General features: G+C 48.4%; 1 protein-coding gene across 1 annotated transcript; it reads right to left on the bottom strand.

Annotated features, from left to right (window-relative positions):
* Positions 1-15,182: 15,182 nt before the first annotated feature.
* LOC137413195 (uncharacterized) lies at positions 15,183-71,235 on the bottom strand. Its single transcript, XM_078772864.1, has 11 exons — positions 71,206-71,235; positions 52,557-52,640; positions 43,743-43,835; positions 42,652-42,744; positions 38,622-38,714; positions 34,596-34,688; positions 32,589-32,672; positions 31,543-31,635; positions 31,192-31,230; positions 16,606-16,738; positions 15,183-16,264 (listed from the first exon to the last, which is right to left on the bottom strand). The coding sequence occupies exons 1-11, from the start codon at positions 71,233-71,235 to the stop codon at positions 15,987-15,989; spliced, it is 1,113 nt and encodes a 370-aa protein (XP_078628990.1). The 3' UTR covers positions 15,183-15,986.
* Positions 71,236-72,089: the final 854 nt, after the last annotated feature.

Here is a 72,089-nt window from a genome sequence, read left to right as displayed (position 1 = left end):
TCAGCACCATTCCCCTCCATTGTTTGGATTTGTCGAGACATGCTAGTTTCGTGGGAAGAAAGGGGTATCGTGCAACCCCCGGAAATCAACTTCTAATCGACGTCCCTAGATCAGAAAAAAATGCGTAGAAAACGATGAGCTATGGTAACAAATTGTAAAAATGGGCCACGTATCATTTTTATGCAAATTAGGCCGCCATTACCTATATCTCAGCCATTACTGCAGATAACTGAACAAATAAGGTGTCTAGACCCATGTTTTGAGGGTCAAAGATTATAATAAAACTATTCTTGAAGTGACCACATGTGTCCGTGGCATACCAGTAGGCAAATTAGTGCCACCATTACCGAAAAATCATTTTTTTGCCATGTTGTTATGGATTCATCACTTCCGTTGTTGTGGTTCTCGTCACGAAGTCTCAATGATCTGAATGAATTGCAGAAACGGCACCGAATGATGCGCCACCCACGGTAAGCGCAGGCTTTCCTCTCTGAACACTCTTTTGTAATTTTAGTGCTGTTTGAAAGTTTTCTTTGCGGAATAATAATAAAGTAAAGGCTTTGCAGTTTACAACATGTGATGGCTCTTAAAAGAGCTGTTATATTCTTTATACTTTAAAAATATCAGATTGAAGGGGAAGGAGATCAGACAAGGAAATAGGTTTGAGTATCTGAGGGGAACAGTGTCCAAGGATGATAAGTCAGAAGTAGAGGTGCGGAAGAGGATTAATGTGTGTGCGAATGTGTGGAGGAGCGTGGAGTGAGTAATGGTAGACAGAAATATTTAAAGGAGATTGAAAGGAAAGGTTCTGGTGTGTGTAACGCAAAAGCCAACCTTTACAGTCTGGATGTGGTGGCACTGACATAGAGACAACAACAGAGGCTGCAGGTTTGCAAAAACAGCTGGTCAGGAGCATTGTGGGAGTAATGAGGGTGGATAGAAGGAGAATGGATGAGCTGAGGTAAGAGATTGATGTACAGATGAGCTTGACGGGGAGATTGGTGAAATGCCAGCTGAGATGGGCTGGATACTTGGTGTGGATGGGGGGAAGAGAGAATGGCAAAGAGCGGATAGGTTGTGGGAACAAGGTAGGGAGAAAATATGTAGACCATGGGTGAGATGGGAGGATTGTGTGAAGAGGGATATCAGTAAGGTGTGGGTGGTTGGATAGTGGAGAGAGTTAGCTATGGACAAACCGGAGTGAGGAAGATCGTGGTCAAGGCAGGGCAGGAGATTGGTACCATTGGACATTGGTACAATGGGAGGTGAAGAAGAAGAAGAATTTTAAAATAACTCTAAAGAAAAATAAGAAAAGTGGGCCTCGACGTTTTGCGCAGCATGCTCCACCCATCGACAGGAGGAAGTAAATGGAACGAATGGGATGCAGAATTTATAAGAACTCCACAACTCCCATTGGCTGGTTATTGTGGGTTTCTGATTGGCTGGTCATTGAGTATTGCCGTTTGGCCAGTGTGGTCTTTCTCATCATGGTGCATTGTCCATGCATTGTTATGTCCTTTCTGTCTGTTATTGTGCATTGTCCTTTCTCATCAGGTATGTGCAAAATATGACCACGACGTAGCTGCAACTTTCCCTGCTCAACTTGCACAGCTAATCGAGGAGAAGGGGTATGTACTGGAGCAGGTCTTCATTGCAGATGAGACGAGCCTGTTCTGCTAGAAAATGCCCACGACGACTTTCATCTCGAAGTGACAGAGGACAGCATCAGGCTTCAAGGATGCTAATGATTGGGTATCTCTTCTCCTATGCCCCAATGTCAAAGGGGACTGCATGATTAAGCCATTGATGGTGTACCGTACCTTGAACCCAACCCACGTGTTTTCAAGGGAAAAAAACAAGCAAACTCTGCCCATATTTTGGATGGCCAACAGAAAGGTGTGGGTAATAGCTACCATTTTTGTGGATTGGTTCCACAACTGTTTTGTCCTTCAAGTGGATAGGCACATGGCAGACAAGAACCTCTCCTTCAAGATTCTCCTGAGTCACCGAGGGTGGCCCATGCCAATGTCAAGGCCATCGTCCTGCCACCCAACACCACCTCCTTGATCTAACCATGAGACCAAGGGGTGATTTCAATGTTTAAAACATTACACCTGCCACACCTTCCATCACATATTGGATGCTGTTGTGTTTGCCCCTGAACTTACCGTCGGGAAATGTTGGAAGAACTTCGACATAGCGCACTGTATCAGTGCCATCAAGGACTCTATCGACGAAGTCAATGCCTCCACCATCAATGCTTGCTGGCAAAATCTATGGCCACAGGCAGTGAAATACTTTAGTGGCTTTCCAGACAGCATGGAAGACAGGTGGCAAATTGCCGGGTTGGCACGACAAGTGGGAGAGGAAGGTTTCGACAACATGGAGCCTGAGGAATTGGAGGAGTGCATAGCCTCGCATGGTGAGGAGCTGAATAAGGAGGAGTTGGAGGCCATCACCAAGGCTTCCGAGGAGGTGGACGATGAGGAGGAGGGCAGTGAAGAGGAAGAAGAGGTTGCAAGGCCCAACTTGACCATCAAGTTCCTAGCTGAGGTGTTGCAGGATATGAAGTCAGTCGCTGACAAGTTGCAAGATGCCGACCCAGTGATGGAGCAGTACCTCCCGTTCAAGAGGGGGTTGGATGATGTTTTGCTGTATAGAAACCTGCAGCACTCAGCGAAACACCTTTCAATCGCCCATTTTCTTCACCCCGGCTCCTCCACCTCATCACCTGAACATTCTATGACAAAATATAACATTCATTTGAAATCAAGTTCCTCAATCATAAACTGATGTTTGTAGACAGACAGACAGAAGTGAAACAATTGCTTAACCCCCCTTTTCGATTCACATGCACTGGATAACAGGGTGCAAAACGGACCCCCTTTATGGCAGCCCTATCAGCGTACTTCCAATCATCAGCAAAGTCATGAAATCCATCATGGCAGTTGATATGAAATCCTTCCTTTTCTCTGACGGCCTCATCTCAGATCACCAATTTGTATTCAGACCAGGTCTACCTTGGACATTCTGTGGCTATTCACCCTCACCCAATAATGGATGGAGGCCCTCAATGTGAAACATGAGATCTGGGCTTTCTGTCAAGACATATCTCTTGATACAGTCTGGTATCCTGCCTTCCTCTCCAAACTCTCAAACAATGGCATCCAAGGCCAACTCCACACAATCAGGGCTTACTGACTTCCTCTACTCATAACCAATATGTAGCTCTCAACAGAATCCTTTCATCTTCTCTCCCTGTCAAGGCTGGAGTGCCCCAGGGGAGTGTTCTGGGCACAGTCTTATTACAAATCTTCATTAATGATCTCTCTCACTTTCTGGAAAATCCCTTTTATCTATTTGTCGATAACTCCACCATCTGCCACTCCACATCCTTCAAATAGGCAGGCAGCAGCCATGACAAATTCACAAGCTGATCACACATGGAATATGTCTTTCAATCCAGACAAATGCCACTCTCATTCTCTCGCTCTAAAAGGACCGTGAGTGAAACCCTCCTATCTACTTTCTTAACAATCCTCTTGAGGAAGTTCAGTCATTCAACCTCCTTTGTTCTCACTATCAGCCACAATTTTTCTTAGGCAAACCACATTTAAAAGTTGGCCTCTAAAGCTCGTCGCCGGACTGGGCATCCTCCGTCGTACAAAGTCCTTCTTTGGTACACCTGAATTCCTATCCACCAACAAGGCCTTCATCCACAGCTTGATGGAGTACTGCTCTTCGCTATGGGCTGGTCCCTTGCCTCACACTTTGTTCAGCTTGACACAGTGGAAACTAATACCTTCAAGATCAATGGAATCTCACACGATGAAGCTGAGTCGAAGAGATGAGCGTTTCACCTTCACAGACAGATCTGTGGTCTCTCTGTCTTCTACCATCTTCTTTCTGGTCTTGCACCCTCTGCTCTTTCTGTGCTTTGTCCTTCCCCCTCAGGTTTCTGCAGGGCACACACGGTCCACCATCAACCCCTTTCTGGTGAAACTCCCTAAATCCAGGATCATTTCTCACCTAAATTGGCGTTCTCACTGTCTTCTACCGACCTTGCTCCTCTCTGGCTTTGCTCCCCCAGCTCTCTCTGTGCTCTGTCCCCCAAATATTCCTGCAGGACACACAAGATCTGCCAGCAACCCTCTTCTGTTGAAACGACCAAAATCTAGGCTCTCTGCTCACCTTCACTCTTTCATTCCTCTTTTCTCCCGTCTCTGGAACAAACTCCCAAACTTTTTTCTATCCCACTCCTCCCTCCAGGTCTTCAAAACAGCTGTTCACCAATGTCTGATCATCCCCAATCCAAAACCATGATCTTTTCTATCCTCATTAACTCCTCTATCCTCTCCCCTCACCCCCAAGCCTTCTTTCTTACAAACTTACAGTTTCTGTATTCATCTTGTCCACCCATGGATCCATTCCTTCCTGAGAGTTTCCTTCTGTGTTCATCTTGTCCACCCCATGCATCCTTTCCTGTCCCCCATTCCTTCCCACACCGATTGTTTGTCCAAGTCTCCCTCTATCTTGTCCTTCAACTCCGCAGTTGGTGTCGTCCCCCGCTTTCCCCCTCTCTCTACTGTACTTTCGTCCGGTTACGTCCTGGTCTGTTCAGTGCATTATCTTTTCTATGAGCCTTGACTTTGTATACAAAAAAATATTCCTTCATCAAGGCTGCGCAATGGTTTTTTTATGCTTGTCCAGGCTCTGCCCTTTTTTAAATGCTGACTGTTAGCAAATGATGGAAGGATTCAGTTGTGTTAAAGATCACATCAAGCACTGAACGCCATTTGCATCACGTGATCATTGTATTGAACCCCCATTTTGTACAGTGGTCCATATATCCTGTGTAGATAATCCAGTCTATGAAGCTGCTGCTGGTGATACAAATGTGTCCTTTTTATCCCAATGCCACCTCATCCATATATATACACCTGGTCATACGTTTCCCTTTTTAAAACCTCTTTGCGGCATGACATGTAGTAGTCTTTTTAGATTTGTGTCCCTACTCTTTTGTCTATTCTTCGTTTTAGTACTTGTGGTCATCAAGGGTATTGGTCCAATCAAGTAATACGTGCATGATGCAGTTGATGACCTTTTCCTTATACAGGGTGTGGCAAAAAAAATATGGGACAGATTTCAGGGTGGAATAATTCCATGATAATGCAAGGTAATTATTGTTTTCTTTCAGGTTGTATCAGATGAACTGCAGATTAAAAACAAACAACCAATGAATTCACAGGAATGACAAATTGGACATTTGTGGTTGAGCAGTATTTCTCCTTAGATATTCTATGATCATGACACAAAGATAATTCAGAAGACATTTCCAAGTTTGTGATGCACCATCAAGAAAAGTAATAACTAGAACGGCACTCAGTAGAGAGCATTCCTCCGCCAGGTACGTTTCGTATCCCACTGAAAGGCCGGATTTGGATTCGGACCTGAACCAAAATCGAATCGGCTTTTTTGTCACCGAATCAACTCATCCCAAGTTTAGTCATAACTCGTCCATAACTTTTTCAAATATCACGTTGTTTGTCGCTTTTCACCCGATCTCTCAATGGTGAAGAATCACTTACAATCTATATTGTTACAGACACGACTTTGATGTTAAGGTGGGCCGAGCGGAATGGCCGTCGCGTCCGCACAAATTACCCGATTGTACTCGAACGTCGACGAAGCCGCGCTACGCTGGCTCAATAGGAAAGAGAAGACACCCGGCTGGGTTATAATGACACAATACGACACCAGGGGTTCAGTTCTCAAGACCTCCGGAGGAGGTTATATTCGTGCGGAAGGTAAGATTACAGGGACGAGAGGTACATCATAGGAAGACAGGCACTTAGATACAACCTTATATTATTCCCGACAGACCACAGAGAAACAGGACAAAAACTGACTCACACGGGGATTGATGACAAGGAAAGCGGGTATTCGATGGCCAGCACAAGGTGCACCTTGTGCTCAGGGACAGGATGGCGCGGCCCAACAGATGCAGGAGGTCTCTCAGCGCTCGAGGTGGCGTCTTGTCGTCTCAAGCTGGGGGCGCATCTGACGTCACGTCCGGCAAGCGGCTGCGTATATCCGGCGGGGAGTGACACGCCCTCGGCTCGTTAGCTCCGCCCAGATGGAATCGGTCCGCCCTTCTTATTGGGTGCGGGGGGGGTTTACCAGGCTCCGCCCTTGACGAGGAGCCGACAGCCAGCCCCTTCGTGGTAACCCCGTGGGGCGCATGGATAATGGCGGCTAACCGAGCCGGAGGGAGGACGCACACTCCCCGCGCGCGCCGTTGTTGTAGTTGTTGTTGTAGCTGTAGTTGTTGTTGTTGTAGCTGTAGTTGTTGTTGTTGTTGCTGTAGTTGTTGTTGTTGTTGTTGTAGCTGTAGTTGTTGTTGTTGTTGTTGTTGTAGCTGTAGTTGTTGTTGTTGTTGTTGTTTGGGGAAGAAGATGGGAGGAGGTATGGGAAGGTCCTAAACTCACTACTGGTGCCATATAATCACATTCTGGTGCAACGAAGAGTCATAATTAATGGAAACGAGGCCTTAACTGACATAGATTAAGAATAACTAGGAAGATGTCCGAAAGTTGTCTACGTGTGGTGCGGTGGACCTGGGCACGACATTTAATGGGGGAATAAGGGGAAGGTCGGCTCTACTGATTGTTATTTACATGCAATGGGACTAGGGAATGGGGGACTGGGGAAAGTTGGGGAGTATTGGAGAAAATAGGGGAATATTTACAAGCGGATATGGAGGCCAAATTCCATATTCGCAACATTGCACCCTTCTCTACCCTCGGGGCGTCCCGACCCGATAAATTTTTACCTACTTTAGTGTGGCACGCAATGTAGTTCCCTCTACTATTAACTCTACCCTGAGTGCGACAGTTTTACAGATATTCACAAATGAGTAAATATGTCCCCCTGCGACGTTGCACCCTTCTCCTCACAGAAACACACCCACAGGATAACCGAATCCGGAAAGAATTCTCAAACTAAACATACAGCCGGTAGGGAGCATTATTTACAAGACTATGCTGCTATTTACACTACGATCCAGGACCTGTTTTTGGAGGAACACATGCAGATGTTATGCATAGAGAGAGCGCGCTTGCCAACATCGATACACCAACCCACGAGTGCTCTGTGGCCGACGGCCTTTAATAACGTGCAGAGCACCCTTTCCCAGCATCAAAAGCACCACCCCACCACCAATCGGTGCAGTCACCATTGTTCAATGATTAAAAATAAATGCGACAACCCCTAACCCTGCAGGTGTCTCTTGCTCTTCGTGTGGCCTTCAGTGGTGTTAATTAACAGTGGTTCACCTTTATGGCATAGGTGCCACGTTGACCCATAGGTCCATCCCCGGGTGGTGCTTGGCCGCAAACGAACTGCGGTCCATTGTGGGTGGCCACAAACATTGCGGTCCATATGGTGTATCGATCCAGGCAGCCAACAGCGAAAGTGCAGGCCCACAACTGCGTAGCCAGCACCTCTCTCTCCTCTCTCTCTACCCCAAAGCCAGATCCTCGGAGGTGGGAGACAAAAGAAGAAACAAGTGAGTAAGGTGGTAAGGGCGCAAAAGTGCACGCAATATAAGGTAATGCACACTGGGGGCACATGGGAACCAGGTGAGACAGGTACGTTCCTATCGTACGCCCCCCCCCCCCCACCAGGTAACCTACATGGCCCCTCCCTTACCCCTTACTGTATCCACAAAACACAACACTACCCATAAACATCTACTTTACAAATCAAAAAACATCCCTACTGTCTTCCCCGTTCCTCCCATAAACCAAATTCGTCTTCTCTCCCTCCTAACCAATCAAATTTGCCATTTTCAACTCTCATCAAAATTTGCCATCTCCAACTGCACATCAAAATTTGCCATCACCAATTCATCATCAGTCCCTCCTAAGGAGGGAGAGATGGAATCACCCCAATGTCTCATCCACGTCGTGATGCGTCTCACAAATCCACAGCAATCTCATTTCCTGCACACAGAACAAAGAAAACACAGGTGTGGAGTCATCATCATCACCACAGGTAAGTGGCTGCGTATGGTGCGACAGGTTCATCAATCCTAACTATTTCCTAAATGACTTTAACAACTTTACACTACCCGGGGTCTCTCTCCGGCCAAACCATTGGCCCTCTTACACTATGGGTTCTAAAAACCAATTCCCATTGGCCAAACTGTGGTGCTCTTCAATTTGGGGTCTCACTCCCCCGATTCATCTCCCGGTGCCCTCGTACAATTTCTGGGCTGCGACGTGTACCTCTCCCAGTGGGTCTACCCACCTGCACACCTCCACCACTGCAGTTGCCTCCGAGCTTACCTGCTCCTTACCCTAACCTAACTAACTGGGGCAGGCCCTCTGGCACTCTCCCCACTCGGTGCCCTCTCTGGCACTGGGCTACCCGGGTCCGTCCTCCGGATCCTCGGGCCCCATCCACAACTCTACCGGCTCCCAGAGCCCACCTGCGGCCTCACCTGGCCGACATCCTCACAGTGGTGGAGTGCCCAACCAACTACACACACTAACAGGCTACACGCCCAGCCATTTCCACAACACTAATGCACCCATTCACAACACCATTCTGCAACCGCACCACAAATGCCAATATCCAACCACAATTTACCTGCACCCTCTACCTAACACTTACACTACCCGCCCCGGGTACTCGTGAAAGGGGTCCACTCTTCCCCCATCCACACCTTCGCACCATGCACACCACTCCGTACCACTTACTCCAACTCTCTCCACACACCTGTACTTGCACACCTGTGCTCTCACACCTGGTGCCACCGGCACCCTTCTCTCCCCAAGCGCATTCGCGCTGATCCACAACACTCACTACTCATACACTGCTCCACACACCTGTCCAATTGCACACCTGTGCAATCACACCTGTTCAATTCTCACAAACACGGCATCATCTCAGCTAACTACTCCCTTCTGAAACTTGCGCTTCCCAGTCGTCCCTTTAAACTATTGCGCTCCCACGTCATTATCATCCATACTAATCTACCTGCGTCCCCACTACAGGTATCAGTCACTAACTAAACTTAACGTTACCTAAGGTCATCTTCGCTAGATCCCTACACACAATATCCTAACCCACCCGGGCTAGTTTTCACTGCCATACACCCCATAAGCTATTGCTCCTTTGCCCCCATTGTGAGGGATGGTGGATTTGCCATCCCACCACATCGGGGGTCTCTCACTACCAATTTTGCACATCAAATTTCAACAAATTAAAAATTTGCCAATCACTGCCCATCATCTGCCAATCACTACTGCCAATCCCTTGCCAATCATCAAATTTTGTTTTTCTCTAATTTTGGGTCCAAAACACTAACCTCATCACCCAGTCGACTCACTAATACCTCTCGGTGCGCCAATCCCTGTCCAAAGCCCGGCTTCGTAAAGCCAAGCAATGGATGCTGGTTGTTTTGTGCCGGCGGCTGGATGCGTCCGGCACTCGGGGCAGGGACGGAGGCTTACCCGTGCCGAGATCCCACGCATCACCTCGGCGTGGAGCCATCCAATGTCCCGATCTCGACCTGCCGGCACGTCTCACCAAAAAGTGGTCGCCATGACGACCCTTTCTATCGGGCTGCCAGCTCCGCCTAGTGGAGCCTGGACGCGGCCGTTCAAAGCGAGGCCCGGCACGCACCGAGGGCCCGATTCGGCTATAAGTCGTTCTAAACTCTACCCCGTCTAACGTCGATGCTTCACCTGGACGCTTACACCCCGCAGCCCGTTCCTTGCTCACACATCCAGCCGTGCCCATGCTCCTCGTACCTTTCCTTACACACCCAGGTACACTCATTCCACTCACAGCCTTGGTCACACACCTGACCACCGAACACTTTGGCACACATTCGTCGCTCGCACACCTCACCAATACACCTCTTCGCGCCCCCTCCTCGGTCACCTCCTCTGTGACAATCACAGGTGTGCTCTCATTCGCACACCCAACCACGTGCCTCACCACCAATTCCAGCGTGCATTCCCACTCACGCTCTACCATTCCAGGTGTGCATCCTTCCATCCCAGGTGTACATCCTCGCTCACCTGTCACAACTAACTCACGCTCCATGTCACTCTCACTACTTCCACCTCCATTCCTGACAGCGCACTCACCCTTACTCTTGACAGCACACTCTTTCCTCATGCACCTGTCCGTTACACACCTTCCTCGCGCACACTCTCCCGTCACACCCTCTGTAACACTCACCACAGGTGTGCATTCTTCCTTGCCTTTGACAGCGCACTCTTTCCCCATGCACCTGTCCGTTACACACCTTTCTCGCGCACACTCTCCCGTTACGCCCTCTGTAACACTCACCACAGGTGGACACTCTTCCTTACTTCTGACAGCGCACTCTTTCCTCATGCACCTGTCCGTCACACACCTTTCTCGCGCACACTCCTGCGCACACTCTCCCGTCACACCCTCTGTAACACTCACCACACCGCGCTCCCATGTGCTCCCTCGCACACACGCTACGACCGACTCACTCTCGCCAGCACCCTCACTACTCCTTGGCACGCACTTTTTTCTCACACACCCCAGAGTCGGACTTTCTCGCACACCTCCTCTTTCGCACACCAGACCTGTCGCACACTTCACCAATGGCCTCTCACGAACACCCGGGTCTATCTCGACCCCCAAGCTTCTTAAATCCCCTGGCGCATCATACGCACGACCATATTGGTCACCACTTACACCGGGTCCTCTTCCTCTTCGCTTCTCCTCCATCACCTGCGAATCCCTCATCCGGTTAATGAGCACATCATCACGATCCAAACACAGACTTTGGACCAATTCTTTTATCTCCTCTTTTATCTCTTTCTTATCCCCTCTCCGTCGCTTCTTAATTTCGCTCATCCCTTCTTCCACTTCTTCTAATTTGTGCTTCACCTCTTTTATTCCCCGGTACGTCTCCTCAAGCTCGTCCTCCAAGGCTACCTTGACCGTTTCCATGTGCGTCCTCACCTGCCGGTCCTTCGTCTCCATTACCTCTATCACCTCGTCCAACCTCGTTGTCAGTCCCTCACGTACCGTCTGACACTCCCTCTTCGTCGCTATCAAGTCGTCTTTTAGTTCTTTCTGTGTCACTTTTAACCCTCCTAATACCGCAGTGTTCCTTTGAACCTGCTCCGTTAGTTCTTTTTGTCCCTCCGTCAGCTGTTCCACCTCCTGCGTCAGGACCTCTATGCCCCCCTGTAACTTTACAGTCCCCTTTCTCACCTCCTTCTCCATGTGCTCCTTACAGTGCCTCACCTCCTCGCGCACTCCTCCGACCTCCTCACTCACTCCTCTTCTGATCTCCTCTCCCATCACTTGCATCTCCTGCCCAGATGCCACCCTCATCTGCTCCATTTCCTCCCTGTGAGCATCCAGTTTGGTTTCTACCCCCATTCTGACCCCCTCTATCTGCTGCCCCATTTGGTTAACTTCCCTTTCCGCTTGGTCCCTCATGTCCCTCAATTTGCCTTCCATCCTGTTTTCTAACCCCTCTAACCCATTTTTCACTCCCTCTATCTGATTCTCCTGGGCAGCCATTCTATTTTCTACCCCCATTAACCCCTTTATCACCTCTTTTATCCCGTTGTCTAACCCCTCAAATTTGTCGTCTAACTTCCCAAATTTCTTGTCTAAACCCTTAAAATTATTGTCTAACCCCTCACTGGTACCCCTCGCTTCGTCCCTCATTACCCCCATTTGGTTTCCCAACCGCTCACTATCAGCCCTCATTTGCTCACTATCAGCCCTCATTCCCACCATTTGTTCCATAAGGGCCCTCATTTGCAGGAGGAAAAGGTTCGAATCCACCAGGGGCGCTGCCACGGTCGCGGGCGCGGTGACCAGCGAGGCGCCATTTTGCGCGCCCGCTTCTTCGTGCGTGACGGCGCTATTTTGCGAACCTGCCGCCCTCACTGCTTCGCTCTCCTCCTGTCCCTCATTTTGGTCCTGGACCGACCCTGCTTCACTCTCCCCTACCGGACCCCAGCCGTCTTGATCCGCCATAGCGCGACTTGCAAAATTCGAGTTTCGTAAAACAAAACAAATTTCGGCCGCTCCAAATTTTGACCAAATTTTTTTTTTTCCTCTATTCGTTTTTTTTTTTTTTTCAAAATTTGGTCGGGCCTCGAATCTCACTCCCGACACCAATTGTTACAGACACGACTTTGATGTTAAGGTGGGCCGAGCGGAATGGCCGTCGCGTCCGCACAAATTACCCGATTGTACTCGAACGTCGACGAAGCCGCGCTACGCTGGCTCAATAGGAAAGAGAAGACACCCGGCTGGGTTATAATGACACAATACGACACCAGGGGTTCAGTTCTCAAGACCTCCGGAGGAGGTTATATTCGTGCGGAAGGTCAGATTACAGGGACGAGAGGTACATCATAGGAAGACAGGCACTTAGACACAACCTTATATTATTCCCGACAGACCACAGAGAAACAGGACAAAAACTGACTCACACGGGGATTGATGACAAGGAAAGCGGGTATTCGATGGCCAGCACAAGGTGCACCTTGTGCTCAGGGACAGGATGGCGCGGCCCAACAGATGCAGGAGGTCTCTCAGCGCTCGAGGTGGCGTCTTGTCGTCTCAAGCTGGGGGCGCATCTGACGTCACGTCCGGCAAGCGGCTGCGTATATCCGGCGGGGAGTGACACGCCCTCGGCTCGTTAGCTCCGCCCAGATGGAATCGGTCCGCCCTTCTTATTGGGTGCGGGGGGGGTTTACCAGGCTCCGCCCTTGACGAGGAGCCGACAGCCAGCCCCTTCGTGGTAACCCCGTGGGGCGCATGGATAATGGCGGCTAACCGAGCCGGAGGGAGGACGCACACTCCCCGCGCGCGCCGTTGTTGTAGTTGTTGTTGTAGCTGTAGTTGTTGTTGTTGTAGCTGTAGTTGTTGTTGTTGTTGCTGTAGTTGTTGTTGTTGTTGTTGTAGCTGTAGTTGTTGTTGTTGTTGTTGTAGCTGTAGTTGTTGTTGTTGTTGTTGTTTGGGGAAGAAGATGGGAGGAGGTATGGGAAGGTCCTAAACTCACTACTGGTGCCATATAATCACATTCTGGTGCAACGAAGAGTCATAATTAATGGAAACGAGGCCTTAACTGACATAGATTAAGAATAACTAGGAAGATGTCCGAAAGTTGTCTACGTGTGGTGCGGTGGACCTGGGCACGACATTTAATGGGGGAATAAGGGGAAGGTCGGCTCTACTGATTGTTATTTACATGCAATGGGACTAGGGAATGGGGGACTGGGGAAAGTTGGGGAGTATTGGAGAAAATAGGGGAATATTTACAAGCGGATATGGAGGCCAAATTCCATATTCGCAACAATATAATAATAGCGTAAGGACTCGACTTTGTAATCCCTTTTACGCCGCACCCAGTGACCCGATGCCCACGGCACTAATGGATTTACGATCTACGAACCGCGCTCTTTGTTTATCACGTACAGCCATACTCGAAAAATCTGAATTAGCCGACGTTGGGGCCCAAAAGCATCCGATTAACTGCCGATACGACGCCATCTTATTGGCGTCTGCTGGGTAAAGGCGAAGCAAGCCGTCCGCTGATTGCACAGTCGAAGGCGACAGCAAGCCGTCCACTGAGTGGACAATCCTGAGCATGCATTTGTGCCGGTGTCATCGATCGTGGTGTACGCTAACCTCATCAGGTGGGTTTACCATAATTTCTTCCAACCGCGCTCTTTGTTTATCACGTACAGCCATACTCGAAAAATCTGTTCCAGTCGATTTACTAATCCGTTCATTTTTTTAAAGTCTATGGTTCTACTGCTGTTCCTTTCCATTGACACATACCACTGCGCCAGTGCTATGCGGATTCCTATTATGAATCCATTCATTTTTCAAAAGTATATCGTAGCGTTGTCATTTAAGTAGATTGCAATAAATACGTTGTTCATATACGCACTCTTCATTCTCATCTTTCTTCCTAACTCTTACTCGGACAAGCAAATCCCCGATGCCATCCATAGTGGTACACTCTATCCATACACCACATCCTCCCTTCCGTGGATGTTCCACGGGTTTCGGCTATTTTTAAATAATTCTCGTATCCGAATCTAAATTCAGATCCTTTGAATTCTCCATTTGAATTTGAATTTGATTCAGATCCTTTTGATTTCTCCTTCGGTCTTTGTCACACACCCAACCTGTTAACCACGTTTCGTCCAAATCCGTCCATAACTTTTTGAGATATCCTGCTATGTATCGTTTTTGGCCCTATCTCCCATAAAGATCCGAATCCGGCCACAAGAGCTTTTTCATTTTTATTTGATTATTCACCATTGAGAGATGGGGCCAAAAACGATATACAGCATGATTTTTCAAAAATATATGGACAGATTATGATAACTTATTGGATGAGTTGGTTAGGTGACAAGAAAAAGGTGATTGGATTTTGGTTCAGATCGGGATCCAGATGCGGCCTGTCAATGGCATACAAAGTATAAACTGTTCCGCCTGGTAGAGGTATGTGCTCTTCCAAGTGCCGTTGTAGTTTATATAAAGTCAGGCCCCGACATTAGTGGTGGATACGTTCCTGGAAAATGCTGCAAATGTCGAATTCACAAATGTGGGGGCATTGTTTCAGTGGGAAAAGGGGGGTGGGTCACAGGTTCTCTGCAGATCCTGATTCGCGGAAAATCCCATGAATGTCGACACCGCAAATGTCGGGGCATTGTTTTAATGGGGGGAACGAGGGATAGGTAACTGCGGTTCCCGATTCATAGGGGAAAATCCCACGAATGTCGACACCGCAAATGTCAGGGCATTGTTTCAATGAGGAAGAGAGGGATTTGTTCCCGGCATTTCCTGATTCATAGGGGAAAATCCCACGAATGTCGACACCGCAAATGTCAGGGCATTGTTTCAATGAGGAAGAGAGGGATTTGTTCCTGGCATTTCCTGATTCATAGGGGAAATACCCAAAAATGTTAACACCGTGAATGTCAGGGCACATTGTTTCAATGAGTAAGAGAGGGATTTGTTCCCGGCATTTCCTGATGCATAGGGGAAAATTTTTAAAGTTAAAAAAAATGTCTGCGACCATGAATGCACATGGTTACAGTTTCATAAAATATGCTTAAATAATATTAAAAAACGATGACACCAGGTACTGTTTACAATGTTTATTGAAGGACAGTGATTACAGTTTATTAAAAGTCCTTAAACATACAGGGTTATTTACAATAGACTACAATTTCAATGATTGTGGATTACGATTGTGGAGGATTACAATGATTAAAGCAACGACAGGACGAGTGAACTCCAAGTGCTCATCTTCGAATGCCTGATCTTCACAAGTCCGAATTACTTGTCACTTGCGAAGCCAGCTGTTCCTTATCAACCGTTCCATTGGAGCACTTAAAATACCCTTCGGACAATCCCCGGGTCATACTTGGTATGTGGGCCAAATTTAATGACTGTGACATTTGTATGTATTACAGTTACATTTGTATGTATTACTGTTACATTTGTATGTATTAGTTACATTTGTATGTATTACTGTTACATTTGTATGTATTAATGTCATAATAACCACACAAATTACTGCGATGATATTTATATATTACTGTTACATTTGTGTGTATTAGTTACATTTGTATGTATTCATCACATTTGTATGTATTAGTTACATTTGTATGTATTAGTTACATTTGTATGTATTAGTTACATTTGTATTATTACATTTGCGGATTGGCTACCATGGCTGCCTGGAACATTGCCGCAAGTTTCTGTGCAGCTCGTTGTAGGGAAGCATCACGTCATCCAACCCCTCTCAAGATTGAGGTAAAGCACCATGACTGGGTCAGCTCGTTGTAGGGGAGCATCATGTCATTGTTGTAGGGTGTGGGTGTCGTTGTCGTTGTAGGATTGCTCGTTGTAGGGGAGCATCATGGTAACGCTCCATGATTGGGTCAGCTTCTTGCCCACATATCCTGCAGCACCTTACCCCAGGAACTTGGCCATAGGGTTGGTCCTTTGCTTTCAAGCTTGCAAGTGCATCGCCTCTTCCTCTTTTTGTGGTGCATTTTATTGGTGTACATCTTTTTCAGCCTCTTTATCCACTTTGTAAAACAGAAAAGAATCCAGCGAATTGCCAAAGAATTGTACACAACTTGAAAGATGATTTCGTAGATGTTCATCTCCACCATCTCTTCTTCCTGATCTTCCCTTGAAATGAAGTCCAGACATTCTGAAGGGTTTGGGTTTGCAATGAGCAAAAGAAAGAGAAAATTTTACTTGGATGACTTTGAAATCAAATTAAGCAAAACAAACGCAGATCAGCCGTTCCTAATCAATAAATCATAATCAATTATGATTCCAACATTTCAGTGTCAAAATAAAACGAGGCCAAATATCATTTAAAATCACAAAAATCACAGTTATACAAGTAATTCTCAACCTGTTGTTATATCTGCAATGAAGAAATTATTACAAAAGGTAATGCAATGAAACAGTCCACCCAACTTACGAATCACTACTATTTTCTTGTTCTCTCAACATATTTTACATTCAGCATCAAAATCAACTTACGGTGAACATCCATATCATCCAGACATGTGGTTTCATTTCCAGGGATCTCAGTTGCTGGGGTCAACCAATGTGTTGGAGCGCACTTTGGGGAGCTCCATATGGAGGGCTCCCATGGGCAGGTGTCAGGTTCGATCTACAAAAAAAAGAAGTCAGAAAACTGAGTTTAGGAAAAATGTTTTAGTCCCACAACGCATTTAGACAAAGCATTATTAAATCCTTCATACATTATAGCTATGGATCCCACTTACCCTTATACATGATACAAATACATGCACATTTACACACATCTATATATCTATATATATCTGTATATATCTATATATATCTATATATATATCTGTATATATCTATATATATATCTGTATATATCTATATATATATCTATATATATATCTGTATATATATATATATATATATATATATATATATTGTTGCGAATATGGAATTTGGCCTCCATATCCGCTTGTAAATATTCCCCTATTTTCTCCGATACTCCCCAACTCTCCCTTACCCCATTCCCTAGTCCCATTGTCTGTAAACAACACCCATTAGAGCCGATCTTCCCCTTCATCCCCCCATTAAATGTCGTGCCCAGGTCCCCCGCACCACACGTAGACAATTATAGGACATCTTGCTAGTTATTCTTAATCTATGTCAGTTAAGGACTTGTTTCCATTAATTATGACTCTTCGTTGCACCAGAATGTGATTATATAGCACCTGTTAGGAAGTTTAGGACCTCCCCATGCCTCTCCGCATCTCTTCCCCATGAAGAAGCGCCAACTACAACAACAACAACAAAAGAGGGGGGCGGCGCGGTGACGGTATGGGGAGTGGGCGTCCTCCTTCCGGCTCGGTTAGCCACCATTGACCACGCGCTCCACGGGGTTACCACGAAGGGGCTCCCTGTCGGCCCCTCGTCAAGGGCGGAGCCGGTAACCCCCGCACCCAATGAGAAGCCATGGGCCGATGCCATCTGGGGCGGCGCTAACGAGCCGAGGGCGTGTCACTCCCCGCCGGATATATACGCGGCCCCGCGCCGGACGTGACGAGGAGATGCGCCCCGAGCTTGGAAGGACAAGACGCCACCCTCCCGAGCGCTGAGCGACCTCCCCGGCATCTCCACCGAAGTCGCGACCCACGAGCGCTGAGCGACCTCCCCGCATCTGCTGGACACCACCGTACGTGATTCTGTCCCTGAGCCAGGTGCACCTGAGCCATCGACTGCCGCTTTCCTTGCCATCAAATCCCGTGTGAGTCAGCGTTGTCCCGTTTATCTGTGGTCTGTCTAGGGTTAATATAAGAGTGTGTCTAAGTGCCTGTCTTCCTATGCTGTCCCTCTTGTAGTTGTAATCTAACCTTTTTCCGTACGAATATACTTGAGAACTGAACCCCCGGTGTCGTATTGTGTCATTATAATCCAGCCGGGTGTCTTCTTTTTCTTATTGAGCCAGCATAGCGCGATTAGTCAACCCCGGGTGCAATCGGGGTAACTTGTACGGATACGGCGGCCATCCCGCTCGGCCCACCATACCATCAAAGTCGTATCTGTAACAATTGGTGTCGGGAGTGAGATTCGAGGCCCGACCAAATTTTGAAGAAAAAAAAAAAAAACGAATAGAGGAAAAAAAAAAAATTTGGTCAAAATTTGGAGCGGCCGAAATTTGTTTTGTTTTACGAAACTCGAATTTTGCAAGTCGCGCTATGGCGGATCAAGACGGCTGGGGTCCGGTTAGGGAGAGTGAAGCAGGGTCGGTCCAGGACCAAATTGAGGGACATGAGGGACATGAGGAGAGCGAAACAGCGGGGGTAGCAGATTCGCAAAATAGCGTCGTCACGCACGAGGTAACGGGCGCGCGAAATGGCGCCTCGCAAGTAGCTACGGCGGCCGCACCCGCTGCACAAGTGGGAGGGATGGCCCAAATGCAGGCCCTCATGGAGCAATTTATGGCGCAAATGCAGGCGTCCCTCAACCTGCAGAAGGACGATATGAGGGCTAATAGTGAGCAAATGAGGGCTGATAGTAAGCGATTGGGTGAGCGATTGGAGGACCAAATGGGGGTAATGGGGAACCGGATGGATGCTCAGGGTGAGCGATTGGAGGGCCAAATGAGGGTTGATAGTGGGCGATTAGAGGGCCAAATGAGGGGTACCGGTGAGGGATTAGAAAAGAAATTTGAGGGGTTAGACAACGGGATAAAAGAGGTGAAACATGGGTTAGAGGGGGTAGAAAACAGAATGGCCGCTCAAGAGAATCAAATAGAGGGAGTGAAAAATGGGTTAGAGGGGTTAGAAAACAGTATGGAAGGCAAATTGAGGGACATGAGGGACCAAGCGGAAAGGGAAGTTAAACAAATGGAGCAGCAGATAGAGGGGGTCAGAATGGGGGTAGAAACCAAACTGGATGCTCACAGGGAGGAAATGGAGCAGATGAGGGTGGCATCTGGGCAGGAGATGCAAGTGATGGGAGAGGAGATCAGAAGAGGAGTGAGTGAGGAGGTCGGAGGAGTGCGCGAGGAGGTGAGGCACTGTAAGGAGCGCATGGAGAAAGAGGTGAGAAAGGGGACTGTAAAATTGCAAGGTGGTATAGAGGAGTTGACGCTGGGAGTAGAACAACTGACAGTGGGACAAAAGGAGTTGGGGGACCAGGTAAAGAAGAACACAGCGGTAATAGAGGGTTTAAAATCGACACAGAAGGAGATGAAAAAGGACGTAGGGGTAATTAAAAAAGAGTGCCAGACGGTACATGAGGACCTGACGAGGAAAATGGACAAGGTGGTAGAGGTAATGGAGGTTAAAGAGCGGGAGGTGCGGGAGCACATAGAAAAAAATAAAGTGGAGTTAGAGGAAGAACTTAAAGGGGCGCACGAAGAGATGAAGGAGATGAAGCAAAAATTAGAGGAAGTGGAAGAAGGGGTGAGCGAAATTAAGAAGCGACGGAGAGAGGATAAGAAAGAGATAAAGGAGGAAGTAAAAGAATTGGTCCAAAGTCTGTGTTCGGATCGTGATGATGTGCTCATTAACCGGATGAGGGATTCGCAGGTGATGGAGGAGAAGCGAAGAGAAAGAGGACCCGGTGTAAGTGGTGACCAATATGGTCGTGCGTATGATGCGCCAGGTGATTTAATAAGCTTGGGGGTCGAGATAGACCCGGATGTTCGTGAGAGGCCAAGAGTGAGGTGTATGGCTGGTCCGGAGGGTATGGAACGAGAGGTGCGAGGTGTGGGTGAGCAAGGTTGTGGTGGTATGGAATGGGTAGCGGGTTGCGGAGGTGTGACCCATGCATCGACACCAACAGGGGTAGTTGTTGGAGGGACCGGGGAGGCACGAGAGCCCCTTGGGGGTAGTGTACTGTGGGGGCCCGGCCGGTTCGGCCCCGCGCTGACCCCGCAAGGGGCGACGCACGGGGTCCGGCCGGCGGGCAACGACTCGCATACGAGGTGGTCCCACAAGGTCCCACTCGCGCCGTATGACGGCAAGAGTGATCTACGCGCGTACCTGGCGCAGTTCGACTGTGTGTGTAAGGGTAACGGTTGGGGTGAGGACGAAGGTGGAGTACACCTGGTGGCCGCATTGCGCGGCGCGGCGGCGGAGGTGCTGACGGCATTACCAGCGGGTGCTCTCACCCTGCCAGCCCTCCGCGACGCCCTAATTAATCGATTTGGAATAGAACAGCAGAGCGAGCTTGTTAAAGCTCAGCTCGCGCTGCGAAAGCGCAAGCCCCAGGAAGCCATCGGGGAACTTGCCCACGACATTCGCCGCGCAGTGGGGATCGCACATGCTAGCATGGCAGCGGATTCCCGGGAAAGCCTGGCGCTGGACCATTTTATCCAGGCCCTCCCGGATATTGAGCTCCGGCAACAGCTCGCCATGTGGCGCCCGCAGACTCTGAGCCAGGCGGCTGACGCTGCGGCCCGTTGGGAAGCAGCGAGGCCCCTGGCCCGGGGGGGCGAGCGTCTCGCAATGGCGGTCCGCCAGATGGGACCCCCGATGGAGGGCGGACCCCTTAGGGGGCCCGCCCCCGACGTGGGTCCTGACCTGGCGGGCATGGTCCGGAGGCTGGTGGACCAGCGCCTGGCAGGACCTGGACCATGGCAGGCGGCCCCGGAGGTGGCCCGCGGTGGACCACGAGCGGGTAATCCAATTCGGACCTACAGGGGGGGGAATTTGGAATTCCGGAGGCAAGCACCTTATCAGGTGAGGTGCTATACCTGCAACCGCCTGGGTCACCTGGCGCGGCACTGTCGAAACGCGCGCCGGGATGATCCCCGGCAGTTGAGGTCCTCAACTCCGCCCAGGGGGGAGCGGGTTAGCCGACCCCAGACACCCCCCCGCCAGACCCCGGGAAACTAGAAGGTGTCGGGCACGTAGGGCGGTGTTCGGCAGCAGAGGATGGAGGAGAGCCCTCATTGACGCGACAGGTCATTTATTGTGGCCAAATTGGAACCGGTAGCCTGACAATTAGATGCAAAATTGCCGGCGTGGGGGTAGACGCCGTCGTGGACACAGGAGCTAGCGCCACGATCATCAGCCCTGTGGTCCTTGATTCGAGCGCAGGTGGCTGGGATAAGATCCAGCGCCTGCAAAATTATAGTTTGCAGCTTGCTACCGGGGTAACGGCCCCGATCATAGGGCGTGGTTCTGTGACCCTCAAGTTAGGGTCGGTAAGGAGGGAGATAGATGTTTGGGTGGCGGAGGTGTGCGACCCATGTTTAATAGGGTTGGACCTGTTGACTGCCAGCGGTTGTAAAATCGACTTGTGCCGGGGGATCCTGCAGGTGGGAGTAGAAGAGCTGCCGTTAGGGGGAGTGAGCACGGCCGAGAGAGCGGAGCTGGAGGCTTCCGAGGCCGTGACCATCCCCCCCAGGGCCGAGGCGATAGTGCCGGCCCGGTGGGCAGCTCGCCCAACATGGCAGGAGTCCTGCGGCCTGGTCGAACCGGTGGCAGCGCAGTCCATACCGGGTTTAATCGTGGGCCGCACCCTTGTAAAAACGGACGGACCGGTAGTGGCCGTCCGAGTAGTAAATGTGAGTACAGAACCACGCACTATAGTAAGGGGCACGAGGGTAGCTGGCTGCACCCCAGTTGAGGAAGTCGCGACAGTGAGGGGCGAGAACGTCCAGCCGAGCCGACCCCGGGGGGAGCCTTCAATAACAAGTAGGAATTGGCCCGATCCCATTTGCGAGATGGTAAATCGTAGTAGCGTAGAGTTGGGAGGTACCCAGAGGGAGGCCTTACACAAACTGGTTGGGTCCCATTTGGACCTCTTCTCCCTGTCCACCGAGGATATTGGACGTACGGGCCTGGTGAAACATCAGATCCACACCGGTGAGGCCCGGCCTATTCGTCAGGCCGCCCGACGGCTCCCTTGGAGCAAGAGGGCGGAAGCTGACGAGCAGGTTGCAAAAATGCTCGACGCAGGTGTGATCGAGCCCTCGGGAAGTCCTTGGATGTCACCTGTTGTGCTGGTCAAAAAGAAGGATGGGACCACGCGGTTCTGCGTGGACTATCGCCAGCTAAACAACGTGACACTCAAGGACTCATATCCCCTGCCAAGGATTGATGACACCCTCGATGCCGTTGCGGGCTCAAATTGGTTCACAACTTTGGACCTCAAGAGTGGGTATTGGCAGGTGGAGATGGATAGGGCAGGGAAGGAGAAAACGGCATTTTCCACAGGTAAGGGACTGTATCAGTTTACTGTGATGCCGTTTGGTTTGTGTAACGCCCCCGCCACCTTTGAGAGATTGATGGAGCATGTACTAGGCGGCATGCCATGGCAGTCATGCCTGGTGTACCTGGATGACGTCCTGGTACATGCCCAAACGTTCCCCCAGGCACTAGCTAATTTGGACCAGGTGTTCGGGTGCCTCAGACAGGCAGGGTTGAAGCTGAACCCGAGTAAGTGCACTTTGTTTGCAAGAGAGGTGGCCTATCTAGGTCACGTGATTGGCCGCGAGGGGGTAAAAACAGACCCAGACAAAATTAAAGCGGTAGAGGAGTGGCCCGCACCACGTACCATCAAAGAGGTGCGGGGATTTTTGGGACTCTGCTCCTACTACCGGCGCTTTGTGGCGAAATTTGCGGAGTTGGCCCGTCCCCTCCACCGGCTTACGGAGAAGGGGACGCGATTTAATTGGACACGGGAGTGCCACGAGGCCTTCCAAAAATTGAAGGGGTGTCTAACATCCGCACCCCTTCTAGCTTACCCCACTAGTGACGGGACATTTACCCTGGACACGGATGCGAGCCAGGAAGGATTGGGCGCAGTTTTGTCTCAGACACAGGAGGGCGTGGAGAGAGTGATTGGTTATTATAGTCGGGCCTTAAGTAGGCCCGAGAGAAATTATTGCGTCACTCGCAAAGAGTTATTGGCTATGCTGGCTGCCATGAACCATTTCCACCCGTACTTGTACGGGCGGAAATTTTTGGTTAGAACTGACCATTCCTCCTTGCAATGGCTCCTTCGGTTCAAGGAACCGGAGGGCCAAATTGCAAGGTGGTTGGAAAAGTTGCAGCAGTACGATTTTGATGTGGCCCATAGGGCCGGGAAGGCCCATGGTAATGCGGACGCACTCTCTCGGCGTCCTTGTCTGGGGGAAAACTGTAAATTTTGTGCGAGACACGAGGAGAGGGAGCAATTGGGCGATTCCGCCCCGATTCTCGTCGTCCGGGCAACCCGGGTGAGAGGGCCAATTTTGCCACTAACCGCGGACGAGGAATTTGGAGAGTTGGCTTGGAGCACGGCCCAGCAGGAGGATCCTGTTCTGGGGCCGGTGTTCCAATGGGTCAAATTGGGGCAAAGACCAAAGGGGGAAGAGGTCACCCCCCTCGGGGCGCGGACAAAGGCATATTGGGCTCAGTGGCAGACCCTGGAATTGAAAGGCAACATCTTGTATCGCAAGTGGGTGGAGGTTCCCTCTGATCGAACTTCCTGGCTGGTGATAGTCCCTGACAAATTCAAGAACGTCATATTGCAACAGGTGCATGGTACCCGCTCCGGCGGCCATTTGGGCAGGACAAAGACAATATCTCGGGTCCGCCGGAGGTTCTATTGGGTGAATATGGGGCGCGACATACAGGACTGGTGTCGGAGATGCGACGCCTGTTCTGCCAAAAAGGGACCAGCACGGAGGATGAGGGCCCCCCTTCAATTACATCAGGTGGGGGCCCCCCTTGAGCGGGTGGCTATGGATATTCTAGGACCGCTGCCCCGCACCCGCCAAGGTAATAAGTATATCCTCGTTGTGATGGACTACTTCACCAAGTGGCCGGAGGCCTACGCCCTCCCCAACCAAGAAGCAGGGGTGGTAGCGCAGGCCTTCGTGGAAGGATTTGTGTGCCGGCATGGGATTCCACAGGAGTTGCACACCGACCAGGGACGAAATTTTGAGAGCAAATTGCTAAAAGATGTGTGCAGTCTCCTGTCAATTCGGAAAACCAGAACAACGCCTTTAAGACCTCAATCTGACGGGATGGTGGAAAGATTCAATCGAACTCTAATCCAACAACTGGCACTGTTCACCACCACCCGTCAGGATGACTGGGACGAACATCTCCCTTACTTGCTCATGGCCTACCGAACCAGCCAGCACGGGGCCACCGCATGCAGTCCAGCGTTGCTTATGTATGGGCGGGAGTTACGGGCTCCCGCCGACTTGCTATGCGGTCCCGTGCCAGACACAGTGGTTAACCCGCCGAGGGAGGGGTACGCACGTCACCTAGAGGAAGGCATGGAGCTAGTCCATGCCTTCGCCCGCCGCCAACTCCATCTGGCGGGGGAAAAGATGAAGCGCAGGTACGACGACCGGAGCCAGGGGAGTCAATACGCTCCGGGGATGAAGATTTGGTTCTTTAATCCCCGGAGGCGGAAGGGAAGGTGCCCAAAACTCACCTCCCCCTGGCAAGGCCCAGGAGTCGTCCTGTCGCAAATCTGTGACGTGGTCTTTAAGATCAAAATGGGGCCACGAGCCCTCCCTCGGATCGTCCACGCCGACCGGATAAGACCTTACACCGGCGAGCAGGCGCCCCCGTGGATCGCCTCGGCTTTAGATGCCGAGGCGGGACCCAGTACCTCTGAATAAGGGGGGCTTATTAGTGCCAGAGGACTGGGGGATTGAGGAGCGATAGGCCCGGTGGGAGAGGGTGGCATCCCTGCCACCTTTCCCATGTGGTGGGGGCAAAGGAGCACTAGGTTTATGGGGTGTATGGCAGTGAAAACTAGCCCGGGTGGGTTAGGATATGGTGTGTAGGGATCTAGCGAAGATTGACATTAGGTAACGTTAAGATTAGTTAGTGACTGATACCTGTAGTGGGGACGCAGGTAGATTAGTGTGGATTATAATGACGAGGGAGCGCAATAGTTAAAGGGACGACTGGGAAGCGCAAGTTTCAGAAGGGAGTAGTTAGCTGAGATGATGCCGTGTGTGTGAGAATTGAACAGGTGTGATTGCACAGGTGTGCAACTGGACAGGTGTGTGGAGCAGTGTATGAGTAGTGAGTGTGTGGATCAGCGCGAATGCGCTTGGGGAGAGAAGGGTGCAGGTGGCACCAGGTGTGAGAGCACAGGTGTGCAGGTACAGGTGTGTGGAGAGAGTTGGAGTGAGTGGTACGGAGTGGTGTGCATGGTGCGAAGGTGTGGATGGGGGAAGAGTGGACCCCTTTCACGAGCACCCGGGGCGGGTAGTGTAAGTGTTAGGTAGAGGGTGCAGGTAAATTGTGGTTGGATATTGGCATTTGTGGTGCGGTTGCAGAATGGTGTTGTGAATGGGTGCATGAGTGTTGTGGAAATGGCTGGGCGTGTAGCCTGTTAGTGTGTGTAGTTGGTTGGGCACTCCACCACTGTGAGGATGTCGGCCAGGTGAGGCCGCAGGTGGGCTCTGGGAGCCGGTAGTTGTGAGTGGGTGCCTGAGGATCCCGGGTGTGGATCGGGCAGCCCAGTGCCAGAGAGGGCACGGAGTGGGGAGAGAGCCAGAGGGCCTTCCCCAGGTAGTTAGGTTAGGGTGAGGAGCAGGTAAGCTCGGAGGCAACTGCAGTGGTGGAGGTGTGCAGGTGGGTAGACCCACTGGGAGAGGTACACGCCGCAGCCCAGAAATTGTGCGAGGGCACCGGGAGATGAATCGGGGGAGTGAGACCCCAAATTGAAGAGCACCACAGTTTGGCCAATGGGAATTGGTTTTTAGAACCCATAGTGTAAGAGGGCCAATGGTTTGGCCGGAGAAAGCCCCCGGGTAGTGTAAAGTTGTTAAAGTCATTTAGGAGATAGTTAGGATTGATGAACCTGTCGCACCATACGCAGCCACTTGCCTGTGGTGATGATGATGACTCCACACCTGTGTTTTCTTTGTTTGTTGCAGGAAATGAGATTGCTGTGAGGATTTGTGAGACGCATCACGACGTGGATGAGACATTGGGGTGATTCCATCTCTCCCTCCCTAGGAGGGACTGATGATGAATTGGTGATGGCAAATTTTGATGTTCAGTTGGAGATGGCAAATTTTGATGAGAGTTGAAAATGGCAAATTTGATTGGTTAGGAGGGAGAGAAGACGAATTTGGTTTATGGGAGGAACGGGGAAGACAGTAGGGATGTTTGTTGATTTGTAAAGTAGATGTTTATGAGTAGTGTTGTGTTGTGTGGATGCAGTAAGGGGTAAGGGAGGGGCCATGTAGGTTACCTGGTGGGGGGGGGGCGTACGATAGGAACGTACCTGTCTCACCTGGTTCCCATGTGCCCCCAGTGTGCATTACCTTACATTGCGTGCACTTTTGCGCCCTTACCACCTTACTCACTTGTCTGCTTCTTTTGTCTCCCACCTCCGAGGATCTGGCTTTGGGGTAGAGAGAGAGGAGAGAGAGGTGCTGGCTGCGCAGTTGTGGGCCTGCACTTTCGCTGTTCGCTGCCTGGATCGGTACACCATATGGACCGCAATGTTTGTGGCCACCCACAATGGACCGCAGTTCGTTTGCGGCCAAGCACCACCCGGGGATGGACCTATGGGTCAGCGTGGCACCTATGCCATACAGGTGAACCACTTTTAATTAACACCAAGTGCACCACAAGAAGAGCAAGAGACACCTGCAGGGTTAGGGGTTGTTGAAGTTATTTTTATTCCAATGAACAATGGTGACTGCACCGATTGGTGGTGGGGTGGTGCTGTTGATGCTCAGGAAAGGGTGCTCTGCACGTTATTAAAGGCCGTCGGCCACAGAGCACTCGTGGGTTGGTGTATCGATGTTGGCAAGCGCGCTCTCTCTATGCATAACATCTGCATGTGTTCCTCCAAAAACAGGTCCTGGATCGTAGTGTAAATAGCAGCGTAGTCTTGTAAATAATGCTCCCTACCGGCTGTATGTTTAGTTTGAGAATTCTTTCCGGATTCGGTTATCCTGTGGGTGTGTTTCTGTGAGGAGAAGGGTGCAACGTCGCAGGGGGACATATTTACTCATTTGTGAATATCTGTAAAACTGTCGCACTCAGGGTAGAGTTAATAGTAGAGGGAACTACATTGCGTGCCACACTAAAGTAGGTAAAAATTTATCGGGTCGGGACGCCCCGAGGGTAGAGAAGGGTGCAATGTTGCGAATATGGAATTTGGCCTCCATATCCGCTTGTAAATATTCCCCTATTTTCTCCGATACTCCCCAACTCTCCCTTACCCCATTCCCTAGTCCCATTGTCTGTAAACAACACCCATTAGAGCCGATCTTCCCCTTCATCCCCCCATTAAATGTCGTGCCCAGGTCCCCCGCACCACACGTAGACAATTATAGGACATCTTGCTAGTTATTCTTAATCTATGTCAGTTAAGGACTTGTTTCCATTAATTATGACTCTTCGTTGCACCAGAATGTGATTATATAGCACCTGTTAGGAAGTTTAGGACCTCCCCATGCCTCTCCGCATCTCTTCCCCATGAAGAAGCGCCAACTACAACAACAACAACAAAAGAGGGGGGCGGCGCGGTGACGGTATGGGGAGTGGGCGTCCTCCTTCCGGCTCGGTTAGCCACCATTGACCACGCGCTCCACGGGGTTACCACGAAGGGGCTCCCTGTCGGCCCCTCGTCAAGGGCGGAGCCGGTAACCCCCGCACCCAATGAGAAGCCATGGGCCGATGCCATCTGGGGCGGCGCTAACGAGCCGAGGGCGTGTCACTCCCCGCCGGATATATACGCGGCCCCGCGCCGGACGTGACGAGGAGATGCGCCCCGAGCTTGGAAGGACAAGACGCCACCCTCCCGAGCGCTGAGCGACCTCCCCGGCATCTCCACCGAAGTCGCGACCCACGAGCGCTGAGCGACCTCCCCGCATCTGCTGGACACCACCGTACGTGATTCTGTCCCTGAGCCAGGTGCACCTGAGCCATCGACTGCCGCTTTCCTTGCCATCAAATCCCGTGTGAGTCAGCGTTGTCCCGTTTATCTGTGGTCTGTCTAGGGTTAATATAAGAGTGTGTCTAAGTGCCTGTCTTCCTATGCTGTCCCTCTTGTAGTTGTAATCTAACCTTTTTCCGTACGAATATACTTGAGAACTGAACCCCCGGTGTCGTATTGTGTCATTATAATCCAGCCGGGTGTCTTCTTTTTCTTATTGAGCCAGCATAGCGCGATTAGTCAACCCCGGGTGCAATCGGGGTAACTTGTACGGATACGGCGGCCATCCCGCTCGGCCCACCATACCATCAAAGTCGTATCTGTAACAATATATATATATATATATATATATATATATATATATATATATATATATAAAAATAAAAATGTAAGCAGTTTTTTTGTAAAGGTTATACTGGGTGGTTTGCCATTACCTTCCCAGCAATAGTTGTATAAGAAATTTGTAATTTGTTCATGGTGCCAGTGATAGGTTGCCAACTCTTCGCGAATGACACCATGGGATATTTAATGTCCATTAACTAATGCCGACAAACGGGATGACCAGGTTTACCGACATCCGAAGGACGACACATACATTGATGAAACAACCTGCCTGTGAAACACCAGAATGACAGTTTCAATTAACACAATGACAGAACACTGGAACCTAATTGTTTTTGTTAAGTTTATTAATATTTTTTATTCTCCCGTTTTTGCACGTTTATTTTCTTTTAAATTCATTTTCTCTGCAACCCGCTTGAGCGATTGCCACGGAATTTTCACCAAAGGAGCACCTAATGCAGTAGATTTTTTTTAAATGATAAGAATGATATAATAGGTCACGAGGTGCGGGTGCCATTTTGGAAAAAAAATAATAATAATAATAACTTTGCACCTCTGTATCTCTGAAAACGCTCCATGAAAAAAATTGAAAATTGACACATCGTCAAGAACTCCCCATGAGGAGTAAAATATATGTTTATCATGACATCGGTGCCTTCATATACAACACTTAATCCGGTCATAAGTACAATGCTTAATCCAATCAGTTTGAAATGTATTGAGCGTAATCTAGGCAAAAATTGTATGGGAGAATTATTACCCCCGCCACCAAAGGTGGATGGAGGTTATGTTTTCACCCCTGTCTGTTTGTCTGTCCTTTTGTCTGTGAACAAAATATCTCGAAAAGTTGTGGACGGATTCGGACGAAATATGTCAGAGATGTAGCGTATGTGACAAGGACGAAATGATTAGATTTTGGTGAAGATCCGGATTTGGATCCGGCTATTAGAATTTTTAAGTGATTCTTCACCTTTGGGAGATAGGGCCCTAAACAATTCCTTAGTTGGATATCTCAAAAAGTTATGGACGGATTTGGACGAAACTTTGTGGATTGGTTGGGTGTCTGACAAGATCGATTCAATTGGATTTTGGTGAAGATCTGAATATGGATTCGGATATGATAATTATTTATTTTTTTCAAGTGATTCTTCACCATTGGGAGATAGGGCCAAAAACGATGCATAGCAGGATATCTCAAAAGTTTATGGATGGATTTGGACGAAACTTGTTGAACAGGTTGTTTGTGTGAGACAAAGAAGAATCGATTCAATTTTGGTGAAGATCCAGATCCGATCCAGCTTGCAGAATTTTTTAAGGGATTCTTCACAATTGATTGATATGGCCAACCAGGCGGAGGTATGCTCTCCACTGAGTGCCGTTCTCGTATTGATGATGTCATTGGTCGCATGATTCGGCAGCCATATTGGCTTGAAAATACAAACTTTCTCCAAAACGGCTCACTAGATCGATGTGAAACGCCACACATATGATCTAACAGCCTTGGGAAATATATGTTGAAAACGATCAAGTCATAGGTCACATTGTTTGTCAGCCATATTGGATAAAAAAAACGAACCTTATCCGATCAACACAAAACATCACACACATGAACTCCTTCCCAATGCTAGGCGGCGGACATTTTTTTTTATCTCAAAGGCCATGTGGTTGGGCAGCCATATTGGATCAAAGTAAAATAAATAAATAACTTTCCATGAAACGGCTTATGCTGTTGAAGTCAAACTTTACAAAATTTAAATGTGATAGATCACATGGTCTGGCAGCCAGAATATTATATATATGTGAAGAAGAAGAAACCTTTATGATGAAGAAGAATAATTATTTTCACACTCCAGTACGGCTTAAAAGAATGATGTGAAACTTCACACACATTATTAACGAGTATTTTGGAATACAGTTTGGTAATTTAAACATCGGCGGTTGCATTTCTGGCAGCCATTATTAGAAATTATTTTGAATCTGAGTATTGTTTGAATTCCTTTAAATTTCATTTTTTAAATCAAATTCTGAATCGAGTTTTTTTTTTTTTTTTAAGAGGATTTCATTGGTCACGTGTCTGATCAAAGTGGGACGTCTTTGCACCGGACCATCACTGCCAACAGTTACAAAGTGGCAGTTCTAGTTATTATAATTAATAACACCTGTCAAAGTGATTTTAACCCAAACTAACCAATACTCGTAATCGTCATTTCAACCCAAACTAACCCATACTCGTCAAAGTGATTGACACAAACTGTCCATTTCCGTTCACACGACTTCAACCCAAACGAAGCAACACTGGTAACACCGGGAAAACATTTATTTTTCTACATTCGCTCAAGCTCTTTTTGAGCGGTGATACTTTTCCGAATTTGCCTTTTGATGTCCATTAGCCATCTTCATCACATCACCTGTATCTTTTACATTGTCCTCTGCACTCACAACCTCTGCTGCTTTACTTCTGTTTCGTTATAAGAGGTTGAGAATGCAGGTTTGACTCTAAATGGTACAAGTGATGATGAGGGACCACCCCGGTGACGAGTCTGGTCTTGGATCTAATAATCATCACCAAGATCTCCATAAATTTCGGGCAGATCAGATCGCTAAATTTAACCTCTGGAGGAACATTTTAATTTTAATTTACTTCATAAATGAACAACTCATCCACTGAAATAAGTAAACCTGTTCTAGACATCACACAATCTCGCAAAACCCACACATGTAATTTCGGCCCATGAGTTGCTTGGTGGTTCTACTGCAGGAAACTAACCGTGCGTTCAACCCTCTTGAGCTAGGACGCCATGTTTGAGTGTGTTAAGTCAGGACCCCTCTGGGATTAAAGCGTGTGTTTGAGTGATGTGTTTGCGATCATACCTTCAGAAAGGAGGTCGGAAGGATGTTAACTTCGGACTTCTGAGAGACATGAAAAGGGACATGAAAAAATGTGTGATGGACAGAAGAAAACAATAATTGAGAATTAATGAAATATTTCAACAAAGTGGCCACAGATGATCAGTTATCTCTCAACAGTCAGGGATATATTCTGCATGGTGTGTGTGGTTACAGATGTGGTTTTGCGAGTGGCTATGTCACTGCGTATGTGGTTGTCCTGGCCTGTTATGAAGTGTGTACATGTTCAGTTGGCTCTGCATGTATGTCATGGTGGTATTTATATCCTCTGGGATTAAAGTGTGTGTGTTTCTGGAATGATGTGTGTGACCATACCTTCAGAAAGGAGGTCGGAACGATGTTATGAATTCCATTGTACAAATACTTGAAAACCCCTATAATCTTCCGAGGAACAGATGGAACAGTTTCCTGTGTGATGGACACAAGAGAAGAAGAATTGAGAATTAATCAAAGATATTTCACTGAAATCGTGATCAGTGTTGAGGGTGAGGGGGCACTCAGAGGAGCATTTTGTCGATATTCGTTTGGTATGAGATTAGTGGTGTTCTGGGTCGGATTGGACGAGTGATATGCTTATTGGAATCATCCACACGTGAGCACTGACAGGATGTATCAACAACACCAGGAAAGGTAAATTCATAATCCCTTCTGTGATGCATTTGTCAGGTTGAGAATGCAGGTCCGACCCAAAAGGCTACAAGTGCTGATAAGTCTGGTTCAGGGAGTGGGGTTTTGGATCGAAAAATCATCACCAAAATCTCAATTCGTGAAAATTAAGTTCCTGGCAGATCGGATCACTAAATGTAACCTTTATTTGAACATTTTATTGTAAATTTACTTCATAAATGAACAACTCATCCTCTGAGATATATAAATATGTTCTTAGCCGAATAACGTCTTCACAACACCCAAACTCGGGATGGAGATGGAGTCCTCGCAACACCCAAATCGCAGGAGATTAATTATTGACTATTGAACCACCTTGAGATAAATAGAATGCCAAATTTAAGTGTGTTACATCAAAACGCCGTGATGTCCACAGGTAACAAATGCGCACAGTGAAAACTTTTAGGAAGTGTGCAATGAACACCGCACAAGATCGAAGTGGCCATTGGTGGCGCAGTCAAGAAGTAACGGATCAAACGGCCCCTCCGATTCCTTTAAACTGAAAAGCCTGAAAGTGTTTCATTTCCTCAACAGTCATAGATTTGTGCGGGTGGAAGCGTGGTTACATATGTGGCTGCCCTCGTCTTTTGGAAAGCGTGGAAACACTTTGTTGGACGAGCATGTCTGCCCTGGTATAAGTTATATTCCCCGGCATTAAAACGTGTGTTTCTGGAGTGACATATATGCGAACATACCTTCAGAAAGGAGGACGGAACGATGTTACAGATTGTTTCACACAAAGACCTGGAAATGTCTTGGGGCTCCACAGACACAACCTTCTGTGTGATGGACAGAAGAAAACAATAATTGAGAATTAACGAAAGATATTTCACCAAAGTGGCCACAAATGATCAGTGATCCCTCAACAGTCAGGGATAGGTTCTGGATGGTGTGAGGTTACAGCCGAAGCCAAAAATATTGGCACCCTTGCACTTTTTTTCAAAGAACTCACAATTTTCTCGAAAACTAAGTTCAAATGGACAAAAGTATTTGGCCTCCACAATTCTCTATTTCACTGTTAATTTTACAAAACCATTGTTTTTCATTCAGAACTTAATATATCCTTTGAAATCATAAAATAAAAAGAAATGCTGTTGATAAAATTATTGACACCCTCTACTTAATATTTGGTAGCACAGCCTTTGGACAAAATAACTGCAGTCAAGCACTTCCTATATCCATGAATGAGCTTCCTACACCTCTCTACTGGTAGTTTGGCCCACTCTTCTTGTGCAAACTGCTCCTGTTTTGCCAGATTTGAAAGGTGCCTTCTCCCAACTGCTGTTTTCAGATCTCCCCACAAGTGTTCAATGGGATTTAGATCTGGACTCATTGCTGGCCACTTCAGAACAGTCCAGCATTTTGTCTTGAACCATTCCAGGGTGCTTTTTGAAGTGTGTTTGGGGTCATTGTCCTGCTGGAAGACCAATGACCTTCGACGGAGACCCAGATTTCTGACACTGGGTTGAACATTGCGCTCCAAAATGCCTTGGTAATCTCTTGATTTCATGATGCCATGCACACATTCAAGTCACCCAGTGCCAGAGGCAGCACAGCAACCCCAAAACATCACTGAACCTCCTCCATGTTTGACTGTAGGGAAGGTGTTCCTTTATTTGAATGCTTCATTTTGTTTTCTGTAAACATAGAGATGACGTGCTTTACCAAAAAGCTCTTATTTGGTCTCATCTGTCCATAGGACATTCACCCAGAAGTATTTTGGCTTGTTCAGGTGTGTTTTGCCAAACTCCAGTCATGCTTTCTTCTGTCTCTCTCTCAGCAGTGAAGTCCTCAAGGGTCTCCGACCATAGAACCCCATTTCATTAAGTTGGCGACGGATGGTGCGAGTTGAAATTGTCATACTGTGTTGTGATTTAATTGACTCACTGTGTTGAAATTTATATCCTCTGTGTCTGAAGGTCAGCTTGAATCTGTTTGGCAGTTGATTGAGATGCTTTCTCCATAATTCGATCAATCATTCGCTGTAATCTTCGATCAAGTTTTCTCTTGTGGCCACGTCCAGAGAGGTTGGCTGCAGTGCCATGGGCCTCAAACTTCCTGATAACATTGCGTACGGTGGACACAGGAACATCAAGATCTCTGGAGATGGACTTGTAGCCTTGAGATTGTCCATGCTTGGCTACAATATTGTGTCTGACCTCCTCAGACAATTCTCTGGTTTTCTTTCTTTTCTCCATTCAAACTGGTTGAATGCGTGATTCTTACATTGCAGGCACCTGCAACTCACCAAAGGTGAGTTCAATTCCAAAGTAAAGGAGAATCACCTGCTTGAAATCCAATTATTTCTAACAACTTCTAAAACGTGCCAAAAATATTGTCCAGGCCATTTTAGGATTTTTGTGTGGAATAAGCTAAGATTTCGGAATATCTTCAGCTTTTTTTTGTTTTGTTCCACTGCAAACCAAAGACATACATTTGTGGAAACCAATTTTTTTTTAATTTCAACAATTTTCTGAAAGAAATGGTGCATTGTTTGAAAGCAGTGCAAGGGTGCCAATATTTTTGGCCACAACAGTACATATGTGATTCTGCGAGTTGCTATGTTGTTGCGTATGTGGTTGTCCTGGCCTTTTATGAAGTGTCTACATGCTCAGGTGGGTGTGCATGTCTGTCCTGGTATAAATTATATCCTGTGGCATTAAAGTGTGCATGTTTCTGGAATGATGTGTGTGTGATCATACCTTCAGAAAGGAGGTTGGAACGATGTTATGAATTCCATTGTACAAATACCTGAAAACCCCTATAATCTTCTGAGGAACAGATGGAACAGTTTCCTGTGTGATGGACACAAGAGAAGAAGAAATGAGAATTAACGAAAGATATTTCACCAAAGTGGCCACAAATGATCAGTGATCCCTCAACAATCAGGGATATGTTCTGGATGGTGTGAGGTTACAGCCGAAGCCATAAATTGGCACCCTCGCACCTTTTTCAAATAACTCACAATTTTCTCAAAAACTAAGTTCAAATGGACAAAAGTATTTGGCCTCCACAATTCTCTATTTCACTGTTAATTTTACAGAACCATTGTTTTTCATTCAGAACTTAATATATCCTTTGAAGTCATAAAATAAAAAGAAATGCTGTTGATAAAATTATTGACACCCTATCCTTAATATTTGGTAGCACAGCCTTTGGACAAAATAACTGCAGTCAAGCGCTTCCTATAGCCATTAATGAGTTTCTACACCTCGCTACTGGCAGTTTGACCCACTCTTCTTGTGCAAACTGCTCCGGTTTTGCCAGATTTGAAAGGTGCCTTCTCCCAACTGCTGTTTTCAGATCTCCCCACAGGTGTTCAATGGGATTTAGATCTGGACTCATTGCTGGCCACTTCAGAACTGTCCAGCATTTTGTCTTGAACCATTCCAGGGTGCTTTTTGAAGTGTGTTTGGGGTCATTGTCCTGCTGGAAGACCAATGACCTTCGACGGAGACCCAGATTTCTGACACTGGGTTGAACATTGCGCTCCAAAATGCCTTGGTAATCTCTTGATTTCATGATGCCATGCACACATTCAAGTCACCCAGTGCCAGAGGCAGCACAGCAACCCCAAAACATCACTGAACCTCCTCCATGTTTGACTGTAGGGAAGGTGTTCCTTTATTTGAATGCTTCATTTTGTTTTCTGTAAACATAGAGATGACGTGCTTTACCAAAAAGCTCTTATTTGGTCTCATCTGTCCATAGGACATTCACCCAGAAGGATTTTGGCTTGTTCAGGTGTGTTTTGCCAAACTCCAGTCATGCTTTCTTCTGTCTCTCTCTCAGCAGTGAAGTCCTCAAGGGTCTCCGACCATAGAACCCCATTTCATTAAGTTGGCGACGGATGGTGCGAGTTGAAATTGTCATACTGTGTTGTGATTTAATTGACTCACTGTGTTGAAATTTATATCCTCTGTGTCTGAAGGTCAGCTTGAATCTGTTTGGCAGTTGATTGAGATGCTTTCTCCATAATTCGATCAATCGTTCGCTGTAATCTTCGATCAAGTTTTCTCTTGTGGCCACGTCCAGAGAGGTTGGCTGCAGTGCCATGGGCCTCAAACTTCCTGATAACATTGCGTACGGTGGACACAGGAACATCAAGGTCTCTGGAGATGGACTTGTAGCCTTGAGATTGTCCATGCTTGGCTACAATATTGTGTCTGACCTCCTCAGACAATTCTCTGGTTTTCTTTCTTTTCTCCATTCAAACTGGTTGAATGCGTGATTCTTACATTGCAGGCACCTGCAACTCACCAAAGGTGAGTTCAATTCCAAAGTAAAGGAGAATCACCTGCTTGAAATCCAATTATTTCTAACAACTTCTAAAACGTGCCAAAAATATTGTCCAGGCCATTTTAGGATTTTTGTGTGGAATAAGCTAAGATTTCGGAATATCTTCAGCTTTTTTTTGTTTTGTTCCACTGCAAACCAAAGACATACATTTGTGGAAACCAATTTTTTTTTAATTTCAACAATTTTCTGAAAGAAATGGTGCATTGTTTGAAAGCAGTGCAAGGGTGCCAATATTTTTGGCCACAACAGTACATATGTGATTCTGCGAGTTGCTATGTTGATGCGTATGTGGTTGTCCTAGCCTGGTATGAAGTGTGTACATGTTCAGGTGGCTGTGCATGTCTGCCCTGGTATCATTTTTATCCTCTGGGATTAAAGTGTGTGTGTTTCTGGAGTGATGTGTGTGCGATCATACCTTCAGAAAGGAGGTCGGAACGATGTTATAAATGCCATTGTACAAATAGCTGAAAACTCCTTTATTCTTCTGAGGAACAGATGGAACAGTTTCCTGTGTGATGGACACAAGAGAAGAAGAAATGAGAATTAACAAAAGATATTTCACCAAAGTGGCCACAAATGATCAGTGATCCCTCAACAATCAGGGATATGTTCTGGATGGTGTGAGGTTACAGCCGAAGCCAAAAATTTTGGCACCCTCGCACCTTTTTCAAATAACTCACAATTTTCTCAAAAACCAAGTTCAAATGGACAAAAGTATTTGGCCTCCACAATTCTCTATTTCACTGTTAATTTTACAGAACCATTGTTTTTCATTCAGAACTTAATATATCCTTTGAAGTCATAAAATAAAAAGAAATGCTGTTGATAAAATTATTGACACCCTATCCTTAATATTTGGTAGCACAGCCTTTGGACAAAATAACTGCAGTCAAGCGCTTCCTATAGCCATTAATGAGTTTCTACACCTCGCTACTGGCAGTTTGACCCACTCTTCTTGTGCAAACTGCTCCGGTTTTGCCAGATTTGAAAGGTGCCTTCTCCCAACTGCTGTTTTCAGATCTCCCCACAGGTGTTCAATGGGATTTAGATCTGGACTCATTGCTGGCCACTTCAGAACTGTCCAGCATTTTGTCTTGAACCATTCCAGGGTGCTTTTTGAAGTGTGTTTGGGGTCATTGTCCTGCTGGAAGACCAATGACCTTCGACGGAGACCCAGATTTCTGACACTGGGTTGAACATTGCGCTCCAAAATGCCTTGGTAATCTCTTGATTTCATGATGCCATGCACACATTCAAGTCACCCAGTGCCAGAGGCAGCACAGCAACCCCAAAACATCACTGAACCTCCTCCATGTTTGACTGTAGGGAAGGTGTTCCTTTATTTGAATGCTTCATTTTGTTTTCTGTAAACATAGAGATGACGTGCTTTACCAAAAAGCTCTTATTTGGTCTCATCTGTCCATAGGACATTCACCCAGAAGGATTTTGGCTTGTTCAGGTGTGTTTTGCCAAACTCCAGTCATGCTTTCTTCTGTCTCTCTCTCAGCAGTGAAGTCCTCAAGGGTCTCCGACCATAGAACCCCATTTCATTAAGTTGGCGACGGATGGTGCGAGTTGAAATTGTCATACTGTGTTGTGATTTAATTGACTCACTGTGTTGAAATTTATATCCTCTGTGTCTGAAGGTCAGCTTGAATCTGTTTGGCAGTTGATTGAGATGCTTTCTCCATAATTCGATCAATCGTTCGCTGTAATCTTCGATCAAGTTTTCTCTTGTGGCCACGTCCAGAGAGGTTGGCTGCAGTGCCATGGGCCTCAAACTTCCTGATAACATTGCGTACGGTGGACACAGGAACATAAAGGTCTCTGGAGATGGACTTGTAGCCTTGAGATTGTCCATGCTTGGCTACAATATTGTGTCTGACCTCCTCAGACAATTCTCTGGTTTTCTTTCTTTTCTCCATTCAAACTGGTTGAATGCGTGATTCTTACATTGCAGGCACCTGCAACTCACCAAAGGTGAGTTCAATTCCAAAGTAAAGGAGAATCACCTGCTTGAAATCCAATTATTTCTAACAACTTCTAAAACGTGCCAAAAATATTGTCCAGGCCATTTTAGGATTTTTGTGTGGAATAAGCTAAGATTTCGGAATATCTTCAGCTTTTTTTTGTTTTGTTCCACTGCAAACCAAAGACATACATTTGTGGAAACCAATTTTTTTTTAATTTCAACAATTTTCTGAAAGAAATGGTGCATTGTTTGAAAGCAGTGCAAGGGTGCCAATATTTTTGGCCACAACAGTACATATGTGATTCTGCGAGTTGCTATGTTGTTGCGTATGTGGTTGTCCTGGCCTTTTATGAAGTGTCTACATGCTCAGGTGGGTGTGCATGTCTGTCCTGGTATAAATTATATCCTGTGGCATTAAAGTGTGCATGTTTCTGGAATGATGTGTGTGTGATCATACCTTCAGAAAGGAGGTTGGAACGATGTTATGAATTCCATTGTACAAATACCTGAAAACCCCTATAATCTTCTGAGGAACAGATGGAACAGTTTCCTGTGTGATGGACACAAGAGAAGAAGAAATGAGAATTAACGAAAGATATTTCACCAAAGTGGCCACAAATGATCAGTGATCCCTCAACAATCAGGGATATGTTCTGGATGGTGTGAGGTTACAGCCGAAGCCAAAAATTTTGGCACCCTCGCACCTTTTTCAAATAACTCACAATTTTCTCAAAAACCAAGTTCAAATGGACAAAAGTATTTGGCCTCCACAATTCTCTATTTCACTGTTAATTTTACAGAACCATTGTTTTTCATTCAGAACTTAATATATCCTTTGAAGTCATAAAATAAAAAGAAATGCTGTTGATAAAATTATTGACACCCTATCCTTAATATTTGGTAGCACAGCCTTTGGACAAAATAACTGCAGTCAAGCGCTTCCTATAGCCATTAATGAGTTTCTACACCTCGCTACTGGCAGTTTGACCCACTCTTCTTGTGCAAACTGCTCCGGTTTTGCCAGATTTGAAAGGTGCCTTCTCCCAACTGCTGTTTTCAGATCTCCCCACAGGTGTTCAATGGGATTTAGATCTGGACTCATTGCTGGCCACTTCAGAACTGTCCAGCATTTTGTCTTGAACCATTCCAGGGTGCTTTTTGAAGTGTGTTTGGGGTCATTGTCCTGCTGGAAGACCAATGACCTTCGACGGAGACCCAGATTTCTGACACTGGGTTGAACATTGCGCTCCAAAATGCCTTGGTAATCTCTTGATTTCATGATGCCATGCACACATTCAAGTCACCCAGTGCCAGAGGCAGCACAGCAACCCCAAAACATCACTGAACCTCCTCCATGTTTGACTGTAGGGAAGGTGTTCCTTTATTTGAATGCTTCATTTTGTTTTCTGTAAACATAGAGATGACGTGCTTTACCAAAAAGCTCTTATTTGGTCTCATCTGTCCATAGGACATTCACCCAGAAGGATTTTGGCTTGTTCAGGTGTGTTTTGCCAAACTCCAGTCATGCTTTCTTCTGTCTCTCTCTCAGCAGTGAAGTCCTCAAGGGTCGCCGACCATAGAACCCCATTTCATTAAGTTGGCGACGGATGGTGCGAGTTGAAATTGTCATACTGTGTTGTGATTTAATTGACTCACTGTGTTGAAATTTATATCCTCTGTGTCTGAAGGTCAGCTTGAATCTGTTTGGCAGTTGATTGAGATGCTTTCTCCATAATTCGATCAATCGTTCGCTGTAATCTTCGATCAAGTTTTCTCTTGTGGCCACGTCCAGAGAGGTTGGCTGCAGTGCCATGGGCCTCAAACTTCCTGATAACATTGCGTACGGTGGACACAGGAACATCAAGGTCTCTGGAGATGGACTTGTAGCCTTGAGATTGTCCATGCTTGGCTACAATATTGTGTCTGACCTCCTCAGACAATTCTCTGGTTTTCTTTCTTTTCTCCATTCAAACTGGTTGAATGCATGATTCTTACATTGCAGGCACCTGCAACTCACCAAAGGTGAGTTCAATTCCAAAGTAAAGGAGAATCACCTGCTTGAAATCCAATTATTTCTAACAACTTCTAAAACGTGCCAAAAATATTGTCCAGGCCATTTTAGGATTTTTGTGTGGAATAAGCTAAGATTTCGGAATATCTTCAGCTTTTTTTTGTTTTGTTCCACTGCAAACCAAAGACATACATTTGTGGAAACCAATTTTTTTTTAATTTCAACAATTTTCTGAAAGAAATGGTGCATTGTTTGAAAGCAGTGCAAGGGTGCCAATATTTTTGGCCACAACAGTACATATGTGATTCTGCGAGTTGCTATGTTGATGCGTATGTGGTTGTCCTAGCCTGGTATGAAGTGTGTACATGTTCAGGTGGCTGTGCATGTCTGCCCTGGTATCATTTTTATCCTCTGGGATTAAAGTGTGTGTGTTTCTGGAGTGATGTGTGTGCGATCATACCTTCAGAAAGGAGGTCGGAACGATGTTATAAATGCCATTGTACAAATAGCTGAAAACTCCTTTATTCTTCTGAGGAACAGATGGAACAGTTTCCTGTGTGATGGACACAAGAGAAGAAGAAATGAGAATTAACGAAAGATATTTCACCAAAGTGGCCACAAATGATCAGTGATCCCTCAACAATCAGGGATATGTTCTGGATGGTGTGAGGTTACAGCCGAAGCCAAAAATTTTGGCACCCTCGCACCTTTTTCAAATAACTCACAATTTTCTCAAAAACCAAGTTCAAATGGACAAAAGTATTTGGCCTCCACAATTCTCTATTTCACTGTTAATTTTACAGAACCATTGTTTTTCATTCAGAACTTAATATATCCTTTGAAGTCATAAAATAAAAAGAAATGCTGTTGATAAAATTATTGACACCCTATCCTTAATATTTGGTAGCACAGCCTTTGGACAAAATAACTGCAGTCAAGCGCTTCCTATAGCCATTAATGAGTTTCTACACCTCGCTACTGGCAGTTTGACCCACTCTTCTTGTGCAAACTGCTCCGGTTTTGCCAGATTTGAAAGGTGCCTTCTCCCAACTGCTGTTTTCAGATCTCCCCACAGGTGTTCAATGGGATTTAGATCTGGACTCATTGCTGGCCACTTCAGAACTGTCCAGCATTTTGTCTTGAACCATTCCAGGGTGCTTTTTGAAGTGTGTTTGGGGTCATTGTCCTGCTGGAAGACCAATGACCTTCGACGGAGACCCAGATTTCTGACACTGGGTTGAACATTGCGCTCCAAAATGCCTTGGTAATCTCTTGATTTCATGATGCCATGCACACATTCAAGTCACCCAGTGCCAGAGGCAGCACAGCAACCCCAAAACATCACTGAACCTCCTCCATGTTTGACTGTAGGGAAGGTGTTCCTTTATTTGAATGCTTCATTTTGTTTTCTGTAAACATGGAGATGACGTGCTTTACCAAAAAGCTCTTATTTGGTCTCATCTGTCCATAGGACATTCACCCAGAAGGATTTTGGCTTGTTCAGGTGTGTTTTGCCAAACTCCAGTCATGCTTTCTTCTGTCTCTCTCTCAGCAGTGAAGTCCTCAAGGGTCTCCGACCATAGAACCCCATTTCATTAAGTTGGCGACGGATGGTGCGAGTTGAAATTGTCATACTGTGTTGTGATTTAATTGACTCACTGTGTTGAAATTTATATCCTCTGTGTCTGAAGGTCAGCTTGAATCTGTTTGGCAGTTGATTGAGATGCTTTCTCCATAATTCGATCAATCGTTCGCTGTAATCTTCGATCAAGTTTTCTCTTGTGGCCACGTCCAGAGAGGTTGGCTGCAGTGCCATGGGCCTCAAACTTCCTGATAACATTGCGTACGGTGGACACAGGAACATCAAGGTCTCTGGAGATGGACTTGTAGCCTTGAGATTGTCCATGCTTGGCTACAATATTGTGTCTGACCTCCTCAGACAATTCTCTGGTTTTCTTTCTTTTCTCCATTCAAACTGGTTGAATGCATGATTCTTACATTGCAGGCACCTGCAACTCACCAAAGGTGAGTTCAATTCCAAAGTAAAGGAGAATCACCTGCTCGAAATCCAAATATTTCTAACAACTTCTAAAACGTGCCAATAATATTGTCCAGGCCATTTTAAGATTTTTGTGTGGAATAAGCTAAGATTTAGGAATATCTTCAGCTTTTTTTTGTTTTGTTCCATTGCAAACCAAAGACATACATTTGTGGAAACCAATTTTTTTTGAATTTCAACAATTTTCTGAAAGAAATGGTGCATTGTTTGAAAGAAGTGCACGGGTGCCAATATTTTTGGCCACAACAGTACATATGTGATTCTGCGAGTTGCTATGTTGTTGCGTATGTGGTTGTCCTGGCCTTTTATGAAGTGTCTACATGCTCAGGTGGGTGTGCGTGTCTGTCCTGGTATAAATTATATCCTGTGGCATTAAAGTGTGCATGTTTCTGGAATGATGTGTGTGTGTGATCATACCTTCAGAAAGGAGGTTGGAACGATGTGATGAATTCCATTGTACAAATACCTGAAATCCCATATAATCTTCTGAGGAACAGCTGGAACAGTTTCCTGTGTGATGGACACAAGAGAACAAGAATTTTGAGAATTAATGAAAGATATTTTACTGAAATGGTGATAAATGTTGTTGAGGGTGAGGGGGCACTCAGAGGAGCATTTTATCAATAACCGTTTGGTATGAGATTCCTGGTGTTCTGGGTAGGATCGGACGAGTGGTATTCAAGTGGAATCATCCACACATGAGGACTGGCAGGATGTATCAACTACACCAGGAAAGGTGAACTCATAATCCCTTCTGTGATGCATTTGTCAGGTTGAGAATGCAGGTGTGACGCAAAAGGGTGCAAGTGCTGATCACAGTCTGATTCAGGGAGGAGTAGGGTGTTGGATCGAAAGAATATCACCAAGATCTCCATTGATGAACTTTAACTTTCTGGCAGATCAGTTCGCTAAATTTATCCTTTCCTGGAACACTTTATTTTAAATTTACTTCACAAATGAACAACTCATCCTCTGAAATAAATAATCCTGTTCTTAGCCTAAAAACGTCCTCATAACACCCATACGCGGAATGTCAGACATTGAGCTGCTCAAAGGTTCTACTGCAGGAGATTAATTGTTTGTTGCACCACCATGAGATCGGGCGCCAAGTTTGAGTGTGTTACGTCATAACGCAGTGACATCCACAGGTCGCAAATGCGCACAATGAAAACTTTCAGCAAGTATGCAACGACCACCGCACAGGATCTAAGTGGCCATTGGTGGTGCAACAAGGAAGTAACGGATCAAATGCACCCCACCGGTTCCTTTAAACTGGAGAGCCTGAAAAGTGTTTCGTTTCCTCAACAGTCATAGATTTGTGCGGGTGGAAGCATGGTTACATATGTGGTTGCCCTCGTCTGTTGGAAAGTGTGGACCCCTTTGTTGGTCGTGCATGTCTGCCCTGGTATCATGGACAGACATGCATGACCAACTGGTCGTGGTATCATTTATGTCCTCCAGGATTATCGTGTGTGTGTTTGTGGAGTGATGTGCGTGTGCGATCATACCTTCAGAAAGGAGGTTGAAACGATGTTCTGAATTCCTTTGTACAAATAGCTGAAAACTCCTTCATTCTTCTGAGGAACAGATGGAACAGCTTCCTGTGTGATGGATGCAAGAGAAGAAGAAGTGATGATTCGTGAAAGATATTTCACTGAAATGGTGATAAATTTGAGGGTAAGGGTCACTCAGAGGAACATTTTATCGATTATAATCGTTTGGTATGAGATTCCTGGTGTTGTTGGTAGGATTGGACGAGTGGTTGGATTCTTTTGGAATCGTCCACACGTGAGCACTGGCAGGATGTATCAACAACACCAGGAAAGGTAAACTCATTATCCCTTCTGTGATGTATTTGTCAGGTTGAGAATGCAGGTCCGACCCAAAAGAGTACAAGTGCTGATCACAGTCCGGTTCAGGGAGGAGTAGGGTCTCGGATCGAAAGATTATCACCAAGATCTCCAGTGATGAACTTCAACTTTCTGGCAGAACAGTTCGTGAAATTTATCCTTTCGTGGAATACTTCATGATACATTTACTTCACAAATGAACAACTCATCCTTTGAAATAAATAATTCTGTTATTATTATTATTATTATTATTATTATTATTTTTTTTTTTTTTTTTTTTTTTTTTGTTGTATACAAGATCGAGGCTCGTGAAAGAGCGAACATTAATCACACAGAAAGACAAACAGACACACAAAACAAGTAACATCGGGAGCGGTAGACAAGATGGGGAGAGAGGGGGAAGGACACAAACACAACATTTGAGAGCAGGGACTGAGAGACATGGAGACATCGAGAGAACTGTGGGAGGGAGAGGGCTTTGGGGGGAAGGCATGGGAAGGGGGGGGGGGGTGGGAGAGGTATAAAACATATGGACCCTGCCAAGACTTCCAGGAAAGAAGTTGGAATTTCAAACAAGGTGGATCTGGGGTGAATTAGTGGGGGTAGAAAAGATCAAGGTTTTGGATGGGGGAAGATAAGAGATGGTGGTGAACAGCTGTTTTGAAGACCTGGAGGGAGGAGTGTGATTGAAGTGAGTGTGGGAGTTTGTTCCAGAGGCGGGAGAAAAGAGGAATGAAAGAGTGAAGGTGAGCAGAGAGCCGAGATTTCGGCAGTTTAACCATCAGAGGGTGGCTGGCAGATCTTGTGCGACCTGTAGGAATATTTGGGGGACAGAGCACAGAGAGAGCTGGGGGAGCAAGGCCGGAGAGGAGTCGGTAGAAGACAGAAAGACCACCTACCTGCCTGCGGTGAGTGAGTGAAAGGCCCTCAGAGATAGCTTCATCGCGGGAGATTCCAATGATTCTGAAAGCTTTGGATTCAACAGCGTGAAGCCGAGCCAGGTGTGAGGCAGGAGCACCGGCCCATAGGGGAGAACAGTATTCCATTGAGCTGCGGATGAAAGCCTTGTGTGTGGTGAGGAGCTCAGGTGTGCCTAGGAAGGACTTCGCACGACGGAGGATGCCCAGTCGGCGACTGGCTTTGGAGGCCAGCTTGGAAATGTGGTTTTCCCAAGAAAGATCATGGCAGATGGTGAGACCCAAAAGCTTGAGCGACAGAACTTCTTGGAGAGGATTGTTGAGAAAGTAGATGGGAGGGTTGTCCAGTCGATCTTTTCGGAGAGACATAGTAAGAGTGTGAGATTTGTCAGGATTGAAAGACATGTTCCACATGTTTGACCAGTCTGTGATTTTGTCCAGGTCTTCAGAGAGTGAGGAGGCTGCAGACTGCCGATCTGAGGGAAGAGGAATGGAGCGGCAGAGAGTGGAGTCATCAGCAAAGAGATACAGAGGATTTTCCAGAGAGTCGGAGAGATCATTGACAAAGACCAGAAAAAGCACAGGGCCCAGCACACTGCCTTGGGGAACTCCAGCCTGAACGGGAAGGGGAGATGAGAGAAATCCATTCAGGGCCACACGTTGACTACGACCAGAGAGGAAGTCCGCAAGCCATGCATGGAGATTTCCATGGATACCATAGGAGGAGAGTTTGGTGAGCAGAGCTGGGTGCCAGACCGTATCGAAGGCACGTGATATGTCAAGGGAGACAGCTCTGATTTCCTGTTTGGCATTGAGGACCTCCATCCATTGTTGAGACAGCAGAAGCAGCATGTCCAGAGTAGAGTGACCTGGTCTGAAACCAAATTGATGATCAGAGATCAAGCCATTGGAGAAGAGGAAAGATTTCATATCCGAAGCAATGATGGATTCCATGACTTTGCTGATAATTGGGAGCAGGCTGATTGGTCTGTAGTTGCAAGGATCTGTTTTTGCACCTTTTTTGTGTAAAGCGGTAATGTTTGCTGATTTCCAGGATGCTGGCAGATGACCTTGAGCAAAAGATAGGGTGAAAAGAACAGAGAGAGGGTGAGATAGAGCGGCAGAGCAGGATTTTAGGACCCGTGGGCTGATGCCATCTGGTCCAGTTGCAGAATCAGAGTCGAGGTTTGACAAAAACTCCTCCACCTTGTCAGGAGAGAAGGTCACAGAGTCCAGGAGCAGTTTGGTTCGACTGGGAAAGGTGGGAACAGAGAGAGATGGGTTTGGGACTAAGGATTTTGAGGCAAACACAGAGTTGAGGCATTCGGCTTTGTCACGTGCGATGTCAACTGTGTGGCCATTTGAGGTAAGGGAGGGGATGGAGGGGGAACAAACACCAGAAACGGATTTGACCAGACGCCACCAGGATTTGGAGGAAGGAGACAGGTTTGAGAGTTCATTCTTGAGTGAGGAGAGATAGTGCTTCCTGGCACTCCTGAGGGTAGACACACACTTGTTCCGAGCTTGGTGGAAGGAACTGAGATTTCCTTCAGTTGGATTAGCCTTCCAAGAGGCAAAGGCAAGTTGTTTCAGGGCAACTGCCTCACCACAAGATTCAGTGTACCATGGACGGGAGGAAGGGTAAGACAACTGAAGGCGAGATGGGATAAATCTGTGCATGAGAGAGATCAGTTTGCCCTGGAAGAATTCCCAGGAAGAATTGATGTCAGAGGCAGTGGAGATGGGAGACCAATCCAGACGATTGATGGCTGTTTGAAGACCGTCCCAGTCGGCCTGAGTGAAATGCCAGACTCGTCGACGCTGAGGAGACTCTCTGAGAATGGCCAGAGAGATGTCCACTTTGACAAGCACATGATCAGAAGAACCGATTGGAGCAGAAGAAGAGCAGCAGACATTAGCAGGGAAGTTAGTCATAACCAAGTCTAGAAGAGAAGATACTCCATTGGCTGAGATCCGGGTCGGGAAATTGACAGATTGTGTCAATCCCAGTGAGTCACAGAAGTCCTTTGCTGAGGGGCCTAGACTGGTGAGAGAGGAACCCACACCCAACCAGGTGGCATGATGACAATTGAAGTCACCACATATGAGGAAGAGAGAGTTGGGATGAGTGGATAGAAGTTGGTCCATGTTGTCAGACAGTGAAATGTAGATGGAGTCATCACTGTTTGGGGGACGGTACAGAACACATATGAACAAAAGGTGGGAGCGGAGAGGAAGCCGTAGCCAGAGGTACTCCTGGGGGTGAGGAGGAGAGAGGGCAGTGCAAGGAGAGTGAGGAAGAGAGTTTTTGATAAAGATAGCCACCCCACCACCAGGCCGAGGCTCAGGTCTATCATACCGGAGGAGGGAGTAGCCAGGAAGAGATATTAAGGAATCAGAGACATCTTGAAGGAGGAAAGTCTCTGTTAAGCAGATCAAGTCTGGATTGTCAGAAGCAACCTGTATGGAGAGATCAGTCAGGTTTGAGCGAAGGCCCCGGATGTTTGAGGTCCATACCGTTAATGAAGAGAGAGGGGGAGCATCGGGTACAGGACAGGGGAGGGGAGGAGTAGGGTAAGATGAAGGATGAGAGGGGGAGGTAGGGAGAGCAGTTGTTAGTGTGTCAGCGATTGCAGAAGAGTTCCAAGAAAGGGAAGGATGAGGAGGATGAAAGGTTTGAAGGTGAAGGGATGAGGCACAGTGAGGGGTTGTTTGAGGGGGGGCAGAGGAAAGAAGAAGGTTGGGGGGGTGGAGGTATGAGATAGAAGGGAGACGAAGTGGGGAGGAGGCAGCTTTGAGGAGGAGGGGGGAGGAGGGAGAATTGGAGAGGAATGGTATGGGGGGAGATTTGAATGGGAGGGGTTGGGGGGGAGTTTTGAAGGGGAGGAGTGAGGGGGGAGTTTAGGAGGGGAAGGGCAAGGGGGGAGTTCAGGAGTGGAAGGGCAAGGGGGGAGTTCAGGAGTGGAGGGGTAGGGGGGGAGTTTAAGAGTGGCGGGGCAAGGGGGGAGTTTAGGAGTGTAGGTGCAAGGGGAGGGATTTGGATGGGAGGGGCAAGAGGGGAGTTTAGAAAGTGGATGATTAATGAAAGACGAACATTGAAAACAAATTGGGTTTGTTGTGATTTTCAAGTTAGCAATCCGGTTCAGAATGATGGAGGAGGGATGGAATGAATGTGAATTTAGACCATGTAGTGAGGGAGACGTATAAGATATTGAATTTCTTTTTTTTGAGGTGGAATGAGTTGGAGAGGAAATTGAGAAAAGCCTTTTAAATAGGAAGAAAAACAGCGTGTTGTAAAATACCACTGAGTAAAACACTGAAGGGGAAAGGTTATACATATTTAAATAATATTTAAACAGAACCGTGAACAATCTTATGTGCACAAAAATACCAACGGGGGGAGAGCCGAGAGGGACCACCATGAGTCACGTGAAGGGCAAACGGTGGATGGCAAGGAGTTAATGGGGGCGGGGCGAACAGCACACCTGGACAGAAAATACAGGATGAGTCAACAGTACACGTGGAGAAAGGAAAATAAATGTTTTTGGTTTTTTTTTTTGTTTGTTTGGTTTTTGGGGGTGGGGGGGGGGGGAGGTGGGGATTTAGAACGTTAGACAGAGTATTATGTTCGGGGTAGAAGGGAAAAAAACTAAGAGCCAAGCAAAACACGATTAAGATAACAAACACCGACGGGGGTACAACTACAAGGCCGCACACGAGGAGCAGAATACGATTAAATAATTACAAGTTACAGGAAATTCAAACCAAAAGTAACTATAATCAAAACAATAACGCATGGACGATAAAATAACGAGTTGAAATTTGACAATCTATCTGGGGAAAATGACAATCTATCTGTTCTTTGCCGAAAAACATCCTCACAACATCCAAACGCGGGATGTCAGACTGTGTACAAATGTCAAGGGGACCTTGAGTCAGACCTTGAGCTGCTCGAAGGTTCTACTGCAGGAGTTGAATTGTCTGTTGAAACACCATGACATAGCACACCAAGTTTGAGTGTGTTACGTCATATCACCGTGACATCCACAGGTCACAAAAGCGCACAATGAAAACTTCCAGAAAGCGTGCAACGACCACTGTACAGGCCAAATGTGGCCGTTGTTGGTGCAGTCAAGAAGAAACAGATCAAACGGACCCCTCCGATTCCTTTAAACTGGAGACCCTGGAAAGTGTTTGTTTCCTCAACAGTCATAGATTTGTTCTGGTGGGAGTGTGGTTGCATATGAGGTTTTCTGGATTGCTATGTTGATGCGTATGTGGTTGTCCTAGCCTGGTATGAAGTGTGTACATGTTCAGGTGGCTGTGGGTGTCTGCCCTGGTATCATTTTTATCCTCTGGGATTAAAGTGTGTGTGTTTCTGGAGTGATGTGTGTGCGATCATACCTTCAGAAAGGAGGTCGGAACGATGTTATAAATGCCATTGTACAAATAGCTGAAAACTCCTTTATTCTTCTGAGGAACAGATGGAACAGTTTCCTGTGTGATGGACACAAGAGAACAAGAATTGATTCATGAAAGATATTTCACTGAAATGGTGATAAATGTTTAGGGTAAGGAGGCACTCAGAGGAGCATTTTGTCAATAATCGTTTGGTTTGAGATTCCCGGTGTTCTGGGTAGGATTGGACGAGTGGTATTCTTTTGGAATAACCCACACGCGAGCACTGCAGGATGTATCAACAACACCAGGAAAGGTAAACTCATCATCCCTTCTGTGATGCATTTGTCAGGTTGAGAATGCAGGTCCGACCCAAAAGAGTACAAGTGCTGATCACAATTCGGTTCAGGGAGGAGTAGGGTCTTGGATCAAAAGAATTTCACCAAGATCTCCATTGATGAACTCTTACTTTCTGGCACAACAGTTCACGAAATTTATCCTTTTGTGGGACAGTTTATTATAAATTTACTTCACAAATTAACAACTCATCCTCTGAAATAAACTAGATGGTATTCATAGAATACTTACCCTGCGCAGTCAACTTGTTGCGAGCCAACTCTTCTGTTTTTGAACATTTTTTTTTGTTTGATCCAATAGGGCTGCCAGACCATGTGAGCGATTAAATCATAAGTTTATATTCTCCAATATAATTGTTGCATAGATCACGCTCAATACATTTCAAACTGATCAGACCAAGCGTTGTCCCTGTCGAATTATGATGTCATAATTATGGTACCAATGACGTCATCGTTAACACCTATTTCCCATATGGAGTTCTTTACAATGAGCCATGTTTCCATTTTTTCCATGCAGTGGTTTTGGAGATATAGAGGTGCAACATTTTTCGGTTTTTCCAAGATGGCGCCTGTACCACATGACCTATGATGTCATGATTATCATTATAATATTCTACAGGAGGAGGTGCTGCTGTGGTGAAAATTTGGTGCCCATCAGACCAACAGTTGCTGAGAAAAAAAATTCACAATGATTGGATAAGTGTTGTACTTGTCGAATTATGACATCATATCGAAGGCACTGATGACATCATCATTAACACATCTTATTCCCCAAGGGCAGTGCTTGACAATGAGCCATGTTTCAATTTTTCCCATGGAGCGGTTTCGGAGATAGAGGTGTAACTTTTTTCGATTTTTTCCAAGATGGCGTCTGTACCACGTGACCTATGACGTTACAATTATCATTTTAAAAATTCTACAGGAGCCGCCGCACATATTCTGAAAATTTCGTGTCCATCGGACTAACAGTTGCAGAGGAATTTTTGTTTTATTCATCTTGATCAGATCAAGCGTCGTACTTGTCGAATTACGACGTCATAATTAAGGCACCGATGACATCACCATCAACATATCTTATTCCCCATGGTGAGTACTTGACAATGAGCCATGTTTAAATTTTTTCCATTGAGCGGTTTGGGAGGTTTCGAAGTGTAACCTTTTTCGAAGATGGCGTCCGTACCACGTGACCTATGACGTCATAATCATGAATAAAAAAATTATACAGGCGGGGGAGCTTCTGTGATAAAATTTCGTGTCAATCGGAACAGTTGCCGAGAAAATGAATTTTTTTTAATGCAGACACGTACGGCACACACACATACGGCACACGTACGGCACACACATACGGCACATCGCACACACACGTACGGCAAACGGCACACACACACGTACAGCACACGGCACACGACACACGTACGCGTGTGAATGCTTAACCCCGCATTTTGCTTCACGAGCGCAGGGTAATAATCCTGTTCTTAGCCTAAAAACGTCCTCACAACTACCAAACGCGGGATGTCAGATCTTGAGCTGCTCGAAGGTTCTACCGCAGGAGATGAATTGACTGTTGAACCACCATGACATAGGGTGCCAAGTTTGAGTGTATTACGTCATATCACAATGACATCCACAGGTCACAAAAGCACACAATGAAAACTTCCAGAAAGCGTGCAACGACCACTGTACAGGCCAAATGTGGCCGTTGTTGGTGCAGTCAAGAAGTGACAGATCAAACGGACCCCTCCGATTCCTTTAAACTGGAGACCCTGGAAAGTGTTTTGTTTCCTCAACAGTCAAAGATTTGTTCTGGTGGGAGTGTGGTTGCATATGAGGTTTTGTGGATTGCTACGTTGTTGTGTATGTGGTTGTCCTGGCCTGCTATGAAGTGTGTACATGTTCAGGTGGCTGTGCGTGTCTGCCCTGGTATCATTTATATCTTCTGGGATTAAAGTGTGTGTGCGTTTCTGGAGTGATGTGTGTGTGATCATACCTTCAGAAAGGAGGTCGGAACGATATTATAAATGCCATTGTACAAATAGCTGAAAACTCCTTTATTCTGTTGAGGTACAGATGGAACAGTTTCCTGTGTGATGGACACAAGAGAAGAAGAATTGATAATTACTCAAAGATATTTCACTGAAATGGTGATAAATGTTGAGGGTAATGGGGCACTCAGAGGAGCATTTTGTCGATAATCGTTTGGTATGAGATTCCTGGTGTTCTGGGTAGGATTGGACGAGTGGTATTCTTTTGGAATAATCCACATGTGAGGACTGGCAGGATGTAAATTTACTTCATCAATGAACAACTCATCCTGTGAGATATATAAATATGTTCTTAGCCTAAATAACGTCCTCACAACACCCAAACTCGGGATGGAGATTGAGTCCTCACAACACGCAAAGCGCAGGAGATGAATTGACTGTTGAACCACCATGAGATTTATAGAATGCCAAGTTTGAGTGCGTTACATCATAACGCCGTGACGTCCACAGGTCACAAATGCGCACACTGAAAACTTTTAGGAAGCGTGCAATGAACCGAAGTGGCCATTGGTGGTGCAGTCAAGAAGTAATGGTTCAAACGGACCCCTCCGATTCCTTTGAATTGGAGAGCCTGAAAGCGTTTCATTTCCTCAACAGTCATAGATTTATGCAGGTGGAAGTGTGGTCACATGTGGTTGCTCTTGTCTGTTGAAAGTGTGGACACACTTTGTTGCTCGTGCATGTCTGCCTTGGTATCATTTACGTCCTCCAGGATTATCATGTGTGTGTTTCTGGAGTGATGTGTGTGTGCGATCATACCTTCAGAAAAGAGGGTAGAAGGATGTTACGGATGGTTTTACACAAAGACCAGGGAATGTCTTGGGGCTCCACAGACACAACCTTCTGTGTGATGGACACAGGAAAACAAAAATTGAGAATTAACGAAAGATATTTCACCAAAGTGGCCACAAATGATCAGCGTTTCCTCAACAGTCATAGATTTGTTCTGGTGGGAGTGTGGTTACATATGTGGTTTTGTGGATTGCTATGTTGTTGTGTAGGTGGTTGATCTGGCTTGTTATGAAGTATGTATATGTTCAGGTGGGTGTGCATGTCTGTCCTGGTATCATTTATATCCTCTGGGATCAAAGTGTGTGTGTTTGTGGAGTGATGTGTGTGCGATCATACCTTCAGACAGCAGGTCGGAACGATATTTCAGTTATTAAGTAAACAATAATTGATTATTAATGAAAGATATTTCACTGAATATGGTGGTGGAGAACTGAGCAACTCCTCATCCATAAAATATCCCATATTGTCTGCGTCTCAAATAGCCTCTCCTGATCAAACTCCTACCGCATGGCTTCTCGTGCCGACCCCTGTTTTAACTAAATGTGGAGGTGTGAAAGGCGGGTGTTTGGCATCTTAAAACCAAGCTTGCTCCGGGTAGGTGGAACTCGTTAGCCTTGGTTGGCAGTCTTCCAAAAATGGGGGTAGAGGCACTGTTGTCTCAAAGAAGACTAGTTTACCCGTCCCAGCCCTTTTTGTTCTGTGCATAGACAACTTTCTTCATTTGTCTTGTTTCAATCCAAGGGGCTGGTTGTTCTGCTTTTGTTTTCTTTGTGTAGCCCCCACCTCGAGTGGCCCTATAGGCTTTGTGGTGGGCCATATCCCATAAAAAAAACTCGAAGAATGCGACTGTCGCCAATAGTCCCACAAGGGGTAGATGCCCTGGTTCACTGTCCAAAAAATAGAGGTTTGATTTCAATCCCTTCAGCTGTTCTCAAGTATCACATGACAGGTTTCACATTGATCGGTGAAGCAGTTTCAGAGAAGGGATTTTGTTTAAATATCGGCTTTAAAGCTAATATGGCTGCCACACCATCACGTTTGTGAGGATTCGTGTTGATCGGATAAGGTTCGTTTTTCTATCCAAGATGGCTGCCCAAGCACGTGACCTACAACATCATCATTTTCAAACTATATGCAACAGTGCTGTTATGTGATATTTGTAAAATCCCGCATTGATAGGGTGAGCGGTTTCGGAGATATAATTATTTAATATTTTCCTTCAATCCAATATGGCTGTCAAACCATGTGACCTATGATGTCATAAATTTAATATTTCAATACAAATGGGTCATAGATCATAGGCATGCAATTTCAGATTTTTAGGACAAGGAATTCGATTGAAACATTTTTGGCTGGTATACCACTTCACCGATGATGTCATCATTGTCATGCTTTTGTTCTCCATTGGGAGTACGTGACAATGTGCCGTTTCAAATTTTTCCATTCAGCAGTTTCCGATAAATAATTTTTAAATTATTTGCTTTTAATCCAAGATGGTTGCCATACAACGTAACCTATGACGTCACAATTATCATGAAGACATTGTGCATGGGTGTCACTCCCACCCTGAAAGTTGTCTCAATCGGACATATGGTTGCTGAGAAAAACGCGGTTTATCCCGAATGGACGGACAACCCGAACACGTAATGCCTCCGGAGACTTTGTCGGCGGAAACATTAAAAACATAATCACCAAGGGATTTAAATTTACGTCAGATCGGATCACTAAATTTAACCTTTCAAAGAACATTTTATTATAAGTTTACTCCGTCAGTGAACAACTGATCCACTGAAATAAATAAACCTGTTCTTCACCTCACGACGTCCCCACAACACGAAAACGCGGGATGTCCGACTGCGAGCTGCTCGAAGGTTCCACAACAGGAGACGAACCGTCCGTTCGAACCTCCGCAGAAGGGCGCCAAGTACGGCATGACGTCGATACGTCGCAAACGCGGACAGAGAAAACATCCCGGAAACGCACAACGCCCACGCCCACCGCACGGGGTCGACATTATTGTGGAAAAGGGGCACGAACGTGTCGAACGAGCGAACCTTCTCGGTACTTGAACATATGAAGGACACGACAGGAACTTTGACGCAGGAGGAGGAGGAGGTCATTCGGCCCAGCAAGCCGACGTTACATCAACACTATATTAATCTAATCTACAACATTGGACAGAGAACTCGGTCGATAAATGTCGGGAGAATTCCATAAAGAAACTCAGTTGAAAACTTACCTCTTTGATGACGTCACCGCGTCCATGGTGGAAAATGGGGTGAGAGATGGTAATGGTCGACAGTACAAACAAAAATAGCACGATGATCAGAGATACACACTTCATGCTTCTCTTCTCACGAACAATGAGTGGAACAGCGTTTGTGGGTCAATTATACAACACCGAGAACCATTGTGACGGCGACAATGACGTCATTGGATGACGAAATCGGAACAGTTTAATGATAAATAACTAAACATTAAGAGAAGATAATTCAAAATTAAAACAATTAACATTTACTAGATGAACACTTTTAATAATAAACGGTCATTTAAATATTTTAATTTTCAAAGTATATCCTTCAATTGAACGAATGGAGCTAATTATTCATTCCGTCGTCCGTTCATCCCCATGGCAACAGATGTGCATTGATTCGAATTGCATTCCTGATGTTTTTCAACCATTAAATCTGTAAATAACCCCAGAACAAAAACAAATAAACAGGAGTGTGTTCCATTACCAAGCGGCTTGCTATCGCTTTCCAATGTTTGTACATCTCGACATCGTAATCTGTATATATATCTACATATAGTATTCAACATACATCAACAACAACAACAACAACAACAACATGCATTTTAAGGCCATTTTCCCTGCTAGAGCGGGGGTTAGCCTTGCGGTCCCCATGACAATGTTCTCAATTTTGCCCTATTTTCTGCATCTCTCCTTGTTAACCCCCTTGCCCGCATTTCTTCTTCCACCATCTTTAGCCAAGTCTTTCTCGGTCTTCCCCGTCCTCTACTTCCTTCCACATTCATTTCCATCACTCTTCTCAACCAGTCACTTTCATCCTTCCTCAACACATGACCAAACCATCTCAACCTGTTCCTCTTCACAGCATCAGTCACAGGCTCTATTCCCATCATCTTTCGCAATTCATCATTTGTCTTCCTCTCTCTCAACGATACTCCTCACATCCATCGAACCATTCGCATTTCCACCCTTTCCAGCCTTCGTTGCTGCTCTACGTTCATTACCCATGTCTCGCTCCCATAAATCATAACACTTCTCACACATGCAGCATACACCTTTCCCTTCAGCTTCAATCAACATACATCAATCAATACATTTGTTCAATACATCAATACACCAATACATCAAAACATTTTGTTCTTCAATCAACATACATCAAATACAGTAATCTACCTACATCTACATATAGTAATCTACAAACATCTACATAGAGTAATCTTCAAACATCTACATATAGCAATCTACATATATCTACATATCGTCATCTACATACATTTACATATAGTAATCTGTATATAAGTACATACAGTAATCTAGATACAACTACATACAGTAACCTACATACAGCTACATATAGTAATCTACATACAGCTACATATAGTAATCTACATACATCTACATATAGCAATCTACATATATCTACATATCGTCATCTACATACATTTACATATAGTAATCTGTATATAAGTACATACAGTAATCTACATACAACTACATACAGTAATCTACATACATCTACATACAGTAATCTACATACAGCTACATACAGTAATCTACATACATCTACATATAGCAATCTACATACATCTACATATAGTAATCTATATACATGTACATATAGTAATATATATATTGGGGGTCATGTGCTCGACAGCTGTCCAAAAGTGACGTTCTCGCCACGTGCTTTCGGTACCAAGCTCAGGCCGTCTATGATACAGGTGGACGGCCGACGAATTCCCTCAGCTGAAGATACGTCTTTCTCCAGATGCCTTGCCATGGCCATCTTTGTTGGCAACATGTGACCTGGATACAAAAAAACAATAACATAAACGTTCTATCAAATTTAATATTCAAATTTGTGTTCTAAAATAAAGTGTCAGTGAAATTGACGAGTATGACAGCTATTAATCAGTAATTATATGAAAATAATGTTATCATGATCCGCCATCTTGGATTGACCTACATTCTGCCACTAAGCTACCAATCTGGCATGGCCATCATAATTTTTTACTATCTAGAAATATTAAGGAACAAAAAAAACACTACGGCGCTTTGTCCCTCCGGATGGTAGCAGTTAGCGTCCGAGCTCATGTACTAATGGTGAAGAATGACTTTAAAATTTCTAGTAGCCGGATCCGGATCTTCACCAAAATCGAATCATTTCGTCCTCATCACATACGCTACATCTCTACCAAATTTCGTCCGAATCCATCCACAACCTTTTGAGATATTTTGTTCACAGACAAACGGACAGGCCAACAGACAGGGTTGAAAACATAACCTCCATCCACCTTTGGTGGCGGAGGGAATAGTCAGGTTCACTATGTTTTTTCGTTCAAAATCATGGTAGATTAGCAAACCTATACATTTTTGGAAACGTGATTACATGGAAAATCTGAAAATCAATGTTTACATTTGCCAATTCCGACCAATTCGATTCGACCAATTCGACCAATTCGACCAATCGACCAATTCCATTCGACCAATTCGACCATGCGACCATTCGACCAATCGCTTCGATCGACCATTCGACCAATTCGATCGATTCGATTCATCGAATTCGATTCGATCGACCATTCGACCAATTCTATTCGACCAATTCGACCAATCGACCAATTCCATTCGACCAATTCGACCATTCGACCAATCGCTTCGATCGACCATTCGACCAATTCGATCGATTCGATTCGATTCGATTCATCGAATTCGATTCGATCGACCATTCGACCGATTCGATTTGCCAATCAATTTGACCGACCTTTGCTTGTGTGGAACGGACTGTGAAAACGATGCGGACTATATTGTCGGATACGACACAAAGGACAGCGATGACGAACTCTAAATGGCATATTCTGGTTTTTTTTGGTTTTGCTTTTTTGTTTTTTTTTGTATACTGAATCGAGGCTCGTGAAAGAGCTAACATTTATTTCACAAACAAATCAACCAGACAAACAAAACACACAAAAAGAGGGAGCGGAAGACAAGATGGGGAGAGAAGGGGAAGCACACAACCACAACATTTGAGAGCAGGGAGAAGTGTGGGAGGGAGAGGGCTTGGGGGCAGGAGGCGTGGGAAGGGGGGGGGGGGGAGGTATAAAACACAAGGGGACCGAAATTAGCGGGGGTAGAAAAGATCAAGGTTTTGGATGGGGGAGGATAAGAGATGGTGGTGAACAGCTGTTTTAAAGACCTGGAGGGTGGAGTGGGATTGAAGAGAGTGAGGGAGTTTGTTCCAGAGGCGGGAGAAAAGAGGAATGAAGGAGTGAAGGTGAGCAGAAAGTCTTGATTTTGGCAGTTTAACCATAAGAGGGTTGCAGGCAGATCTTGTGCAACCTGTAGGAATATTTGGGGGACAGAGCCCAGAGAGCGCTGGGGGGGGCAAGGCCCGAGAGGAGTCGGTCGAAGACGGAAAGACCACCAACCTGCCTGCGGTGAGTGAGTGAAAGGCCCTGGGAGTTAGCTTCATCGCGGGGGATTCAAATGATTCTGAACGCTTTGGTTTCAACAGCGTGAAGACGAGCTAGGTGTGAGGCAGGAGCTTGTGAGGCAGGAGCACCAGACCAGAGGGGAGAGCAGTATTCCATAGAGCTGCGGATGAAAGCCTTGTATGTGGTGAGGAGCTCAGGTGTGCCAAGGAAGGACTTCACACGACGGAGGATGCCCAGTCGTGTATGTTTGATGCCATTGACTGCCTGTGTATATTTTGTCATTGACTGCCTGTGTCGATGTGAAGTTATACTGACTGCATGTGTATATATGATTTTGCTGACTGCCTGTGTATGTTTGGTGATATGAATTATTGTGACACATTTTGATGTTATTAACTGCCTGTACAAAATGATAACATGTATTTGATTATGCAACTTATCGCGAATATAAAGACAGTATTTTGCAATTCATAACCTTTGATTCGTGTCTTACCATTCCCCATAGCACTAATTTGATACTTTCATTGGATTCATTGTCCCTGAAAATATAGGTTTAGTGTATTTTAAAGTTTTTAGGGTAATTAGAGGCAGAAATAGAACAAAATATGTATTTTACAGTGGCCATTTTGAAAATCCAAAATGGCCGCCATACAGGTATCTCTCCAAATGTAAACATTGATTTTTAGTTTCCTTATGCTATTGTAGCGGCTGCCGCTGGGTTTTCACAATCGCCTTGCACCTATCAAGGACGCGGAGCGATCACCATGCCGGGCTCGTCCAGGACGCCCGGGCAGGCTCGCCCTCAACTTGCCAGGCCGCAGCCAGGACGCTGGGCCACGCCCCCTGGCGCCGGGCCTGGGCAAACACCCTGGGTTAATCGATATATATTGCTGCCCGATAAACGGGTTTTCAGAGTGCCTGAGTGTTTGATTTCATTAAAGCAACTCGGATGAATTCTAGCTTTTTGTCGCGTCCATTCTTCCGATCGACGTGGGAGCCCCAGCTCCTTCATTGGTGACCTATCGACATGGACACGGCAGTCGCCCTTAAACTGCCTACCTTTTGGGAGGCTCACGCGGCGGTTTGGTTCGCGCAGGCGGAGTCCCTGTTCGCCCTGCGAGGCGTCACGGCCGACGACACCCGCTTCCACCATGTGGTAGCTGCGCTCGGGTTGGCTACCGCGGCCCGCGCCCTGAGCCTCCTCGAAAGCCCGCCAGCCGCTGACAAATACGGCGCGATTAAGAAGCTGCTCCTCGATGCTTTCGCCCTCCCATCGGCGGAACGCGCACGGCGCCTGCCCGAACTGCCTGAGCTCGGCGACACGCGCCCTTCCGAGCGAATGGATTACATGCTTTCACTGCTCGGCGAGCACTCTCCGGCATTCCTGTTCCGGGAGCTGTTCCTCCGTCAGCTGCCTAACCCGGTACGCCTCGCCCTGGCAAGCACGACGATCACAGATCCCCGGGCCCTTGCCAGAGAAGCCGACAAGATCTCCGCCGCAGGACAGCGCATCGCAGCGGCGACATGGGACCCACCGCCGTCCGACGCAACACCCATGGCGCCCGAGCACCCGGCACGGTCGACGGCCGAACTGCCGACGCAATTGGCGGCCGCTCTACCGAGCCGACCACCTCCAGCACGACGACCGAGGCCTCCACCTGACCAAGCGTGGTGTTACTATCATGCCAGGTTCGGACAGAAGGCCCGGACATGCCGACCCCCGTGCACCTTCGGCAGGCCGGGAAACGGCCGGGCCGGCGTTCATTACCAGCCATGAGCGCCGGCCACACGGGCAACTTACTGTTCATCACGGATAAAGCGTCCGGACGGCGCTTCCTGTGCGACACCGGCGCCCAACTGAGCGTCATACCCGCCTCTGACCAGGACAGGCAATCCGCGGTTTGCGGCCCCTCCTTGGTTGCGGCCAACGGATCGACTATCCGCACCTTCGGCCCGCGCAACGTCACCCTCTGCTTCGGCGGCCAACGCTTTGCTTGGACGTTTGTAACCGCCAACGTGCCCATGGCTCTGCTAGGCGCCGACTTCCTCTGCGCACACGGACTGCTGGTGGACGTCCAACGGCGTCGTTTAATCAACGCTGAAACCTTCAGCTCCCTGGTATGCACATTGAGCAGCTCCGCGCCGACCAAGCTGGCATGCACCGTCCCGGCGGCGAACGAGTTTGCTCGCCTGCTCACGGAGTTCCCGGCCCTCACGCGGCCGACGTTTTCGGCCGTCGCAGTACGGCATGGGATCGAGCACCACATACCAACCACGGGCCCGCCGGTCTACGCCAGGGCCCGCCGCCTCGACCCAGCCAAGCTCGCCGTAGCGAAGGCCGAATTCGACGCGTTGGAGCACCTCGGCATCGTGCGGCGCTCCGATAGCGCGTGGGCCTCGCCACTGCACATCGTGCCAAAGCCGGGGGGTGGATGGCGCCCGTGTGGCGACTACCGCCGTCTCAATGACGCTACCACCCCCGACAGGTACCCGATCCCGCATATCCAAGACTTCTCCGCCCGTCTGGCGGGACGGGTCATTTTTTCGAAAATTGATCTCATACGGGGATATCACCAGGTACCTGTCAGGGCGGCCGACGTCCCTAAAACGGCAGTCATCACGCCGTTCGGCTTATTCGAATTCTTGCGGATGCCGTTTGGTCTCAAGAACGCGGCTCAGGCGTTCCAGCGCTTGATGGACGGCGTGCTGCGTGACCTGCCGTTCCTTTTCGTTTACCTGGACGACATCCTCGTCGCCAGCACGTCCCGGGCCGAGCACCTCCTCCACCTCCGAACACTGTTCGGGCGCCTCAGCGAGCACGGCCTCATCGTCAACCCGGCCAAATGCCACTTCGGCACGACGGCCGTTGATTTTTTGGGCCACCACATCACCAAGAACGGGGCCGTGCCGCTGCCAACCAAGGTCGAGGCCATCACCACGTTCCCGCGTCCCCGCACCATAAAGGCCCTGCAGGAATTCCTGGGAATGGTGAATTTTTATCACCGCTTCGTGCCCCGCGTTGCTCAACTCATGCGGCCCCTCTACGAAGCCCTCCGGGGCAAGCCGGCCAAGCACGACATCGCCTGGTCCGCAGCAATGGATGCGGCCTTCCAACGCTCAAAGCGGGCCCTCGCCGACGCAACACTGCTCGCTCACCCGGTGCTCAACGCTCTCATCGCCCTCACCACGGATGCCTCCGACTACGCGGTGGGCGCCGTACATGAGCAATGGGTGAACGGGGTTTGGCAGCCACTCGCTTTTTTCAGCCGGCAGCTCCGGCCGAACGAGCTCAAATACAGCACGTTTGACCGGGAGCTCCTCGGTCTACACCTGGCCGTCCGCCATTTCCGCCACCTCCTGGAGGGCCGACCTTTCACGGCGTTCGTCGACCACAAGCCGTTGGTTTACGCCATGGCCAAGGTCACGGAGCCATGGTCAGCCCGCCAACAGCGCCACCTCTCCGCCGTGTCGGAGTTTACCACGGACATCCGGCACGTCGCCGGCAAAAACAACGCCGTGGCCGACTGTCTTTCCCGGGCCAGCGCGAACGCGGTCCACCTGGGCGTGGATTTTGCGCTTATGGCGGCGGACCAAACCACCGACACCACGGTGCAAGCCCTCCGGGCGGCGGACACGGTCCTCCGCCTGGCCGACATCCCCTGCGCGGACACTGTCCTGCTCTGCGACGTCTCCCAAGGCCAGCCTCGCCCCATCGTGCCCGTCACCTGGCAACGCCGCATCTTCGCCTCCCTCCACGGCCTTTCCCACCCGGGCCGGAAAGCTTCCCAGAAGCTGGTGTCGGCGCGTTTCGTCTGGCACGGCCTTCGTCGGGACGTCCGCGATTGGACCAGCACCTGCACGGCCTGCCAACGGGCCAAGGTCCACCGACACACCCAGGCCCCGCTGGCACCTTTCACCGTGCCCGAACGACGTTTCGACCACGTCAACGTGGATCTGGTGGGCCCCCTCCCCCCGTCACGGGGGTTCACACACCTGCTCACCATGGTGGACAGGACCACCAGGTGGCCGGAGGCCGTTCCCCTCGTCTCCACCACCACCGCCGACGTGGCGCAGGCTTTCATCGCCACATGGGTCGCCCGCTTCGGCGCACCGGCGGACATCTCGTCAGACCGCGGACCACAGTTCACCTCCGAGCTGTGGGGCGCGGTCGCCCGCAACCTGGGGGTCAAGCTCCACCGTACTACGGCCTACCACCCCCAAGCAAACGGGTTGTGCGAGCGATTCCACCGCTCCATGAAGGCCGCGCTCATGGCCGGCCTTCAAGACGGCGGTTGGGCCGACCGGCTGCCGTGGGTCCTTTTGGGCCTTCGCACGGCCCCCAAGGAGGACCTCCAGGCATCCACCGCCGAGCTTGTCTATGGCCAGGTGCTACGCGTCCCGGGCGAATTCGTGCCCGACGCTACCAGTCCCTGGTCCGCAGCTCACCAGCGCTCGGACCTCCAGGAGGCCGCCCGACGGTTTGCCCCCGTGCCAACATCCCACCACGGTGACCCCCAGTCCTACGTCCCCCCAGCACTCCGCACAGCGGAGTATGTTTTTGTGCGTCACGACGCACATCGGTGGCCACTCCAGCCGCCGTACGACGGGCCCTTCCGGGTGCTGCGACGGGACGACAAGTCGTTCGTCATCGACATCGGCGGCAGGTCGGACCGGATTGCAGTGGACCGCCTCAAGCCGGCGCACGTGGACGTCGACCACCCACCACGGGTGGCCCTTCCACCGCGGCGAGGCCGCCCCCCGTCCACGGTGCCCCCCACTCGACCACCCACCACCTCACCGGACCCCCTCCCACGACCCACCAGGGGTCGCTTTGGCCGGGTCATCAGGACCCCCCTCAAATTGACCCTGCCGGTGCAAGTCGATTCTGGGGGGACGTGTGTAGCGGCTGCCGCTGGGTTTTCACAATCGCCTTGCACCTATCAAGGACGCGGAGCGATCACCATGCCGGGCTCGTCCAGGACGCCCGGGCAGGCCCGCGCTCAACTTGCCAGGCCTCGGTCGGGACGCCCGGGCATGCCCGGGCATGCCCGGGCAGGCTCGCCCTCAACTTGCCAGGCCGCAGCCAGGACGCTGGGCCACGCCCCCTGGCGCCGGGCCTGGGCAAACACCCTGGGTTAATCGATATATATTGCTGCCCGATAAACGGGTTTTCAGAGTGCCTGAGTGTTTGATTTCATTAAAGCAACTCGGATGAATTCTAGCTTTTTGTCGCGTCCATTCTTCCGATCGACGTGGGAGCCCCAGCTCCTTCACTATAACCTTTCCAAAAATGTATAGGTTTGCTAATCTACCATGATTTTGAACGAAATATAATTTATTGACATAGTGAACCTGACTAGAATAAAGTCTATCAGAATGGCCTGAATTTCACTTGTAAAGGTTTATTTCAGTTCGGTGAGTGTGTGTGGCCTGTTGCTGTACACTCTGTCTTTTACATATCCCCACAGGAAATAATCAGGAGGAGCCTTGCCTTGTGGCACACGTGTTGTTGAAACCAAAAGTCCTGCATGTAAAGTTCGTTAAACTTTGGAATAACATATCCATACAGCATTTGCTTTGCACTGCACAAAGCGCCTTCCGGAATATTGCACGGATTGACGACGCTTTTACTCGTTAACATTTCCATTTAAGTGTAAATATGCTTCATCTGACACGAGGAGGCATGTAACATGTGCGTCACATTGAAGTTGCTGAAACCAGTGTGCAAATTATGATCGTTTTTTGCAGCATCTCCTCGTATACTGTTTCACGGAAGCTTGCCGACCATTTGTTTACCTGCGCCACCAAACATGGATGGAGGTGATGTTTTCACCCCTGTCTATTTGGAAATTAAACTCACCCAATATGTAGGATGAATATGTGAGGGAGATATTCTATCCCTGTACAGAGACAAACGCTGTAAACACAGGAAACAAACATCTGCGCCGGACGAAATAATCGTTTGTTTAATCACGAATTTGCCAGTTTTGAAAGCCTCTTTGCGGGTTTAAAGAAGAGGAAGAAGCGCTAATGCATGGTTTATTCACACAGCAGTTTGAACGGAAACATTTATTATTCTACGGCAGTATAATAAAGCGCGATGCTGCGCGCGCTAATGCTTACGCAAGGAGCAAGCGGACAACGCGGTTCATAAAAGAGTCTTTATTGAAAGTACTCAAACTGCAGCACTAAGCTGCTCAGGGCTGCGCGCCCCGTGTATATCGTGAGGCCACGCCTCTCTCCCTGGCGTGGCCCATCCCCACTTGGTGTGCGGGGTGATGTCACCACGTCAGTGCTTTCGTGTCCGCCACACGCGCCCCCCCAGAATCCCCGCGCACCTGAAGGGTCAGTTTGCGGGGCAAACGGATGACCCGGCCGAAGCGCCCCCTGGCGACTGGCGGCGTCTGGGATGCAGGGATGCCATCTGGGATGCCTCCGGCTGCAGGACCGGGGGGCGGCATGGCGGCGGGGCTGGGCGGTGCCGGGGGTCTGCCCGCAGGGGGGCGGCCCCGACGCGGGGGTCGGGCCACTGGCGGTGGATGGTCCACGTCGAGGTGGGCCGGCTTGAGGGGGTCTACAGAAACGCGGTCAGGAGTACCGCCGATGTCCAGGGTGAAGTGCTTCGCCCCGGTCTCCAGCACGCGGAAAGGCCCGTCGTACGGGGGCCGCAGTGGTGTCCGGTGGGCATCGTGGCGGACGAAGACGTACTCCGCCGTGCGAAGCTCCGGGGCGACGTGCGTCGGTGGGTGCCCGTGGCATGCCGGTGGCACCGGGGCGAACCTCTGGGCGGTCTCTTGCAGAGCGGAGCGCTGCTGTGCCGCGGACCATGGTGCCGTGGAGTCGCGGAGGAACTCGCCCGGCACCCGCAGCGGTTGCCCGAAGACCAACTCCGCCGCGGCGGCGCGCAAGTCCTCCTTGGGCGCCGTCCGGAGGCCCAGCAGGACCCAGGGGAGCCTGTCGACCCAGCCGCCGTCGCGGAGGGTGGCCCGGAGCGCGGCCTTCAATGAGCGGTGAAATCGCTCACACAGGCCGTTAGCCTGGGGGTGGTAGGCCGTGGTTCGGTGCAGCCGGACCCCGAGCCCCTGCGCGACTGGCCCCCAGAGCTCCGAGGTGAACTGGGGGCCGCGGTCAGACGAGATGTCTGAGGGGGCACCGAACCGGGCGACCCAGGTGGCGATGAAAGCCTGCGCGACATCCGCCGCCGTCGTCGACGCCAAGGGCACGGCCTCCGGCCACCGGGTGGTGCGGTCCACCATGGTGGGTGAAACCCCGCGAGGGGGGGCAGAGGTCCCACCAGGTCCACGTGGACGTGGTCAAACCGGCGTTCCGGCACCGTGAACGGGGCCAACGGGGCCTGGGTGTGCCGGTACACCTTGGCGCGCTGGCACGAGAGGCACGTCCTAGCCCAGCCGCGGACGGCCTTCCGGAGGCCATGCCAGACGAACTTGTCGGCGATCAACCTTTGGGAGACCCTCGCGCCCGGGTGGGACAGGCCGTGGATGGCGTCAAACACCTGGCGCTGCCAGCCCGCGGGCACGATGTGGCGAGGACGCCCGAGGGAGACGTCGCACAAGAGGGCCGCGCCCGCGCCATCGAACGGCACCTCGGTGACGCGGAGGCCCGTGACGGCGGTCCGCAAGGCCTGGACGTCGGGGTCAGCGGCCTGGTCCGCTGCCATCCGGGCATAGTCGTTGCCGAGGTGGACTGCGTGGGCGACGGCCCGGGAAAGGCAATCCGCCACCGGGTTGTCCTTCCCCGCGACGTGCCGGATGTCCGTCGTGTACTCGGACACGGCCGAGAGGTGACGCTGCTGCCAGGCCGACCACGGCTCGGTGACCTTGCCCATCGCGAAGATCAGCGGCTTGTGGTCGACGAAGGCCGTGAACGCACTGCCCTCGAGCAGATGGTGGAAGTGCCTGACCACCAAGTGAAGCCCGAGCAACTCGCGGTCGAAGGTACTGTAACGGCGTTCGGGCTGGCGAAGCTGCCGGCTAAAGAACGCCAGCGGTTGCCAAGCTCCACGCACCCATTGCTCGTGCACCGCTCCCACCGCGTAGTCCGAGGCGTCGGTGGTGAGGGCGATCGGTGCATCGGGCGCCGGGTGCGCAAGCATGGTGGCGTTAGCCAAGGCGAGCTTCGCGCCCGTGAACGCCGTGTCCATCTGCTCGGTCCAGGTAACGTCGCCTTTGCCCGGCTTACCTCGGAGAGCTTCGTGCAGGGGGCGCAGGAGCTGGGCGATACGGGGCAGGAACCGATGGTAAAAGTTCACCATGCCCAGGAACTCCTGCAGCCCTCTGATCGTGCGGGGGCGCGGAAACCACTTCACCGCCTCACCTTGGCCGGCAGGGGGACGGCTCCGTGCCTGGTGACACGGTGCCCCAGAAAATCGATTACGGCGGCGCCGAACCGGCACTTTGCGGGGTTCACAATCAGGCCATGCTGGCCCAGGCGTTCGAAGAGCGTGCGGAGGTGGCGTAGGTGCTCTTCGCGGGACGCGCTGGCGACGAGGATATCGTCCAGGTAGACGTAGACAAAATCCAAGTTGCGCAGGAGGCTGTCCATCAGTCGCTGGAACGCCTGAGCCGCATTCTTCGCACCGAAGGGCATCCGCAGGAACTCGAAGAGTCCGAATGGCGTGATGACCGCCATCTTCGGGACGTCCTCCGGCCTGACGGGGACCTGATGGCAGCCGCGTATGAGGTCCACCTTCGAGAAGAAGGACATGCCCGCCAAACGGGCGGAAAAGTCCTGAATGTGGGGGACGGGGTAGCGGTCGGGAGTGGTGGCGTCATTGAGACGGCGATAGTCCCCGCACCGTCGCCATCCCCCGCCGAGCTTCGGCACGATGTGCAGCGGCGACGCCCATGCGCTCTCTGAGTGCCGAACGATGCCGAGTCGCTCCAGGGTAGCGAACGCCGCTTTTGCCACCGCCAGCTTCGTCGGCTCGAGGCGGCGTGCCCGGGCGTAGACCGGTGGCCCGACGGTGGGGATGTGATGGGCCACCCCGTGCTTGACGGCCCCCGCAGAGAACGTGGGCCGCGTGAGGGCCGGGAAGCCGGCGAGGAGGCGGGTGAATGCGTCTGCTGCCGGAAGCGTACAGATCAACGTGGCCGGAACCGAACCATTCGGCAAGCCGCTTGGCAAGCCGCTCGACGAGCTGGGCAGCGCCACAAACGAGCGAGCTGAACGTCTCGGCCTGGACAAGACGTCTGCGCTTTACGTCGACCAGGAGCCCAATAGTGCACAGGAAGTCCGCGCCAAGCAGTGCCATGGGCACGTCGGCGGTGACGAACGTCCATCGGAAAACCTGCCTCCGAACCGCAGAGAGAGGCAGCATTTTCCGTACGTATGGATGGGCGTCCCGTTCGCGGCAAGCAGCGCGGGGCCCCCGCCCGCGGCGTGCTTGTCTGACGTACCGGCGGGAACGACACTCACCTGCGCTCCCGTGTCACACAGGTAACGGCGCCCGGATAAGGTGTCCGTTATGAACAGCAGGCTGCTCGAACGGCCGGCGCTCATCGCCACTATTGAGCGCCGGCCCGGGCGTTTCCCGACCTGTTGAAGGAGCATGGCGGATGACATTGCCGAGCCTCGTGGCCAAACTTGGCGTGGAACCAGCACCAGGTGGTGGAGCTGGAGGAGTGTGGCTGGCTCCGCCAGGCCGGTGGAGTTGGCGGTTTTCCCCGCGGTGGCGGTTTTCGCCGCGGCGGTGGGCGGGGCGTGGCGGCGGTCACGAGGGGCGTATCAGCATGCTGCGTATGCTGTGTAAGCTGATGCTGTGGATCAGCATCATCAGCAGCATCAGCAGCATCAGCCTCGAGGTCCGTGAGGGCCGCACCGACTCTCGCCCGCGTATCCGAAGCCGCGAAGTACCTGTCCGCCTCGGCTGCCAATGCTCGGGGTTCCGTTAGCCCGGTCCTGGCCAACGCGAGGCGAACCTGCGCTGGAAGTTGGCGACGGAAAAGCGCCCGGAATAGAGAACCGGGGGCTTCGTCGCGCAACAGTGACAGCATATGGTCCATTCGGACCGACGGGCGCGTGTCGCCGAGCTCGGGGAGATCCAGGAGGCGGTCGGCCCGTGCGTCGTCCGTGAGGCCGAACGTGGCTAGGAGTAGCCGCTTGAGCGCCTCATACTTGTGGCCGTCCGGTGGCTGGCGAAGGATGGACACAACTCGAGCGGCCGTGCCGGGCCCGAGGGAGGCGACGACGTGGCAGTAGCGCGTGTCGTCGCCGGTGAGGCGCCGAAGCTGAAATTGGGCTTCGGCTTGAACGAACCAGACTTCGGCCTGGGCCTCCCAAAATTCGGGAAGTTTAATCGCCATTGCCTTGTCGTTTGCCATTGCAATGGCGTCGTGTTCGGAAGGATCGCTACGGCAGATCCAACGTCGAGGTCACCATATAAAGCGCGATGCTGCGCGCGCTAATGCTTACGCAAGGAGCAAGCGGACAACGCGGTTCATAAAAGAGTCTTTATTGAAAGTACTCAAACTGCAGCACTAAGCTGCTCAGGGCTGTGCGCCCCGTGTATATCGTGAGGCCACGCCTCTCTCCCTGGCGTGGCCCATCCCCACTTGGTGTGCGGGGTGATATCACCACGTCAGTGCTTTCGTGTCCGCCACAATAACCCCTTTAGAAGGACATGGAACAATCATACAAAATAATATCTGCAGTAATGATATTTACTACGATAACAATCGATTGTTATAAAAGATCCTTATTTTCACGTGTTTTACTTCATGTGTTTCACATGTTTGTTTGTGTTTCACACTGAATGAAAAACGTAAGGTATAGCATGCAGATTGTGATACATGACAGGTTCAACGATATGTCCGGCCTGAACGGCATCGGAATCAAAATGGCGGTGTGTGGAGTCAGCCGTCGTACCGCTGTAATGACGTCACATCACTCCTGTCATGGAACCAGATCCTCAGCTCTGATTGGTGTACGTTTGCGGGGACATATATACATATATACATACATACATACATACATACATACGGACAGACAAACACTGTTCGAGACGGCTTTGCCCAATGGGCCGTAAAAATTATGTTTGTGAAGCAAGGAATCATTCAATTCCAGTATTTATTTCACAGAACGGTGGAATTTTCAGCACCACTCCCCTCCATTGTTTGGATTTGTCGAGACATGCTAGTTTCGTGGGAAGAAAGGGGTATCGTGCAACCCCCGGAAATCAACTTCTAATCGACGTCCCTAGATCAGAAAAAAATGCGTAGAAAACGATGAGCTATGGTAACAAATTGTAAAAATGGGCCACGTATCATTTTTATGCAACTTAGGCCGCCATTACCTATATCTCAGCCATTACTGCAGATAACTGAACAAATAAGGTGTCTAGACCCATGTTTTGAGGGTCAAAGATTATAATAAAACTATTCTTGAAGTGACCACATGTGTCCGTGGCATACCAGTAGGCAAATTAGTGCCACCATTACCGAAAAATCATTTTTTTGCCATGTTGTTATGGATTCATCACTTCCGTTGTTGTGGTTCTCGTCACGAAGTCTCAATGATCTGAATGAATTGCAGAAACAGCACCGAATGATGCGCCACCCACGGTAAGCGCAGGCTTTCCTCTCTGAACACTCTTTTGTAATTTTAGTGCTGTTTGAAAGTTTTCTTTGCGGAATAATAATAAAGTAAAGGCTTTGCAGTTTACAACATGTGATGGCTCTTAAAAGAGCTGTTATATTCTTTATACTTTAAAAATATCAGATTGAAGGGGAAGGAGCTCAGACAAGGAAATAGGTTTGAGTATCTGAGGGGAACAGTGTCCAAGGATGATAAGTCAGAAGTAGAGGTGCGGAAGAGGATTAATGTGTGTGCGAATGTGTGGAGGAGCGTGGAGTGAGTAATGGTAGACAGAAATATTTAAAGGAGATTGAAATGAAAGGTTCTGGTGTGTGTAACGCAAAAGCCAACCTTTACAGTCTGGATGTGGTGGCACTGACATAGAGACAACAACAGAGGCTGCAGGTTTGCAAAAACAGCTGGTCAGGAGCATTGTGGGAGTAATGAGGGTGGATAGAAGGAGAATGGATGAGCTGAGGTAAGAGATTGATGTACAGATGAGCTTGACGGGGAGATTGGTGAAATGCCAGCTGAGATGGGCTGGATACTTGGTGTGGATGGGGGGAAGAGAGAATGGCAAAGAGCGGATAGGTTGTGGGAACAAGGTAGGGAGAAAATATGTAGACCATGGGTGAGATGGGAGGATTGTGTGAAGAGGGATATCAGTAAGGTGTGGGTGGTTGGATAGTGGGGAGAGTTAGCTATGGACAAACCGGAGTGAGGAAGATCGTGGTCAAGGCAGGGCAGGAGATTGGTACCATTGGACATTGGTACAATGGGAGGTGAAGAAGAAGAAGAATTTTAAAATAACTCTAAAGAAAAATAAGAAAAGTGGGCCTCGACGTTTTGCGCAGCATGCTCCACCCATCGACAGGAGGAAGTAAATGGAACGAATGGGATGCAGAATTTATAAGAACTCCACAACTCCCATTGGCTGGTTATTGTGGGTTTCTGATTGGCTGGTCATTGAGTATTGCCGTTTGGCCAGTGTGGTCTTTCTCATCATGGTGCATTGTCCTCGGTGTATTTATAGTTGTGATTCTAGGTGTCTGGTTGTTAATGGCGGAGAGCCAGATATGGCTAATGGGTGGCCCTTTTTCTTGGGGGACCATGTGATGTAGATGTTACATTGTAGCTACCAGCTAATGCTTGCGATGGTCCTGAAATTGAAGGCTTAACATCCATACTTGGGATGGTCTCCTTGTTGATGCATCAATGTGTCTGCAAAACAATAGGTTGACAGTTTATAGGCCACCCCAGAATGCAGCCTAAACGAGACAACCCAAAGGTGAATATGCTACCTCTCAAGTCTCATGCCGACCCCGTTCCGTAATCAAAGACGTACCACTGAAGGTTGTGCAAGATGGTTAGACATAACTGTCTTCATTAATTGTGAAGATCCTGTCATGGCGGTCAAGGCAATTACACCTTGGAAGCATAAATTCAAAGTTTACTTCATTTCTCCACCCGCTCCCACAATGTTAGCTTGTATGATCTTGAATGAATCGTGCCTCTCATATTATAACGAGGATGCTGCATGTCTGCTTGTGTCCATCTGCCCCTGCTTTACCACCGTGGCACGATACAGGCAGCACTTTACAAGTGAATGCAGCGCAGAGAGTAAAAGTAATGAATCTTCTGAGGATGATGTCGAGAAGTCTGTGCGCCTCCTGTGGCTCTCTATGTGGAGGATGCCGCCGGCGCTCTTCCGCCTCTGCCTGTGCCACTTGTGCACTTGGGTTTCCCTTATCACCATGGTGGTCTTCTACACTGACTTTATGGGTCAGGCGGTCTTCAATGGTGATCCAACTGTGAGAGTTTGTAAACTTACATTTGTCACACATTATGGTGAATCTGAACATGTATCCAATTGTATAAGAGCATTGCAATTGTAAAATAATAATAGACACAAAGCAAGAACCATTTGTGTACTGTGTATTTGTTCATTGATGATTGTTATTCACCGTTTCGATTATTCATTGTTCAATAATACATCAATTAGACACAAATGCTTTTTGACCAGATGCCATTTTATAGTTCTTCCAGTTATATATCTCAGGACCATTTTGTCACCATGGCAAAAGGTAGTCCTATGTGAACGGTTGGTGTCTCTTAAAGGGCCACAATCATCATTTTTTTGAAGATATATGTTTTAGAGGATCATATTCCTGACCCGTTAGGATAAAAAAAAATTGGGAGAAAAATGGGCCGGATAGTCGTCCTTTAAAA

The sequence above is a fragment of the Myxine glutinosa genome, chromosome 1 (genome assembly GCF_964187855.1).
Source record: "Myxine glutinosa chromosome 1, kmMyxGlut1.1, whole genome shotgun sequence".
In the NCBI taxonomy this organism is placed as follows: Eukaryota; Metazoa; Chordata; class Myxini; order Myxiniformes; family Myxinidae; genus Myxine; species Myxine glutinosa.
This window is presented reverse-complemented; position numbering and strand designations above follow the sequence as displayed.

What these genes read in the sequence shown, in the direction of transcription:
- LOC137413195 (XM_078772864.1), bottom strand. Translation starts at nt 71,235, where the DNA reads ATGTCTAACCATCTTGCACAACCTTCAGTG. An exon ending in TTTCAACCTCCTTTCTGAAG is followed by an intron (nt 42,745 to 43,742) that starts GTATGATCGCAC and finishes TCCATCACACAG; the next exon opens with GAAACTGTTCCAGCTGTTCC. An exon ending in GGATGATATGGATGTTCACC is followed by an intron (nt 16,265 to 16,605) that starts GTAAGTTGATTT and finishes CAAACCCTTCAG; the next exon opens with AATGTCTGGACTTCATTTCA.